General features: G+C 36.8%; 1 protein-coding gene across 1 annotated transcript; it reads right to left on the bottom strand.

The window, feature by feature from the left end:
- Positions 1-220: 220 nt before the first annotated feature.
- On the bottom strand, positions 221-59,628 carry SEC63 (SEC63 homolog, protein translocation regulator). Its single transcript, XM_081141389.1, has 21 exons — positions 59,300-59,628; positions 47,336-47,435; positions 43,109-43,223; positions 40,757-40,869; positions 36,648-36,709; positions 35,994-36,052; positions 31,627-31,677; positions 30,368-30,476; positions 28,137-28,231; positions 27,907-28,039; positions 26,510-26,602; positions 25,591-25,745; positions 24,077-24,224; positions 21,311-21,393; positions 18,505-18,564; positions 17,829-18,002; positions 14,204-14,362; positions 13,556-13,657; positions 10,118-10,216; positions 5,104-5,208; positions 221-1,303 (listed from the first exon to the last, which is right to left on the bottom strand). Exons 1-21 carry the CDS (start codon positions 59,421-59,423, stop codon positions 1,160-1,162), a joined length of 2,283 nt encoding a protein of 760 aa, XP_080997515.1. The 5' UTR covers positions 59,424-59,628; the 3' UTR covers positions 221-1,159.
- Positions 59,629-72,089: the final 12,461 nt, after the last annotated feature.

Genomic DNA, 72,089 nt, shown 5'->3' on the forward strand with positions numbered 1-72,089 from the left:
ATCACATATACATTCCTACTCTTTATAAGCACTCTCCTTTCAGGGCACACTGGGTGAGGGGAAATTCCTCCCACTCATGGGTTTTTCTATTGTTTACAGAAACAGCAGTCACTTCAGCAGTGATGTACGATAATATAAAATTTTAGTTGAAAAATAAAACAATTATCCTTATCATATCCTTTCTCTGGGAGTAAAAAGACACACACCATTACAAACGTAAAACGAGTCAAACTTCTATTTTATTGACAGGAGTCCAAAATGAATACAAAAAATGCCTCCTTTGCATGTTATATATTTTTTTCCTTAAAAGGCTTGTGATAGAGTCAGGTAGATTAAAAGCTAAGAATGTGTTTCAGCTTTTATAGTGAACCTTTAAAAAAAGGTTTAATAACATAAGTCACCACATCAGAGAACATATGGTCCCACAATCATTTTTAGATCTATAGCTTATAAAAAGAACTAGATCCTGCATTGATCTGCTCAAATAGAGGCTTAAAAATGTTTTAAGCCATTAAAAGCCATTTTTATAATCTGTCTGATTAACTCTTGGAAATTAAGAAAGCAAAATCCCAAAATGCAGCCCTCTACATTATGTGGAATGTGAGAGAATGCCAACTTATGACCATGATAGGTAAAAATAAGAGGTTTAAAACTATAAATGGAGCTGTGATCAATAATTTTGTATCGCTGCAAAATGTCAATAAATGAATGATAGAGCTTACCAAGATTAAAACTTGAGCGGATGTTACTTAAAACATAGTTGTGATGTTTATCATACTTTAATGTTTGCTAAAACTAAAACTGAACAAATAAGTTGCTCATTTATAGACTGTTTTTCATGTACTTTTTCTTTTACTGGGACCATAAATTGATCAGATAATACAGAGCCCACACTCTGGACAGTTATAACAAAGGGTTTATTATCATTTGCAGATGAAATAAATGTACCCTCCCATACCTGAAAGGCTTTAACAAGCCTTAAGCATTGTTCAGACGATACCAAGGCACCAGCACTGCCTACGTTATATTATGCACCCATTTCCAGGAAAGAACACCTCCCTTGACAATAGTTCGGCACTGTTTCTGGTTTATTATACACTTCCAAAACAGCAAACGTTTGCGAACACGTGCAAACAGCATGGTCCGTCTGCAGCCCTGCTCAGTCGTCATCTTCCTCCTCCTCCTCCTCTTCCTCAAAGCTGTCTTCAAAGCCCTCGCTGTCCTCCTGGTCTTCGTCTCCCTCTATTGCTGTATCCCACTGTGGGTGATTTTCTGGCACAGGCTTAGCCTCATGAACTTCCAACTATAAAGAAGAATTAAATGCAGACATTAGAAATTTGAGGGTGAATAGTGGAAGATATAACTGATGAAGAAAAGGTTTTCTGTCACCAAAGCAATTACGAAGAACTATATTTTAGGGTGGTAATTCTAAATTTGCAACATTCAATGAGAAGAGACATTCATCCCAGAAACAAAAAGGTAGATCTACTAACATGTAAGTGTAGTTAAATTTCTGTTTGATAGTTTGATTTTATAGAAGCTGTCTATTCTGTGGCGTGAAAAATTAGTAATTGTGACTCTTGAGCAAGAATGAGTGATGTCTTAATGTCTTCTGCTGAGGGGGGAAAAAGCTCAAATGTGACTTTCAAAGAGGTATTTTGCAGCCTCCAGACTCAGAAAGTAAAATTCTACAGCCAAGGGAAAGAATTATGGTACCCTTGTGGGAAAAAAGGCATGCCTTTCCTGGCTCTTTACTCTGAGACTCCAGTCCACAGCGAAACAATGCTACAGTATAAGCCTCCTAAGCCAACAGAACGCTTTCATAAAAACCTGCAGTGAAACAGGAAACACTAAGGGGAGTATGGTTCAAATGATACTTACACAAAGTATATGCTCTAAAGTGCTAAAGAATAAATTAGTTTCAAAAATTAATAAACAGCATTTTTATACAACAATAATGAACTACCAGAAAGGGAAACTAAGGAATCAATCCCATTTACAATTGTATTTAAAAAAAAAAATCTAGGAATAAATTTAACCAAGGATGTAAAAGACCGGAGTCAGAAAATTATAAGGCACTCTAGAAAGAAACTGAGAAAGATACAAATGAGTGGAAGCATATACTATGTTCAGAGATAGGAAGAATTAACATCATTAAAATGTCCAGACTACCAAAAGCAATCTATAGATTCAACGCAATTCCTATCAAGATACCAATGGCATATTTCACAGAACTGGAACAAATATTCCAAAAATTTATATAGAACCACAAAAGACTCTGAATAACCACAGAAATCTTGAGAAAGAACAAAGTTGGAGAGATCACGCTACCTAACATCAAACCATACTACTGGCATAAAAACAGACATATAGATCAATGGAAAAAAATCGAGAGCCCAGAAATAAACCCATGCCTTTATGGCAATATTTGACAAAGGAGCCAAGAACATACAATGGGATAAAGATAGTCTATTCAATAAATGGTGCTGGGAAAATTGGATACATGAAAAAAAATGAAACTAGACCACCTTCTTAAACCATACACAAGAATAAACTAAAAATGGATTCAAGACTTAAATGTTAGACCTGGTTGGGTGGCTCTGTTGGTTGGGGCGTCATCCTGTACACCAAAAGGTGGTGGGTTCGATTCCTGGTGAGGGCACATACCTAGGTTGTGGTTTCGATCCCGTCAGGGCGCGTATGGAGGCAACTGATCAATGTTTCTCTCTCTCTCTCTCTCTTCCCCGCTTCCTCTCTCTAACTGTATCCTCAGGGGAGGATTTAAGAAAAAAAGACTTAAATGTTAGACTTGAAACCATAAAAATCCTAGAAGAAAACAGGCAATAAAATCTGACATTTCTCATAGCAATATATTTTTCTGATATATCTCCTCAGGCAAGGGAAGCAAAAGATAAACAAATGGGACATCAAATTTAAGGTTTTGCACAGCAAAGGAAACCATCAACAAAATGAAAAGACAACCACTGAATGGGAGAACATATCCGCCAATGATACATCTGATAAGAGGTTAATATCCAAACTTTATAAAGAACTTAGAAAACTCAACACCAAAAAACCCCCAAATAATCCAATTTTTAAAATGAGCAAAGGACCTGAATAGACTTCTCCAAAGAGGATATACAGAATAGACATATAAAAATATGCTCAACATCACTAATCATCAGAGAAATGCAAATTAAAGCCACAATGAGATATCACCACACACCCGTCAGAATGGCTGCCATCAATAAATCAATAAACAACAAGTGTTGGCAAGGATGTAAAGAAAAGCGAACCCTAGTACACTGTTGGTGAGAGTGCAGATGGTGCAGCCACTGTGGAAAGTAGCATGGAATTACCTCAAAAAATTCAAAATGGAACCACCTTATGACCCAGGGATTCCACTTCTGGGAATATATCTGAAGAAACTCAAAACACTAATTTGAAAGAATATATGCACCCCTCTGTCCATTGCAGTGTTATTACAATAGTCAAGATCTGGAAGCAGCTCAAGTGTCCAACAATAGATGAGTGGATAAAAAAGCTATGGTAATATTTACACAATGGAATACTACTCAGCCATAAAAAAGGAGGAAATCTTACCCTTTGCAACAGCATGGGTGGACCTAGAGAGCATTATGTTAAGTGAAATAAGCCAGTGAGAGAAAGACAAGTGCCATATGATTTCACTCATATGTGGTACCTAATGAACAGAATAAACTAACAAAATAGAAACAAGACTCATAAATAGAGAACAGACTGACAGCTGTCAGTGGGGAGGGAGGTTTTGGGGCTGGGTGAAAACAGTGAAGGGGTTAACCCCCCCAAAAAAAAACCTCACAGACATAGACAACAGAGAGAAAGAGGGGTGGGGGGAGGTAGAAGAGGGAATAAGGGGGATAAATGGTGACAGAAAAAGACGTGACTTGGGGTGAACACAACAATACAATATACAGATGATGTATTATAGAATTGTATGTCTGAAACCTATATAATTTTATTAACCAATGTCACCCAAATAAATTCAATAAAAAGTAAGTAAATAAGTAAAAATAAAAGAGGGAAAACGGGGACGATTATTATCATAAGTAGATTAGATATTAGATTTTCTAACACTCAGGCTCTTGGCCATGCATTCATTTATGTGTTTTTGGAGCATGTACTGTGTGAGTTGTGGACAGTGTGCTAATGGGGACAGGTCTCTGAGGAAGACAGCTTAATAAGTAGGCAGTGGGAGTGATGGGAGGAGACTAGAAAGGGCCCTTTAGGTTACCAGAAGCCTGGCAAGCAGCCCAGAGTGAGAAGCAGCCAAGGACCTCTGGGATTGTTGGAACAGCTGTCAATAAGGAAACTCCTAGTGATGGGTTCCTTTAAAGGGTGCTTTTACTCTTCTGTTTATTCTAAACAATTGTTATTACTTAGAAGTGCCTACTATGAGCTCTTAGTCTCTGTGCTAAATAAATGTTTTACATCCATTATTTTGACAATCTTGAACTTTATCTGAGCAACACCAGCTGAGAAATTTCCCCCCTCTTCTGTCTTCTGGGAAAGGGCTAAGTGTAAAGGTTCACCTGCCCTCTCAAATGCCAAGGTAGGACCCATCTCCATCTTTCCTCATGACCTCCATAAAACTTGATGACACCCTTGTTTACTCAGACCCCCTTCCTTTTGATAAAATCAACCTTTTCCCTTCTACAATAACCTAAATAAAATCAGCTCAAAAAAAAAAAAAAGAAAGAAAAATTAATAAACATGCCAACAGAATCTGTGGGAAAACATATCCTTTTCTTAAGAAAACAGAACCCCTATAAAATTATAGCACATTACAGCACATTAAAAGGTATCACTTAAGTAATTTATAGTCAAGGTACTAAATCATTACAGTAATTAATATTTAAGGTTCTAAATCATTAACACTCCTTTAACTCAACAACTTCAGTTTATTATTGAAAGACTAGTCCATCAAATGTATCATATATAAAGTATGAGATGAACTCTTTTTCCCTCTATTACTCTACATTTTAAAACTAGAAATGCTCCCCTAGAATATGGAGCACTTCTTCAAACAGACAACCATATTTACTGAAGAGTCACTATTCTTACCTTCAAAGGCTTTATCTGATCCAAACCCATATAGGAGTCTGATCTCAAAAACACTGTATACTGGTAATTTCCAGGCTTGCCTGGCGCAGGAAACTTCAGTTCTACCTAGAAGATAAAATCAGCATTTAGAACCTGTGTCTTATGGAGTGGAAAAAACACCACCTCACTCCTAAAATTCCTTCACCAGAGTAATACCTAGTTGTTTACTCAAATGACACAGGACATCCTAATAAATGTTACAAAAGTTCTAACAACAACAAATAGTATATGACATTTATGTCTTACGTTATATATACTATACAAAGGAATTAAAACTAGGCAGAATTGACAGGATATCAAGAAAGCATATTTTAAGCAACAACTTGAAGAAATGAAGTAGGGTATAAAAGTAAAATAAATTAAATGCTCAAATTAATAAAATACACTTCACCAGAAAGGTAATAATTCTTGCCAAATTTTCTTATAAGATAAATGCTTGAGATAATAGAGAAAAAAATATATATATACACACATATGTACATATATAGTCTCTGCTCCTGGTTCATGGCACAGAGCTCCTCGAACCCCTGTAACTTCCTAAGTGATAAGCGCACTAGGAGCATCTTGTTCTAATATTTGCTCTTTGACCCTGGTTCGTAAATTCTTTGGAATTTCCTGGGTGATAGGAAAGTTTTGTTTTAATGAGGTGACTCCAGGTGGGCTCCTAGATAAGAACCAGTCACCAGAAAGACCCAGCCTGATTAGAGAAACTTGAAACTTTCAGTCCCACCCAAACTGAGTTAATGATCAATCACATCTACGTGATGAAGCCTCCATAAAAGTTCCAAAGCAAGAGGAACACATGGAGGTGCTGGGAGAGGGGTATGCTCAGATAGAGCATGGGAGCTCCGAGCCCCTTCCCACATCCCTTGCCCTGTGTATCTCTTGCATATGGATGTTCATTTATATTCTTTATCAAATTCTTTTACAATAAACTGGTATATGTGTTTCCCTGAGTTCTGTGAGCCATTCTAGCAAATTATTAAACCCAAGGAGGGGGTCATGGGACCCTAATTTTTAGCCATTTGGTCAGAAATACAATTAACAACCTGAGGTTTGTGATTGGCGCCTGAAGTGAGGGAGTGGGGGATGGCAGTTTTGTGGGACTGAGCTTAACCTGTGAGATTTGACACTATCCAGGTAGAGATTGTCAGCATTTAGTTAAACTGTAGGAGACTCAGAGGTATGACAGAGAATTGCTTGGTGTGGGGATGAAAACCAACACATCTGTGAGGTTGCTAGTAATGTGATTAAGTAAAGGATAAACACAGGAGAAGTTGTGTTTTTCCTTTACAAATGCCCAATGCCTTAAAAGGTAAAGAAGATACTTTATTTCCTACCAAATCATAAACTTTAAATACAGAGTTACAAAGTCTTAGAAGTTTCAATTCTACTTGGACAAAGGAAGAATAAATGTTTAAGATGACATTCAGAATTTCTGGTGATATGCCTCCAATCTCCAAAATTCAGATTTTGTAGGCAAGATTATATATTAAAATATGCCATTAAGCCCTGGTTGGGTAGTTCAGTTGGTTAGAGCATAGTGCTGATACATCAAGGTTGAGGGTTCTATCCCCAGTCAGGGCACACGCAAGAAATGAATGCATAAATAAGTGGAACAACAAATCAATGTTTCTCTCTCTTGCTAAAAATCAATTTAAAAATTATTTTTAAAAATTCTTAAAATATGCCATTAAAACAAGCTAGAAAAAAATCATGGGAGAATCTTCTCTTTAAAAATTGATCTCACAGTTTGGCCTTTCTAACTATAACACAAAACCTAAAAATCATAAAAGAAAAATTAATCACATTATTAAAAAACTCCAAATAGCCCGGCCGGGCGTGGCTCAGCGGTTGAGCATCAACTTGGGATCCAGGCGGTTGGGGTTCGATTCCCGGTCAGGGCACATGCCCGGGTTGCGGGCTAGATCAATGACTCTCTCATCATTGATGTTTCTATCTCTCTCTCCCTCTCCTTTCCTCTCTCTGAAATCAATAAAGATATATTTTTTTAAAAATAAAATAAAATAAATAAAAACTCCAAATAAATAAATGGATAAATATTTATATTTTTGCTTGTAAAAACCAAACAACCTTAATAGTAAAACATATGGGGGAGAAATATTTGCAATACATATAACAGAGGGCTGATTTCATAATATTAAAAAAAAACACAATTAAAAGACAAACAACCCAGTAAAAATGAACAATGGTTACAAACAGATACAAAAAGAAATACAATTTAAAAAAACACAGTGAATTTCAATCTTCAGTTTCACTCTTAAGAGAAATCCAAGTTAAAACTACACTGAATACAACTAGCATAGTAAAAACTGATGCAGGCAGGAATCACCAATGTATGCTAAAGTGAGTAAGAGACTGTGGAAGATCAGGAGAGTCACATAGTGCCCAAGTATCACCCCACAGATTAGAAGAAAAAAAACAAAAAACAGCTTTTACAAGAGGGAAAAGCTTTAACTAAATGATCAACCGTAATATCAGGAATGTGGGGTGAACTGATATACTGTGTCCCTAAAGTGATGCACTAAGGTTACAGCACCTGAGTAATATTTTTGCCAAAAATATTTAAGCTGAATATAATCATGAGTAACCAATGAGAAAAATTCAAATTAAGGAATATTCCATAAAATACCTTGCCCGGACTCTTCAAAAATGGCATGAAAAATTAAAAAAGGCAAAGGCCAAGGAAGAGTTCTAAAGAGTGGCAACCAAATGCATTGTGTGATTCCTGACTGGATCCTGAATTTAAAGACAAGACAAAACAAAAACTGTAACAGATATTAGTGAAATATTTGAGAAAATTTGAAAATACACTGCATATTAGACAAATACCACCATATCAATGTTAAATTTCCTGAATATAATAATGTTACTGTGCTTATGTAGGAGAAGGCCCTTGATATTAGGAGATACACGTTCCAGTACTGAGGGGTATAATATCATGAGGTCTGCAAGTACCTAAAGTGGGTCAGAAGGGAGAAATACACACACACGTGTATTTTCTGTGAGTAAACATACACAGAAAGATATAAAACGTGGAAAAATGTTATCAATTAGTCAATGTACATAAAGATTCTATGAGGTTCATAACACTCTGCTTACAACATTTTTATAGATTTAATGTTTTCAAAATAAAAAATCAGAAAGAAAAAAATAACAGAGAGGCCATTTTTTACCATTCTGATAAGCAATGACATTCAAAATGCCTGGCACACTGAGAGGCAATGGGCATACTTAAACATTCATTCTCCCTACAGGGAAATAAATACCTAGGAGTATCTATCAAAATTAGGAATGTACAGAGCCTCTGGTTCATTCATTGTACCTCTATAAACTCATCCCATAGAAATGTTTGCACAAGGACAAAAGGACATATAGGTTATTTATTGTGGGAAAAGACAAGAAACTGATAAATAACAAAGTGCTAAATTAATAAATAAAAATCCACACAAAAAGAGTATCATGCAGCTTTAAAAATGATTGAGGAAGCTTTTTTTATACTAACGTGGAACAAATTCCATGTTATATCACTAAGAGAAAAAAAGGTAAGGTGCACAATATGGTGTACGCTACTTTTGTGTAAAACTGGGAAAAATACACATATGTATTTGCTTATAATTTACATACAATGTCACATGAAGAATAAAAATTTGGTAACAATGATGGTCTCCAGGAAGGAAAACCAGTGAGAGACAGAGCTGCAAGATGTTTCACTGTGTACACTTTTGTATATCTTCTGAAATACTAACTAGGTGAATGTATTATTTATTCAAAAATAGGTGAAATTGCCCTAGCCAGTTTGGCTCAGCGGTTAGTGTCAGCCTTCAGACTGAAGGGTCTTGGCTTGATTCCCAGCCCTAGTTGGGGCACATGTGGGAGGCAATCAATCAATGTGTCTCTCACATCAATGTTTCTCTCTCTCTCCCTTCCACTCTTGCTGAAAAGCAATGGAAAAAATATCCTCAGGTGAGGATTCTTTTTTAAAAATAAGAAAGTAAAATTTATATTTTAAAAAATTGCTTAGTCAAAGAAGTACCCTTAAGTTAGTTCTACCTCTAAGTGTCAAATAATCAAACTACATCATACATTTATATTGGCTACAAAGGGGGGAAAACTCTCTGGATTAAAAATTAGTATCATAAAACTATCTCAAAATTCAAAAGCCTTGTTCTTGTCCAACTCCAAGCAGACAGAACCTTCTTCCTAGAAAAGTAACATAAAAAAAAATCAAGAAAAACAAAAAATAGAAAAGACTTCCCAAGGGGTAAAATATGTTCATCACAATGCTACAGTAAATAGTGATGTCATTTACAGTGGACAATGCCACATAATAAAAATTCCATGCTAAAAATCTAATCAACCATTCTTACATTTGTTTTTAAGGAGAAAAGGATATATCTTAGCACTAATTCAATGAGAATAAAAATCATACATTTTTGTACGATATAATTAAATTCTAGAGAAGGAAAGGCATATGTTCTTAGACACTAACAGTGAAAACGTCCAAAAATAAGTTGAGAACAAGTTTTTAAAAGACTGACCAAGTTGCCTACCTTTAGCAATTCAAACTTTATAAATTTCAAATGAGCTTTCCCCAAGACACATCAGAAAACAGTTATAGCCTGGCAGTTGAGCATCAACCTAGGATCCAGGAGATCACGGTTCGATTCCCAGTCAGGGCACATGCCCGGGTTGCAGGCTTGATCCCCAGTTGGGGCGTGCAGGAGGCGGCCAATCAATGACAATTCTCTCATCATTGATGTTTCTATCTCTCTCTCTCCCCCGCTCTCTGAAATCAATGAAGATATATTTTTAAAAAAAAAAAGTTATAAATGTCTTAAAATGCAATAAACCAAATATGATCAACTATTTTCTAAAAAAGATTTTATGAAGCAGCATGATGACAAGATGCTATACATTTGTGAAAATTGAAATACTGTTGTTGGATAATTACCTCTTCTGTATCTTTTAGTGTACACACATGATATGGCATAGATATTAATGTCTGCTCTTTCCTATCTGCGATATAAAGCCACCACCATTCTTGTTTTTCCTGCAAAGGAAAAAGAAAGTACAAAAAATCACAAAGAACTAGAGAAACAGAGTTTTGCCTTGTTTCACTTGAGAGATATTGTCCTTGTTTTATTCTTTGCTGTAATGTACAAAACAGATATATAATAAATATTGACTGAACAAATTTTTCTTATCCATTTGTAGATCTAGTCTCCAAAAGAATTTTGTATTTAAGTTTGAGGTTTCAAATGGCCCTTTAGGCCCTATTGATGGGATTCTGTATTAAAAACTCCTGATTAACTTTTAAAAAACTTAAAAAGCAAAAGATATTCTAAAAAAAAGAACAGTATAAACTATTACAATGTCATCTAGCAAATAATCTTAGTACTTTGAGCTAGTAATAAGCAAAAGTCAGAAGTAAGTAGGAGTGGAAGAGACTTGGGCAACCAAATGAGAAATCAATAAATTAAAAATACATTACTCATAAAAGACCATCTTGAAATCTACGAGCCTATTTTATACCTTTCACTGAACATGATTTTAATATTAATAAGTTGAGCATTTTTAGTTGTACTTCAAAAAGGTTAGGAACAGAAAAGGAGCTGAGTAAAAAAGAAAACCTGCCACCAGAACTGCACAGCAGAGACAGCAGAGAAAACTGACAGACAGAAAACAAACAAAAAAAATTAGGAGACGAGCAGCTGTCTGGACGCATCAAACTCCAGTCTGCTCGGTGACCATCACTATATTACAGCACATCAGTAATTGTTTAGTCATCTGCTTAGGAAAGATATCTTTCTAAAATGGCTTAAAAAATGTTTTGGAGCCAAGAAGATAATAAACTCAAGGATATTCTAAATACTCAACCAAAACAACACCAGACTATTCTAAATTCTCAATTATCCAAAAGAAGGTTTAAAAAAAGTACATTTTACTTAAGTTTTGTAGGGGAAATGTTTGTGTTTTTAAGCCAGAATCACTTTCTTTCTATTTTATTTTAACCGTAAGACATTAAAACTTGGTTTATTATCTCTCCAATAATGCTACACTAAATTCAACTAAAAGCTCTTTTGTTTAAATGACTTAAACAACAAAGCAATGCAACATTAATAAGCAGAATAAATAAATCACAAATGCACGATTAAGCCAACTTCAGCTTCACCCAAGGGTTAGGACCACAACAGGTATATGTGTACATATGTAAGTTTCTCTGTGTGTTTTACACACACAAAGTAGGTAAAAACATAATAGACTCAAAGTGGAGTATTAATACCTGGGCTCTGTGTGTCACAGAGTCTGTTGCAACTACTCAACAATGCCATCATAGTGTGACAAGAATGAGTGTGGCTGTGTTCCAATAAAACATTTACAATAAAACTTTATTCACAAGAACGGGCAGAGAAGCAGATTTGTCTGCAGGCTGCAGTTTGCCAATGATGTTTTAAAGCCACACAGACATGGATTATTTCCTTCTCTAACCATCGCTTTTCTTCTCTGTTAAATGATAAGTGCCTACCTCAGGCTGTATAATAAAGGTGAACTGAGATAATACAAGTAAAATATGTTAGAATGTCTAGCAAATAGACTGCAATAAATAAGTTATGATTATAAATGAAATGAGGTAAGGGCCTCTACTATTTAAGTAGTTCTGACATTTCATCGTCAGAAGTATCACCAACAGAACATGCATGTAACACAAGAAGCACAGGGATATGTTCAGAATGTGCATTTCTTCTTTATCTCTCACTTGGAGAATGCCTCTCCCTTTCCTTTCCCAGGCTACTTGATTAAAATGAGATGCATAAGTATTCATTACAGAATATTTATTAAGAAGCATGTGAATATCAATCTATGGCATGGCACCTGTGCCTAGACTCTAATGCACATGGTGAAAGTGGAAAAGATGCTCTACCGTGAGTTATTTGCACTTTAAACAAAATTGTTTTTCTGTTGTGTGTGATTCCCAAAAATTCTTAACATATTAAATATAATAAATGAGTTTCGATAACATGTAAGTCAATTATTTGCATAAATCTTTAAGTGGGTAGTGTGGTAGTTAGGGTAGCTGGTAGGTACATGGGAAGGTAGACAGGTAGATGGTAGGAAAGTCCTAAATAAATTTTATCTGATAAATGGTACTTTGAGATGCTTAACATGCAAATACAGATTAAGTCAGAAAAAGGTATTTTTACTGCTGCAATGTCGTAAGAAAGTAAATGACTATTTTGCCTATTAACTAAGCATGATCTAAAATGAAACTGTTACAAGGATAAAAATTATGCAGCTTATAGAATCCCATGGCACTTTTAAAAACCAATCACTGAGTGGAATTTATTCACTTGATTTCGGGAGCCTTGTGGTTGGCAGACTACCAGTACAATGGGCAAATTGCCCCTAACAGATGGGCTAATGCTCAGGACATGCCAGAAGATCGGCGTGAGCATTAAGATGAAATCCTGAGTTGATGTCTCTCCAAGTCACAACAAAAGTGTGTGCAGAGCCACTCATTTATTAGTAGGAAAGCCAAATTACTTAGGAATTAGCTTTCAGCAGCCCCCAGCAACTCTGGATTGACATTCTAGAGCAGAAAGCAGATTTAGACATGAAATCACCTGCCAAACATGAGTGGTAAACAGAAGGTTCTGTGGCAAAGCTGTAAGGCAGTCTGTGGAAGAGCTTCCCTGAACGGAGGCAACCGGTTCTTGACCTCTAGCCATAGACAGAATCATCCACAAAAGTAAAATGTCAAGCAAATCCCAAATTCATTTGAAAGACAAATACAGCCTATCAAAGAGATCAAAAGTGAGTAGACCACAAACACAAAGTAAACAAGGACAAGGGAACAAATAGCACTGCAGTGACCTGTCCTGAGCTAGGAACTCAGCCATGCTCAGCTCTTACTGAACTTAGGCTGGCCCCACAGCTGCCATAGACTGGGGCAATTACTGGGACCAGAGAGAGTTTAGTGGCTCCAGGTGGCCTCAGAGAAAGCCCATGGAAAAAATTTAAGAACTTTCTAACCTATTTAAAACTTGACAGAAGTGAAAGATTCACAATAGCCACATAGAGACAAAATACGTATTTGTATGATTAGCTGCCTGAACTGCTAGCAAGAAATCCTCATAAAGCACAACCCTTAGTAATCTAGGCAGACAAAAGATACAGCACAGAAAGCCACAAAAATTCTTAAAAAGTTAATCCTCTTTTTCCATACATAATTCATATTTAAATCTCTCCTTCAGAAATGTGGCCTATCAAGAACAGATCACATTTAGCACATGTGAGCCAGTACCCACCACAAAGAGATAAATGGCGATTGAGAAATATCTGAAGAGAAAGTGAATGGAGTAAGAAAAACACTAGGCCATGTATAACTCACCTCGGGAAAGTAAAGACTATAAACAGGATGTGTTATCTTTGATTTGGTTTCCAGCAAAGCTCTCTCCTTTCTCTGTATACTTTGTTGTAATTCTTGCCACTCCTAGTAAAATAAAAATGGAATATTTGAAATCAAGTATGTTTTCAACCATTGTGAGGAGTTTCCATCTTCTGCTAGCTATTATTCCTAATAATGCTAAGTTAAGTCCCACAAATCTGATCATTTCCCTGCTCAAAACTTACACTTCTTTCCATGAATCAAATCTTACCTGTGACATTGAACTTTTGAGAGACTCTTCCAAGTAAACTGCTACCTAGTTCACTACCCACTTTTCTTTCCTCACACTTCCAGAATCATCTCCAGCACTGAAAAGTGCTTAAGAGACCAAACTGACCTCACCTCAGACCTAGGTCTTAATCTACTTAGCAATTTAAGCTTTAAGAAAATTAGGATTTCCAATCCTTGTTAGAAACTATTTTTCTTTGTAACTCTGACCACTATTCCTCAAAAATAATCTTACAAAGCAATATAGGGTTATAAAATGTACTAGAAGCAAACTGACAAGCAAAGAAGTAAGCAAGCAAGCGAACAAGACCAAGCACAAAACCATCGCCAGAGGCCCCGGCCCCTCTCAGACCCCAGCCTTACTGCCTCGTCATCTTTGCTCTGCTTCTCATCGTGCTCCCTGTCGGAGTCCCTGTCGCTGCCGTCCTCTCTCTCACTCTGCGAGTCTCTATTGGTTTCTTCTTCTTCAGAGTCACTGCCTTTATCAGACACCTCTTCTTCCTCTTCCTTCACTGCAGCTTCCTAAAAGGGAAAAGCAACCACGAAAGCTCTGAGTATGTATCTCAATGGCTGTACCACTCTGAGTCCCTGAAGCTCACTTATTCAAACTAGCTCAAATCACAGTTTCGCTACTTACACAGAATTTTAGAGAATTACAAACATTCTTAAACATGTTGAAGTATGCAGTAGTCAGACTGAAGGCTTTAACATTCGGCTTATCTATTCACTTATTCGTTCTTCATAGTTTGTAAAATAAAACTATTTTATTCCTATTTGCAAAGTATACTACCACAACGGCTAAGATGGCTCATACTTCAAAAACATATATCATGCAATACATTTTATTTGAGGAGAGGAAATTGGAAGTTTATAGAAAAGTACTAAAAACTTTGGGGAGTTTAATATTATCTTCTATAATTGATAAAGTACAATGCAGTAAGGAAAGCCAATATTCCAAACAAAATACTTATTAATCTATTTCAAGAAGAAAAAGAACAGCAAATTAAATGCAAAGAAAGTAGAAATAAAACAGACCAGAAATTAAAAAGAAAGCAGATATATAAAAGAGAAATCCAAACAAACCTAAAAGTTGGTTCTTTGAAAAGATTAATAAAATTGGTAAGTGTTATTAGGCAAGACTAACTGACTAGAGGGAAAAAAGATACAGAATACAAATTACCAACATTAGGAATAAAAGAGATAACTATAGGTCAAAAAAAACATTAAAAATAAAGGATATTATCAATAGCTTTATGTCAATCTAGTTGATAACTCAAGAAGAAATGGACAAATTCCTTGAAAAAAACAATTATGAAAAATGATATAAGAAAAAAGGTAGAATATGTTGAGGATAAGAACTCTACAACTAAACCCTTTTTAAAACCTCTAAGCCCAGATGACTTCTCTAGATAATTCTTCCAAATAAGAAACAAATCCAATCTCACAGCATAAACCCAATACAAAACATGTCAAGTATATTACAAGAAAGGAGAATGACAAACCAATATTCTCTCATAAAAACAGATTTAGGAATCCTAAACAAGTATTATCAAATCCAGATAAATATAAAAAAGGATACTACATTATGACAAATGAGATTTGTTCCAGTAATGCAATGATTGTTTAAAATTTTTTAACACATCAATATAATTCACCACATTAACAGAAAAGAGAAAAATCATAGAATCGTCTCATTAGATGAAGAAAAAGCATTTAATAAAATTCAGTACCTGTTCATAGGAATTCTCAGCATGGGAATACAGGGGAACACTTCCTTAAACTGATAAAGAATATCTACAAAAACCCTAGAGCTAACATCATACTTAATAGTAAAATGACGTTTGCTCCTCCCTGAGATCAATAAGATAGGTAACTACCATCTTCACTTCTAATTAACATTACACTGAAAGTATAGCCAGTATATTAAGAGGGAAAGGAAAAAGAGCATAAAGATTTTAAAAAAAAAAAAGCTAAACTGTCTTTATTCCCAGATGGCATAATTGTGTATGTAGAAAATCTTTTTTAAAATATCTACAAATGATTAGAATTATTGTGAATTCACCAAGACTCCTTGATACAAGATCAATATTTAGAAAGCAACTGTATTTCTATACATCAGCAACTGACATTACAGAATGATTTTCTTTTAATGTTATTTGAAGCACGAGCACCAAAAAGCATCTGATACATAGGAGTAAATCTAATGCAAGATGTGCCATAGCTCTGCCACTGGAAATTACCACAAACTCATGAGAAAAAGTTAGGGAAGAACCAAATTAATAAAGATAAACCATGATTATGAATAAAAAGATTCAGTATTGTTAACATGTGAAGTCTCCCCATATTGAACCATAGATTCAATGCAATACCAGTCTAAATCCGAGCAGCTTTTTTTGGCAAAAATTGTCAAGCTTATTCTAAAAATTTAGCTGGAAATGCAAAGGACCTACATAGTCAAGAACATTTTGAAGAAATGAAGTAAGAGTCTGAGGATTTATACTACCATATTTCAAGACTTAGCATAAAGCCACCATAATTAAGACAGTGTGGTGTTGTCACAAGAATAGACAACCAATGCAATGAGTAGAGTTCATAAACAGATCTGCACATACAGTTATAATCACTTGTTTTTCAACAAATGACCATTGCAATTCAGACAGGAAACGATCATCTTTTCAACAAATGGTGCTAGAATAACTGGTCCATAATCCCTCTCTCGCAATACTCACCAAAATTAATTCAAGATGTATCATAGTGCTAAATATAACAAAAGACTACTACTTAAAAGAAAACAGAAAAATGTCTCTATGTCCTTAGGATAGGCAGAGATGTCTTAAAAAGGACAAAAGAAGTAACCATAACAGAATGATGAAATAGACGTCATTAAAATTAAGAAACACTTGCCCGGCTGGGCATGGCTCAGCAGTTGAGCATCGACCTACGATCCAGGAAATCGCGGTTCAATTCCAGGTCGGGGAACATGCCAGGGTCTGCGGGCTCAATCCCTGGTCAGGGGCGTGCAGGAGGCAGCCGATCAATGATGACTCGCTCATCATTGGTGTGTCTATCTCTCTCTCTCTCCCTCTCCCTTCCTCTCTCTGAAATCAATAAAGATATATTTTAAAAAATAATAAAAATTAAAATTTTTTAAAACATTAAGAAATACCAAAAGCCACCATGAAGACTCATAAGGACTCATATCCACCAAAAAGGACTCATATCCAGAACCTAGAAAGGAATAATACCACTCAAGTCCATAAAACAACCCACAGGAAAAGAGGACAGCCAAATGACCAGTAAGCTATGAACAGGTGCTTATTACCATTAATCAGGCAAATACAAATAAAAACCACACACAGAGATACAGCAACAGATCTACCACAGTGGCTAAAACTTAAAAAGGCTGGTAAAACCAATACTGGTGAGGATGTGGAACAAGTGGACTCATAACTGCTGGCAGGAGCAAAAAGTGGTACAACTTTGGAAAACGGGCTCTTTCAACGGGTTAAACATACACTCATTTTATGACCCAGTAAGCCCCCTGCTAGGTACATACCCAAGAAAAATGTCCACAAAATGAAATGTGCAAGAATAAGCATACCACCTTTATTCACAACTGGCAAAAACTAGAAACACACACACACACACACAAGAATGAACTGCTGCTACACACAATACAAATGAGTATCATAAACATGATGCTTAATCTAGCAGCCAAACATAATTCTACTTACCTGAAGCTTAAGAACAGGCAACACTAATCTATGGTAATAACAGAACTGGGGGAGGGTAAGGAGGTAGATGGTCACTGACTGAAAATGGGCACGAGGGAGCTTTCAAGAGTGCTGGTAAGGTTTTATATCTTGGTATGGGTATCATGAGTACATTCATGTGTAAAACTTCAGGAGTTGTACACATAAGATTTGAACATTTTAGTGTGTGTTATACCTCAATAAAGATAATCATATAATAACAGTAATAAACTTACACTCCCAATGACTCCATTTGCTTGCTTTTGTTTCTGTTGCTTTGATTGTGATAAGGGCACAGGTGTAGGCTTTTTTTTAATAGTTTTCTTTTTTTTTGATTTAGTGGTTTTCTTAGGTCCTTTACTCTTCTGTTGCCATCCTCCTTTTGTCCTGTTCTTGTTAGTGTCCCCTTGCTGTAAATCACAACATACATACACACTCAGAAATTATAGCAATAGTTTCATTTGGGAGTCATAGTAATTTTGTTGTTGTTGTTATTAATCCTCACCTGAGGACATTTTTTTCCACTGCTTTTCAGACAGAGTGGAAGGGAGGGAGGGAGGGGAAGATGGAGGGGGAGTGAGAGAAAGAGAGAGAGAGAGAAGCATCGATGTGAGAGAAACACATCGACTGGGTGCCTCTAGCACGTGCCCTGACCAGGGGTGGGGAACAAACCACAACCCAGGTATGTGCCCTTGACAGGGAACTGAACCCTCGAACCCTCCGGTGCGAGGGCTGATGCTAACTACTGAGCCACACCGGCCAGGGTAGTCATTGCAATTTTTAGATGGGAATGGCTAAACTAAATGTTTTCATAAACTGAATGATTCTCCCACAGGAATGTAAATAAGTCAGAAAATGAAGCAAAACATTTCTATCACCAGGAAAGGTAGGTGAGAAAACTCAGAGTTTTACCATATCTTCTGTGGGCTGTTCCTCTGCAGCACAGATAGACTGCTCCTTTTCAAATACTTCCTAGAGGGAGCAAGAAGAAAAATATAAAGTCTGTCAAGCTGTATTCATTCATCTTTCAGATAAGCAAAACAATCTTTCAAAATATATTACCAGTAAGTTTTAAAATTGGTGACAATGGGTAAGAAGACAGGAGACTTAGCAATCACTAAATGATAAATGTGTGCCAATTTAGCAATTACTAAATGACACTTCAGACATTGCCTTCTGAAATATCTCACATCTGCCTTGAATATTTTTTAAAAGTACACTCCACTGAAATTTATAAATGCAATGACTTAAGATATGTAAACTCATTATAAACTCAAAAATATTTTAGTTTAAATTTTCGCTTTTATTCTAATAGTAATCAGACATGATTATTTTAATATGAAAATCTGAATGTATTACACTATTTTCTAACATGAAAACTTCATAGTTTATTCACTGTCAGTGATACTGCTTATTGGACCTATAACTAAGAAGTGGAACACCAAGAAAATCCACATACCCTAAAGACATCCATCCACCATACAATCCATTTAGAATCAGTATATTTAGCATTTAAATTCCAGTATGAATCTACATGAGAAGATGACAACAAGTGATGTGGATTGTTTAATAAACTCCTTGGAATTAGTAAAGCTAACAAGTAAAAACAATGACAACTGTTAGGCTCTAAACTGTTAGCCTAATTCAAGGGTCAGCAAACTATGTTCAACTGCCTGCTTTTTAAACAGTTTTATTGGAACACAATCATGCCCATTTGTGAGTTCAGTAGTTGCTACAGAGACTACATGGCCTATAACACCAAAAATATTTACTAACTGGACAGAAAGATTTGCCTAATTCTATCATCTCTGCTTCATTTCTTCACTTATTACTGGGTTCTAACTGAAGTACAGTTCACAAAAGAACTGAACAAGAAATACTTGATTCTTTCCCTTCCTCCAGAGCAGTTTTGGTTTTTTTTCTTCTGTCAATTACTCCAGGTATCAACAGCCCATTTCATTGTTCATTTTTCAGGCTGGAAATTCCAAAGCATGTAGGTAGTATAAGTTTGGATTCTAAACCCAATCCTGACCACTGGCTTATAGTTTCCTCTTCTCCCAGGAAGCACCTCTCATCCACAGTCTATGACACAAATGCTTGCCTGCCACTTGCTACCATAAAATTAACATTTTTTTATTTGATATATCCTACAGCAAAAGATGCTTTTCCTACCAGAGGCTTTAGACATAGGGTTTAAATGCAGCATATGTTTCCTGCAGATGCTCACAGACCCAGAGCAGAACAGCTAAAATCCACCTCTAGTTGAATAAACTGAGTTGAAATTACTATAGACTATTAAAAATAAGTTACAACTAGAGTTGTAACTTGGAAAGTAATATAAACATAATAGAAACTGTGAAAAACAAGATGCAGGAAACATATACAATATGATCAGATTTAAAAAAGAATGAGAAAAATACCAGTATAGATGTCTATGCATATACATATACACTGTCAAGGTCCAAATAGTAAACACAACCAATGGAGAAACATAAGACAGGATATACACAAGACTGAATTCTGGTCAATGGGCACTGACAAGGGGTTTCCTGAGGGAGGTAAGTAAGAGAAGGGATCCATGATAAAAACATCATTTAACTCTGGATAGTCATGTATTAGGATATCTAAAGAGGTGAGCTTCAAAACTGATAATCTCAGAATGGTAAGATTTTAGAAAATGTTAATTTCTTCCTATACTTTTTTGCATTGCCTGAATTTTTTCTCATATAGTACAAATTTTTCACATTAGAAAAAAGTTATTTTCATTAGAATTTTTTAATTTTTTAAATAAAAAAATAAAAGGGAGTAAATTCTCTAAAGAATTCACTAAAAAGGAGTAGTGATGAAATTCTCAACAATAATCAATAATAAACTCTGTATAGCACTTTAAAATTTAAGAACTATACCCACATTACCCTGCTATTATAACGTTTTTTTGTTTGTATGTTTTTGTTTTGTTTTTTAATATATCTTTATTGATTTCAGAGAGAGGAAAGGAGAGGGAGAGAGAGAGATAGAAACATCAATGATGAGAGAGTCACTGATCAAGCCTGCAACCCGGGCATGTGCCCTGACCGGGAATCGAACCCCGATCGCCTGGATCCCAGGTCGACGCTCAACCGCTGAGCCACACCCGGTCGGGCTATTATAACGTTTTTTAAGAAATAAAATCTTCACATACAGAATTAATTTATGCCCAGCCGGGCGTGGCTCAGCAGTTGATCACTGACTTAGGATCCAGGGGACTGAGGTTCGATTCCCGGTCAGGGCACATGCCCGGTTGCGGGCTCGATCTCCAGTTGGGGGCGTGCGGGAGGCAGACAATCAATGACTCGCTCATCATAGATGTTTCTATCTCTCTCTCCTCTCCGTTCCTCTCTCTGAAATCAATAAAGATATATTTAAAAAAAAAAAAAAATTTACTTAAAACCCGTTCAATGCCTTTTTTTAAAAAAAGAATTTATTTTCCAAGGTTTTCTTGTGTGAAAACTCATATGAAAAACTGTAAGTTAATTTAAAATTTCAAAAAAGCTAACAGAACTTGCAAAATTAAATTTTGCTACTCAGTAGTTTTGATTTGAGACTATGTAACTTAAAACGAGAAATTAAATAAAAAACCTTAACACACAACTTTTTTTTCTTTTCATTAAATTTATTGGGGTAACACTGGTTAAGTAACACATAACTTAAAGCATAAAAATACAAATAGATTACTTACTGCCATTGTTTGCCGTGTCAATTTAACCAACACTGTAACTAGGGATCCTACTGTGATGTTGTTGCTGTCTTCATCATCCAATACTGTAAGGTGAAAGGAAAAAATTAAGTAAAAAATAAAAATTAAGCTCTACGTCAACACAAACAAAACTTAACTTACCCAAATGAATTTGGTGCCTCAGTATTTCAAATGTACTATATTTTAAACTTATTCAATAAAACATAATTTATTGACTGTCTAGTCAGTATAAGGCTCTCCAGTAGATGCCTTCAGCAATGTACTCATTTAAATCCTTAAACTAGCTCTATGAAGGATTATTATTACTTCTACTTTAAAGAAAAAACTGAGATTCAGAAGTAAAGTAAAATGCCTAAGTCACATAATGGCTAAACTGGCACTGCCAAGTTTCAAACCCAGGTTCTTTAAAACAAAATATAATGTGAGGACTATCATACCACAGATTTCTCTCACAGTGATATTAAAAATAGGGTTGTGTCACTGTAGTAAATTGTGCAAACCTTCTATTTACAAGATTTTACCTGTATGGTCAGTGCCTGCCTGTCAGAATAAATTAAAACTAGTATTATAAGCCACATTAAAAGGATTTATTTTTAAGGGAAGAACTTCAAGATATTTTTACTTAAAAATATATTTTTGCAATTAATTTTTTAAAACTATGTTTGCCACATATAGCCTCAAAAGTCTAATAAAATTAATTTGATATTAAAATAAATTAACATTAAAATTAATACAACTTACCAAACATTATCTTGCATTCAAATGAAGATATAATTCATTTTTTCCTATAAATTCTATCTATAAATATTTTCTTCACTATGCATTTCTGTCTACAGGTTTTTCTAAGTTTGCCATGTGTATTTCACACAGATTTAGATGAGCACACTGTTCTGATCTGCATTGACACACCACCAGTTGGGAAAGAATGGCCTCCAACAACCAATAACTGCTATCTCCATTACTGGCTGGAAGGTGCAACAGCATCAAAAAAAGGGTACAATATCTTTTCTTCAACCTGGAAGTCTCCATTACCTCAAATAAAATCTGGGCTACATATTCATCAACACTGCAAAGTTGTATGTGCATGAGCACTGCACATGAATTAACAGCTCTAACAATGTCTACCTGCCATCTGATACTTTAAAGTGAAGGAGAGCCTACTCTATCTATCCTCTAGCAATGTGAGAAAAGGGATCCACCATCTCCAGCACTGGATCAGGAAGATGCCCCTTTCCTGCTTCAGTAATTCTACTCTCCCTCCATTAACTATACATCTCATGTTACACATTTGGATAGCACTGTAAAAACATAATAAATTATCTATACAAAATACTATAGAATGAAACATCATAATGTACTGTAGTGAGGCTGAATAATCTTACCTTATACAACTAATAAAAAATCTCTCCAACATTCATTTTTTTTTAAGCAGCATGTACTTTTTACAACCCTTGATTATATCAGAGTATCTCTTCAGCCCTAAACTAGGATTTTGAATAGTTTCTGATTAAATTATCATGGTCCTGAATGAAGCTTTATGTTTTTTGTTTGTTTGTTTTTAAATATATCTTTATTGATTTCAGAGAGAGGGAGGCAGAGAGAGATAGAAACATCAATGATGAGAGTCACTGACCAGCTGCCTCCTGCATGCCCCCAACTGGGGATGGAGCCCGCAACCGGGCATGTGCCCTGACCGGGAATCGCACCACGATCTCCTGGATCCTAGGTTGATGCTCAACCACTGAGCCACGGCCGGCCAAGCAGCTTTATATTTTTAATATGTGAAAACTCATGAACCCACAAAGAAATCCTAACTCCCCATCAAAGTGGCCCCAGTTTTCACTTCATGTATCCTACACACTAGCCAAACTGAACCCAGATTGTAATTTGCCTTCCTCTCTGAAACACCCAATCTTTAGGAGCCATCCATCTCAATTCCAATGAGAATGCAAACTCAGTAAGGCAGAGGCTAGAGGCTCTTACTCACCACTGCTTCCCCAGCATCTTGAAGAAGTATCACTCAGTATTTGTTGAATGAATAAATGCACAATGTCTATCATTCACTTAACACTTAGCCTCTGATTCCTTGTTTTAATCCTATATTTACAGCCTATTTCCCCAACTAGACTTTATAAGCCCTTTAAAGATAGAAACCATTCCTAATACATCTTTGTATTCTTGGTCCCACAACAACTTAGTAAATGTCAAAGTTCAGAACAATGGCACAATGAAGGAATGAAGCAGATAAACCCTAATTCATTATAAGGTATTATTCAGCTATTAAAATGGGAACAAACAGGGCAATTAATGTAGGTTAAAAAAAAAGTCTCTATTTTTCTCACTCCAAGCAAACAAAGATAGAGGTAAGTCAAGAAAAACACAAGAAATGTGACAGAGAATGTGGTAATTTTCAAGGTTTAATTAACATAAATAAGCTGGGTTTTAAAAATTAATTTTAGAACTAAGCAGCTATGTTTTTCACACTAACAGATATATTTTAAGTATCTTTCATTACATCTGGAACTCTCTTTCATTCCTATTATGAGGATAATAAAAGTAGGACTCCATTAGTGTTCTTAAAACTATTAAGTATACATCATTTTCCATCACAGTAAATCTGACAGGTAAACTATAGTTCTATAAAGTCTAATTAAAGTTTTTGAAGTGTTTTGAGAATCTTGAGTCAAACAAACAAGAGCCATCCTATCAAAAAGGAAGCAGTGTTCCACAGGGGAACCTCCCACTTACCCTGTGATTTTATGTCCATAGTCACATGTGGAAAACTCCCAAGGACAGCCATAACCTCTTCATATTTTTCATCTTCAAGGAAGTGCAACAGATAGTGACGATCTGTTTCTTTTAAACTCACCAAATCCTGAATAGTCTTAATTTTGTACTGAATTTAAAAAGAAAGAAAATAAATCCTAAAGTCATAAAACGTTTCATAAAGGAAAATTAAGAGCATGTTTACTAAAACAAAATCCAAGAACTTTTAGAAAAATGTTAAAATTATATATATTTCCTAAGCGTGGGGGTGGAGGGGTTAATGGGGGGGGGGGGGAAATGGGGACATCTGCAATACTTTCAACAATAAAGATAAATTAAAATAAATATATAAGTTTCAAAACAGGTTACATATATTTCAAAGCAGCAAATAACAACAAATAACTTTATGGCATTTCATGGCCTTTTTCTCCAAGGAAATTTAAATTTAGGATTTTGTTACAAAGTTAATATAGGGTTATTTTTTTTTAATTAGAAAAAAAAAAAGATATAGGAAGAAAAAATCTTCATACAGAATCTTGACCCAAGCAAGAACTATTGTCATTTGATGTGCTCAGTTCGCTGATCTTTATTTTCAATTTTAATGATAAAAACCTTTAAGAGTATGAATTTATCTCCAAGTATAGCTGCACCCTATGGAATATTCTGATTTTTGTTATTATCTAAGTATAACTATCTGCTATTACAGTATCCATCTTGGCTAAATGGATACTTAGGAGAGTGTTCTTTAATTTTCAAGTGTTTGGTGCTAGTTATTAATTTTTACTTTCACAGACATGGATTAGATCATGAGGCATGTGAAATGCCTGCTTTTGGATTCTGAAATTTTCAATTATTACTTAAAATGTAATCGAATTTTTAAGTGTAACACAATTACTTGAAAAGAGAACTCTGATGCAGATTTCTCAAATACATGTATTAGTTTTACCTTAATATACTATCAGTCTAATGTCTATCTTCTGCCTACTTTGACTAATGCATACACAGTAATGTTTAAAATCTCCTACAAAAATTACAATTTCATTCAGTGTTTTCTTATATTTCCTCAAGTTTTTCATTTATCTTAATACTCATTATCATGTCTTTACTATAAACTGTTTTCTAAATAAGAATTATCTTTACTTGATCTACCTATTTTTGAATGTTTATTCTGTTCATACTAAACTAATAAGCCATTGCCCAACACTTAACCTACAAATAAAATTATTGGAAAGTATACAGTGCATTTATTTTTAGTAACAATATAAAGAATAAAGTGTTAACTGCTAAAAATGCACTGACCCCTGTAGTAAAATCACTTACAGTAGTAAGATATTAAACAGAAAATGTTAGCAGAACCACTTGAGGGATAGTTTTAGAATGTTTAAGATATTCTAAATCTAAGAAATTCATATTAACCACTTGCAGAAAACTTTCATGTTATCTTTAAGTGACACGATGAACTGCTTAAAACTGATTTTAAAGTAGCAAAGAATTACCTTTTTATGATTAGAAACCCTTCTAAGATTATCCTCTTCAATGTGAGGGAGCTGCAGAAGGGGAGACTTAAATTGCTGAAGGCCTTGCACAGCCATCTGAGAAAGCTTCATGCAGTTTTCTAGGGATGCCAAAGTTGGAGCACGAAACTCCCTTTCTTAGAAAGAATAGGAGGAAAAGACAAGACAGAGCTGGACTTTTTATATGTTCAGGAGTATACAATTCATGACAAAAACAAGATTCATGTGAATATCCTTAACCCCTCAAATTTTAAAATCACAGTGTTGATTTTCCTTTAAAAGTCATTGAATAAAATACCAAAAATATATATTCAAACTTGGTCAAATGCATATTATCCAGCAACAACCACTGATTTAACAGAAAAACTCTTTGCTTTACCTCCAAAAAGAGTAAATTATCAGATATTGTCAGTATCAAGAACATACTGACACCATGCCGAGAACTGACATCATCCATAATAACAAACAACTAGTATCTCCCTTTTTAAGGAACTCTCTCTTTTTCCACTATTGACCAAACTCCCTCACTCTTTTTTCCCTTCGTGCAAAAAACACTACATTTCAGATGAATCATCATTATATCACTTAAAGAATTATTTTAAACTCACTATTAAAATACAGAATAACCTAACTCTAAAAATAATCAGGAGAAAAGGATATTTTAAGTTTTTGCAAACAATAAATAACAATAAACAATAAACATGAAAAAATTAAATTCAAAACTTAAGTTGTGATAAACATTTTACATAGTGAAAAATAGAGGGAAAGAAAAACCATAAATAAAACTGGGAAAGCTGATAAAACAGAATTACATTAAGTACCCACACAATCATAAAACTATGAAGTGTAATCTGCATATGCTTGCAAGGAAAAATACAACATAATTACATCTCCTCCTCACCTTCACGGCTCCGGGCCATTATTATTAGTTGGCAGATTACATTAACCATTTCTTGAAGTAGGGCAGGGCATTTTTTCAGCATAAACTGCTGATCTGCAAAACAGAAAACCTGACAAATCATTCTACCTTTATAGTTAAAACATCTTTATCATCTATAGTCCAAGACTAATATCAAATTTAAGGTATCCTACAAATATCTCACATGACCTCAGAATTTTACAGGTTGAACCCAATAGTGTCTACTCAGTAGCAATATGTCACAAATCATCAGAGAACCCTAACTCAGATTAGATGTTTCAAAGGCCAATTTTTAATATTATGGTGTTGGGCTTTATTAATTAACTCCCTACCTTTTTTTTTGGGGGGGGGGGGAGTTTAATCTTTAACTTAATCTTACTATATTTAAGAACTTTAAGAATTTTCTCCTTGTGCATGTAATTTTCTGAGTATAATTATGGATAAATCCAAAGGCTAAGATTGAGAATAAATGTCAAGTAAATGCACAGAAAGAAATGAAGAGGAGGAGGAGGAGGGGAGAGGGGGAGACTTTCACTTATACAGCCTATAATAGTTAATCATTAAGATCATCCACTGGGCTACTACTCAATCTAAAAATTTTGTTCCTATTTCTTAGATAATTGGTAAAAATGGAGATAGTTTCATATATGTACAAAACATGAGAAACATAATTATTAGTTAACTTGCAGCTCTAATAACAATGCTTAAATAGTGCTCCTTCATTCTATCACCAATCACTGAGCATCAACTGGCCTTGTTTTCAGAGGCACTGATTGCATTATTGGCTTAAACGTTTATTCCCTAAGAATAACATTCTTTTAAAACTTCAACAGAAATAATGCAAGTGAAGAAGAGATGACACTCAATTTCATGGCATCCCTGGAAACACCGCTGTCTCAGTTTACTGCTTTTAAGTAAAATAGATGGCTTCAAATACTTATGAAGCTTTAACTAAAGATTAAATGCTTTATTGGTAACCACGAGAGTGGTGGTAGTGGAGTAATGGAGTTGACTGAGATACTTGCTGTGAAATCCATCCCCCACCCCCACCCCCTGCAAAAAAAAAAGCTTACGAAATCCTTTTTTTAAGTCATCAGGAGTCATTGCATAATCTACAACTGACTAAACATTTCTCATATAGAGTATTCTCTCACTGTGAAATACTAAATTTTAACATTTGCTATAACATCTGACTTACTTAGACCTTCCAAGTATTTGTGAAGTAATTATGTAGCATATAGATTTCTTTTTAAAAGGTCCTTGAGCAATTATTTAATTGCGAAAAAAATAACAGTGACAAAAACACTGCACCATGAAGTCTAATTAAATCCTCTGCTTTCATATCATTAAAACCCTGCCAAGAGTAGAATCACAAATACCTTCTTCAAGGGTCTCAGGAATTTTCATTCTAGCAAGGTGAGACAATAAAAGAACTCTGGCCTTCAGGCTATATGGACAGGTAAGTGGAGGTTCATTCTTCTTTAAATTAATGCTGCCAATTTCTCTGATCAGCTAGAATAGATGAAATATTATTCAAAAATACACATTTAAAAAAGCATTAACTTTAATAACTAAACTCTTATCAAGGAATTTTAGAGATAGGCCTAACCTGAGGTATTAGAACATTATCTGTTGGTCTGCTTGTGGCATCTTTATTATATTGAGGATCAAATTCAGAGGCTCCAGCCAAAACCATGATAAGACCTAAGAAAACAAAAGAAATAAGAAGGTAAATAAATATATTTACTCACCTATTAATTTCCCCTGTGCTATGATACTTCATTAATCCTAGGGTGAGGCAATTTTCCAACTACACACAATGTTTAAAAGCCATGTGAACTTCACTACTAACAATTATTAATTTCTCCCATAAAAAAAGTCTCACTTTTTAAAATATGCACACTACCTATCACAAGTGAACAGAAATATACATCAAATTAAGGGTCCCAAAGCAACTAGATGCATTAAAATCAATTCAAATAACATCTGTTTCTAGACCTAAGCATGTATTCCACAGAAACTTTCTATAGAGCATTAAATATTCCATGTGATATTAATAAACGTTATGTAAAAAAAAGGGAGGGAGCTTCATGGTTAAATATGGCTAAGAAATAATGAGTTAAAAAGAGTTTTAGGTTTCTTCACTTTATGACTTCTCAGAGCCTTCAGAAAACTAAAATATTCTGTCACTTACAAAAACTTTTATTATAGAACCCTGGAGTGTTTGGGGAAATAGTGTTCCTTGAAATACACGTGATTCGCAGTCACATACAGAGTGAGGCAAAAGTTTACTGTCGTTAGTAGAGTTTTTTCTTGTATTATTTATTAATTATTGTATTTTCCATACAACCATAAACTTACTTTTGCCCCACCCATGTATTAGCATTACTCGTTAGCCTATACAAGCTCTTTAATGACTGGCACTAGAATTATCACTCTCACTATACAGCAGAAAATGCAACGTATTTATAAAATGCAGGACAGCATAGAGGTTAAGAGCATAAACCCTGGAGTTTCCACTTCCTAGCTAAGTGACCTCAATAGTAGTCTTCACCTCTCTATGGACCCTTAGTTTCTTCACAAGAGCCCAACACACAATTAGCACAGTAATACGTGAGCTACCACTCTTACTACCTTCAAATGTTTTCATGAAAATTGTTCCTAAGATAGCCATATAAATGGTGACAACACTAAAGTAACAAAGGATATATAACCAAACCCACCAGCTAAACAATGCTTTTTTAATAGAATTGTATAAGACTAAGTACCACCCTCAGAAACGAAACAGAAATCAAGATCACTAATGCAAAAATCACATGAAAACAGATTATAAACATGAAAATATTTTTATAAGGAAATAGTTCTATATTAATATTTCAATCCAGCATAAGGAAGAGTGGTATGTGTGCATAAAGGAGAGTAACATTCACTTGCTCCTCAGAAATAAAAGATCTGCTCATTCCTCAAATATAATCACACAGTTACATGATCCTGAGGATTCTCTGGTTATCAAGAAAGACAGTAAAATTGGCAGAAAAATACAGAAAAATCCATTTAGATTTTGGAACAAAAAAATGCATTTTCTAGTGAGGCACAATTTAAAACTCCTATCTTCTTTTCTCTTTTTAAGGAGGGGAAGAGGGATGTCTATGATTTCTGCATAGTAGTGACTCTGAAAGGTAATACTCTATATTGCAAGGATAAAATTTACAATGATACCTTTATGGGATCAAAGAAAGTATCTAGGATGGTACTTCTTTTTTTTATAAGAAATTTTAAAGTAAGACTCAGAATGAAATATCCTGGCAGTTTTCTTTCAACACACCCAAGACCTCTACTCATTTTATTACAATTAATACAGTATAATGTACTGGTTTATGGCTCAGGAACCAGACTGCCTGGGTTTGATCTTGGCTCTGTCACCTACTGTGTATCCTTGGGTTCAGTTTCCTCATCTATAAAATGTGCTTAGAAACAGCACTTACTTATAGGGGCACAGCAAAGATTCAATGAGTTAATACAGGTATAGTGCCTAGTAATGCCTGGTACATAACAAATACTCAAGAAATGTTAGCTGGTATTATTATAAAATTAGCCCACATGAAGCTTTAACATAAAATTTCTGAGAGAAAAAATATACATATATAGCTGAGTAGATGGGAATAACAGGAATAGGTCAAGAAATGAGAAAAAGAGTGTTAGCATTTTCCTCCACCTTTAGGTACATGAACTGAATACCTATAAAACTGTAAAATGGAATTTCTCCAGTTGAATATACATCAACTCCACAAAAATGACTCAGAAAATAATCTAATGTCACAGTTACTTATGTTTACTTACGTTTCATATCCATATTTCGGGTTTTATAAACAAAATATGTATAAATCTGTGTTGTACGTATTAGAATCTGGTCTCCACTGTAGCGTATTGAGCGATACCACCAAGACCCCTAAAATACAAATAAAATTAAATAAGAAACAAAGCATAAAAACTACAATAAATGTTAGTTTGAAACAGAATATTTTTATGGTCAAATTTTCTAAATTTTCATAAACAAATAAAAATACCTCAGCTTTAGAACAAATGCCTTTATTACATATTGCAAATGATTTATTTAGCAAATATTTATACTGCCTCATGCCTAAACACCAGCCTATCTCACTACATATATATTATTATAACATTTAACTTTCAGCTAGAAGTTGTTTGAAGATAAAAAGGAATGAAACAACCCATTACTATAAGCAACAAGCTGGTTCCTAACACACAGCATGTCTTCAATATTTAATAAATGAATGTAGAAGCAATTTTACAGTTGATATACTATTTTAATTCACATTATTCCATACCATTGGATCCTTACACGAAAATCCTATGAAGAAGGCACAACAGGTTAATTACTAGCCTCACTACAGGACCCAGGAACTATAAGATGAGAAAGAAAACCGCCAATAATAAAAGTAATAAATAGGAAAATCACACACTTTATGGTATCTCCATATTGAGGTACTATGCAGCTGTTTTTCAAAATGAGATTGCTCTATATGTTGTGCCCCTAATATTTGAAGCAAAAAAAGACACAATACATATAGTAAGATTTTTTTTAAAAAATATATGTATGTATACATAATTCATAGAATAATACAGGGTGAGGCAAAAGTAGGCTTACAGTTGTTTGTAATGGAAATACAATAATTAATAAATAATAATACAAGAATAAACTCTGTTTTGTATGCTCACAACTGTAAATCTACTTCTGCCCCACCCTGTATTTAAAACACCAAACTTAAGCAAGGATTATCTCTAACAGAGATATGGAGTTGAGGGAGGTAGTGAAGGAGGAATCATTTTAAACTCTAAATACATCTGCATTTTTATCAGCTGTGCGTAACTTTTGAATTGGGAGGAAATATACTTTAACAAACTCAAGTGATATCACCTTTAGAAGACCTTTAAAGTACAGTTGAAATATACAATTCTTAAAATTCAAGGATCAACAGATTATATTCTAATACAAATTACAATCTTACAGGGAGACTCCAAAGCATGCCACCAATTCCCTTTCCAAAAATATGTTAATAAAAAGAGCTAGAACTTACCACAACAACTGGAAGGATGACCATGAATGCCAATCCATATACAAGTAAAACCTAGAATTGAAGAGAAAAAAATTATGGTCTTCATCAGGCAATTTATAACAACATCCAACACTTAATTTGAGGCTTACATGGAGGAAGCACTATTTAAAAAAAGCACTCCTCATGTACTATTTTGTTTAATTCTTATTTTCAAACCCTCTGAGGAAGGTAGTAGTATAAATTTCTGTTTGCAGATAACCTGCAGCATATATAGGTTATGTGGCTTGTCCTAAGTCACACACCTAGTAGGTGGGAGCCAGGATTGCATTCCTGCTCTAGAACCTACATTCTTTTCCACTATAATAAATTACCTTTTCATTTGCTTTATAGATAACACCAGCAAACCAGAAATTATATTTCCTCTCCAGTCAAGTACTTATATATCCACACCTTGGCAAGTGGTTAGTGCCTTGGAAATAAATAATAGAACCCTGCTTGGTTCCTTTGTCTAAATATCGAGGAGCAACTTCATAATGTTCTGTTTGAAGTCTACTGGTCTCAGATTTCTCACCTACTGCTTCATTCCTACTCTGGTAGCTATCTTTCTCTTCTCTAGTATTCCCAGAGTAAGCCTAGGCATGTTAAACATACTTTTATGTACAGCAACTACACACCATTGAAGATAACCAAAGTTAATCTGCCATAAAATAACATTAAAAAGCCACTTCAAAACAAATTACAGACTATAGAGATTTGGTTTTTATTACTTCAAAGACAGCTCCTAGATAATTACTTTCAAGAACACAGGAAATCATCTATTCCTGAACAATAGAAATTCCTGATGTTTTAGAGTTCAACATCTATAACTGATTTGAAGTCTGACATCCTATTATCTCCTGAAGTACCATATGGAATATACACCATTAATTTAGCATACATTAAAATTAATTTAGGCTGGGTAAATATGAAATGAAGAATAATTTAAAATTTGAGCACAACTTAGGATAAATATAGATACCCTAAAAAACAGTAGTTCAGGTCAAGATGGCGGCATAGGTAAACACGGTACTTGAACCTTCCCACAACCACATTAAATTACAACTAAACTACAGAACAACTATTATTCAGAACTACCTGAAATCTAGCTGAATGGAAGATCTACAATTAGGGATTTAAAGAAGAAGCCACATCGAGACTGGAAATAAATAAAAGAACCCTGCTTGGTAGGAGGGACGGAAACACAGAATGGGCTGGTCCCACACCCATATGTGCTAGATATAAATTGGGAGGGATATTTCAGCTGGCGAGGTCCCCCCTGAGGAGCAAGGAATCCCAGCCCCACACCAGGCCCCCCAGCCCAGGGTTCCAGTGCCAGGAAGGGCCACTGAAGTCCCAGGCAGTTCCTCTTAAAAGGCCTGCACACGGAACTTATTCAGACCCGCTGCCTCTGCGCTCCAACTCAAAAGGCACTAGGGACATACAGGGAGGAAATGAATTGTCTGGCATCAGAGCAACAGCTGGAGGGGCAGTTCTCTGCCAGACAAAAGTACTGGCAGAGACCATTGTTCCTTTTCTGAGACTCCCTCCAACCTCACAGAGCCTGCAGGTAGGTGCTATTATCTGAATTTCCATCAACCTGGCTCACACTGTTTGCCCCACTCTGGTGATTCCGAGACCCACCCAACCCAAGCTATTTCCAGTGGTTTTTCCATACAAACTGCCTGTCTTGGCACCTGCTATGGACTTTTCAAAAATCCCTCAAAAGTTCACAAATTGCAAACAAGCAGCATCTAGCCTTGGCGTGTGCCACACCTCTCACTAAGTGGACCCAGCCCCAGCACTAGTGTCAGTCAGCCCTGACTCACAGCTTGGCCTCTCCTGGCACCTACAAACCCAGCACAAGTAGTAGCTATCTACAGATCACTCTGTAGCTCACGTCAGGTGGCCTTAGGCATGGCAAAAGCTGTGGATGACCTTGCACCTCCTGGAAGATCCCAGAGCCAGTACACCTAGTAACAGCTTCAGACCACCTCTACAAGCAACACACTCAAGAGGCAAATTCCATGAGCACCAAAGCCCCACTGAAACAAGTCCTACTCCACAGAGTTGGCTCATGCACTGTAGCTCCTCTGCTGTAGTAAGAGCCGGTCCTTGCAGCTGATCAGCATAGAAGTCAATCCCACCCAGAGACGCCAACAGCAATTAAGGCTCAACTACAACAGGACAGCGCACACAGCCCACACAGGGGCACACCTAGAGCACCCAGCTGGGGTGATGAGAGGCTGCACCACTAGGCCCCACAAGGACACCTACTACACAAGGACACTCTACCAAGTCGGGGAGACATAGAAGCTCTACCTAATACATAGAAACAAACTTAGGGAAGCAGCCAAAACGCAAGGACAAAGAAACAGGTGCCAGATAAAAGAACAAGAGAAATTTCCAGAAAAAGAACTAAATGAGCCCTGGCTGGTATGGCTCAGTTGGTTGGAGTGGCAGGTTTGATTCTCAGTCAGGGCACATACAGGGTTAAATCCCCAGTCAGGGTATGTGTGAGAGGCAACCGATAGATGTTTCTCACATCTCTCTTTCTCTCTCACTTTCCCTCCTCTAAAAAAAAAAAAAAAAAATCAAAATTTTTTTAAAACTTAAAAAAAACAAAACTAAATGAAATGGAAGCAAGCAAGCAAATTACCAGATAGAGTTCAAAACAATAGTTTTAAGGATGCTCAAAAAACTTAGTGAGAACTTCCAACAGCATGAAAAAAGACATAGAAACCAAAAATGGAACCAGTCAGAAATGAAGGATATACTAACTGAAATAAAGAATAATTTACAGGAATCAATAGTAGAGTAGATGAAGCCAAGAATCAAATCAGCAATTTGGAACATAAGAAAGCAAAAGTACTCAATCAGAACAACAAAAAGAAAAAGGAATCCAAAAATATGAAAATAGTGTAAGGAGCATCTGGGACAACTTTAAGGGTACCAACATTAGCATAATGGGGGAACTAGGAGGAGAAGAGAGAGAGCAAGAAACTGAAAACTTATTTCAAAAAATAACAGCCGGGTCAGCGTGGCTCAGCCACTGAGCATCAACCTATGACCCAGGAGAATGCAGTTCGATTTGCAGTCAGGGCACATGCCTGGATAGCAAGCTCGATCCCCAGTAGGGGGCATGCAGGAGGCAGCTGATCAATGACTCTCTCATCACTGATGTTTCTCTCTCTCTCTCTCCCTCACCCTTCCTCTCTCTGAAATCAATAAAGATATATTTAATAACAATAATAATAATAATAATAATAATAGAAAACTTCCCTAACATGGTGAAGGAAATAGACATATAAGTTCAGGAAGCACAGAGTCCCAAATAACATGAACCCAAAGAGGCCCATACCAAGATACATCATAATTAAAATGCAAATGGTTAAAGACAAAAAATTTTAAAAGCAGGAGAAAAACAGTTATTTACCTACAAGGGAGCTCCCATAAGACTGTCAACTGATTTCTCAACAGAAACTTTGTAGGCCAAAAAGGAGTGGCAGGAAATATTCAGAGTGATGAAAAGCAAGGACCTACAACCAAAATTACTCTACCCAGCAAAGCTAACATTTAGAATCGAAAGACAGATAAAGAGCTTCCCTTACATGAAAAAGCTAAAGAAGTTCATCACCACCAAACCAGTATTACATGAAATGTTAAAGGGTCTTCATTATGAAGACAAAAAAAGATAAAAACTATGAACAATAAAGTGGCAATAAATGCATATCAACAATTGAATCTAAAAACCAAAATAAACAAACATGTAGAGCAGAAACTGACTCAAATACTGAGAACATTTTGACAATTGCCAGATGGGAGGAGGGTTGGGGAGATGGGTAAAAAAGGTGAAGGGATTAAAAAGTACAAATTGGTTGTTACAGAATAGTTATGGGGATGTAAAGTACAACACAGGGAATATAGTCAATAATATTCTAGTAACTATGTATGGTGTGAGATGGGTATGAGATTTATTGGGATGATCACTTAGTAAGTTATATGTCTAATCACTGGGTGTACACCTGAAACTAATAATATTGTATGTAAACTATAATTGAAAAATAAATGATTAAATGTTCAAAAAAAATCCTGTCATTTCTCAAACCAGGAGTATGACCTGATCTGAAACTGCCTCCCAAAGAAAATCACCACAACTTTAAGATTTTAAAACTACATTTAGAACACATTGCCCAAGCCAGCAACCTAATAATGGGAACCAATTCTTTTCTCTATCATGTAAAAAGTTTCAAAATACACAGTTAAATTAAAAAGCATACCAATATTTTCATTGTAATAGCTTTCTTAATGTCAAAGGCATTATAATGTGTTTTATATTTAAATGCACTCACCAAAATTGAATTTTTCTGGTCAACTATCCAAGCTGGCAGGGCTATTCCAAAGCTTGTGGCTAAAATAGAAAGAACATTTCTGTACTTCCAGTTTTATTTATATCCCAAAATTCTGCCTCTTACCTCCACAAAAAATAAATAAATAACTGAAAAAGATCATCTTATTATGTGTGTTCCCATTACACAAGTTAATGGATATAGTTTGTATCTGAAACTAAATTTTTCCAGAAGGAAAAAAATTTCAATCCTAGTACATGAATTCCTTCTTCTTAAAAAACAAACAAAAAAAAAAACCACTAAATTCTTTTATATTCTCTAAGTTTATGTAAACACTATGAATACATCAGAAAATGTTTAGTCAGCAAAGAAAACATTTTTTTCATCCAATTTTCATGAACTACTAACTGGAAATGATGAATGACAGTAACCACTCTTCTCATCAAATCAATCTAAGTTTTATCTTCCAAACTAGTTTCAAGAAAAATAAAATTAAAAATTAATTAAAGAGAACTTAATTTACATATCTGTTTAACTCCCGTGACTATAATTTCCCTACTCATAAACTAAGAAAATCAAAATACTCTTTTCTATCTAATTAACATTTTAATAATATATACCACATCCCCAGTATTTTTTAATCATTATTTACCACACCTTGAGGTCCATCTGGATTTCCAAACTCTTCCCAATTTTTCCGGGACTCTTCATCAGTTAAACTAGCATCAAAAGAACAAAGTTTAATAGTTTAAAAGCCCCATCTGCAAAATAAGTACTCATATATACAAACGCCATTAACCAACCAACTCATTTCTTAAAGATATTAATTTCAGAGAATCAAGAAAAGCCTCTCTGAAATCAGAAAAAAAATGGGGGGGGGGGCAGACAGGGAAACAAGGAATTCTGGATTAACAGAACATGCCAACTACTGAGCCTTGATACAAATTCCTGGTTGATCCATAGGTCCTCAAGTTTAGCCACTTCAAGCCAGAAGGTGAAACTTGAAATGCATTTTCTGAGAAGGCAGGGAGAATTATAGGTGCCTTTTTTTCCCTTATATGCTCATACATTTTCCAAAATTTCTTCAATGATCATATTCAGTAAGGATATAACCTATTTTCTAAATATAAAATTAATTCATAATTAATAATAATAATCTGTCCATATTCGGGAGGGAAGGAGGGAGGGAGGGAGGGAGGGAGGGAGGGAGGGAGGGAGGGAGGGAGGGAGGGAGGGAGGGAGGGAGGGAGGGAGACCTATAAATCTCCATTACTGTGGAAAGGTCATTTGCATTATGCTGAGATCACAATTTTCTCCAAAGCCAACTGCCTGTAGGAGTAGGAAAACAATCTGCTAAAGCAACAGCCTCCTAACCCAGGCAATATGAAAGTGACAGAGAGAATATATTTTTTAATACCTGAGTATAAATACTACCCCTGATCTGGGCAATGGATAAAGGCACAGAGTGAGAGTGGTTTTATTCCAGATCCCAGTTAAGAAAACATTAAAAGAAAATTTTATTTCCTTCAAACACTTTCAATGTAGTTAAGGAGACAAGGCAGAAACACACACAAAAAAATGAGCAATAATAAAATAAGAAAGGCATTCTTGTAGTTATGTCCAAATCTAATTTTGGCTATATTTCTATTTCCCAGAACATATTCACTTAAGATACAATGAAGGTTCTATTCAACCAAGTTCCAGGTTGAGAAAGAGAATGAAAAAGTACCTTTATAAAATAGCAAAAATTTTCAAAGATTTGAAAATATTTTTAAACTTATCAATTTGGTCATTTATAAAAATAAGTACCCTGACATCTTTAGTCCTTATTTAACTATATCTCTACTTACACTATTTGAGCTAAGGCCACAGTAAAATACAGGAGCCAATGGAAAGCATTATTGCAGAGAGATTTCAAGTTAATAAGGAATGGTGCTAAGATTCTTTTCTGTTGAGGGATATTTCTTTAAAAAGTTTGCCCCAGATACCTGTACAATTTACACCCCACCCAAAGCTTCAGCTATTGTTTCTCTCAATATTCTGTCTTCTAATTAGACTCTTTTCCCCAAAATAATTATCTGTCCCCTCTGCCTTTCTGCTACTGACAGCACAATAAACTGCCCTGTTCTCTACACAATGCCCACAGATTTTGCAAAATAAAGCACAGTTCACATCATAGAACCACTTGATTTTTAACCTTCAACCATACCTTACTGCAATTCCATTAACTCATTCATTAAACCAACTTGTACAACTGCTGTGTGACAGGCACCATGCTGGATACTCAAATAAAAGGATTCATCAATTTTTTAATTTGCTACTTACTAGTGCTTTAGTATAACAACATTCCTAAGACTTAAAGTACTTAAAAGTTAGATGATTTGTTAATTCATATATAGCAAGCTTAAACAAGCCCAATAATGCTAACATAATTTTTTAAAAATTCAATGAGTATAAAGTTTCCTAAATATGATTATATCTCTTAGCTTTGAAGGTAGAAGGTTGTATCATAGATCCAAGTATAAATCTAACGGAATCTGTGTTCCTTTTGCTGTGGAATATATATATACACATTTAAAAAGATACGTAAAGCCCGGGCCAGTGCAGCTCAGTTGGTTGGGCATTGTCCTGTGCACCAAAAGGTGGCCAGTTCAATTCCTGATCAGGGTACATGCCAGGATTGCAGGCTAGATCCCCAGTAGGGGGCGTGCAGGAGGCAGCCGATCGATGTTTCGCTCTCATATCACTGTTTCTCTTTCTTCCTTCCTCTCTCTCTAAAACTTAATAAAAATATTTTAAGTGTGTGTGTGTGTGTGTGTGCGTGCGCGCGCGTGCGCATATAGAGTGATCTCAGCACAATGCAAGTATATATACACAAATATATATATATATTTATATATATATTAAAAAATATTTAAGAGTGTATATATATATATATTTTTTTTTTTTCTGTATACAATTTCAAGGACCCCAGATTATAAATATGATCTAGAGAATACTTGCACTAAATTATATATTAGTGACCCTGAGTTGGCCATGTAGAGCTAAGTTACATATTCATGTGTACAAACATATGAAACCACGTTTTTAAAAATTGAAATAGCTTTAAAGTAACATCTCTGCTGCCTACTTGTTATAAAGCAGCTTGACATTAGGTTTCATACCTGAAAGCCAAACCCCAACTATATCCAGAAGAATGAATCAGAAAATTCAATAGTTGATCTAACTCCTCAAAAATAACCAGACCTCCTTTCCTTTAAGTTAAAATCTGGTATGAAGAAATAGGAATGACCCAGCTAGTTTATTATAATGGGCAAAAAAAAGGAGGAGAGGGGAGTATCCTGAATTCTAAAAAGCTTTGTAAATCAAAGCCTAAACTTTTGCATTCCAAAAGTTGCTTGAGTTATACTTAGGCTGCTAGCATTATACATAAGATGGGAGTTTCAATTCAGTCAGAACTTCTACCTAGTAAAATGTACAGCTTTATCTAATCTTGATATAAGTTACAAGATGTCAATCTCAAAGCCTGGGGCTCATAATCATCTACTTCTCCATTTGTGTGATGTAGACCATCAACTAAGACATCTTATATACAAAACATTCTCTATCTCAATCATGTAACTGAGTTAAAATGAAAGGCCACATTTTATTCTTCTGTACTTTTTAGAATAGTGACCATACATCATAAAGAGTCAGATTTCCAGTAACCTCAGAACAAACTCATAAACTTGAAAATGTTACAATACCTGAAGACTAGGGCAGAAGAAAAAAACTGCACTAAAAGTAAAACTACTAATTAAGTATTACTGTCTATCTGACTTCCTCTGGAAGTCTTCAGTTCTTCTTAAATTACCTGAAAACAGCAATGAAGGCTCTGCAATACTTGCATAATGAGAGTAAATTCTTGAAGGAGACACAATCAAAAAAGGGGAAAAGGAGACACTAATAGAAAGACAGTAATTTGAAGGGCATCTGCTGTGCAGAAAAACAAAAAGCAGTACACACTTCAGACGCTCTTGAATTACAGAATCACATTCATACAGACAACACGCAATCCACGGGAAAGGGGGAAGAGGAGACACAATCTATTTTTATTAAGCACATAAATGATTAAGATAATATTTCCCCAACTTAGTCATTCAGTTTGCTATTATATCCGAGTACCCTATTATTTGCTTATAGTTTTTGAATTAGCTCACAAAATCATTTATCACTGAGACCTCAAAAGACAGACATCCTGTATTTTACTCTTTAATTCAACTTAAGAGCTGTGTATCAATATACCTATCACAAGTCCTAAAGAATCCAGCTAACCTTTATCTCTTGTAACAGTAATGCTCAAGAAATAACTACTTCTAATTTTATATACTCTATCCTGTTTCCCAAAAATTAAGCTGGTCTTTAAAGAAGTTAAATGAGACAAGCTACATTGACAAAAAAGAGAAAGAGATCTAGCCTAATAAAAAGTCTGGAAATGAAAACAGGAATAAGTATGTCCCCTTCTAATCAGGATACTTGGGAAAAGCTCAATTAACATATCACTATTTAACCAGCTTCATACGGGAAATGCACTACTCTAAGTTACTTAAAATTAAGGTTTAGTTTCATTACCATTTTAGCATTGCCAGGGAGCTCTATAAAAGACAGACTCAGCATATTAGGTCAGCATTTAATAAAAGGGTATGACAACTATTTTACTTACTACTTTATTCAAAGAGAAAACTATCTTCACCACTCTTAAAAATAATGAGTTCTGTGATACTTACGCTGCATAAGCTTTTGCTATCCTCATGAACATAACTTCATCACCTCCTTTATCTGGGTGATATTTAAGTGACAGCAAACGATACTGTTTCTTAATTTCTGTTACTGTTGCCCCCTAAAAGGAAAAGGTTTTAGTAAAAATAAGCATAATGCTGCAAGAACAAAATCTATCCCATTTTGAACTTAAAATATTTTCAGACAGAGAAAATGAAGTTTTTATCCTATATATTGTCCCATAAATTTTACTCCCCATACTTTTTAAATAAAAATGTATTTATTTTGTCCAATATATTTATTTTATTGAGCACCTATGTGCCATGCAGTACACTAGGCACCAATGGCATGAGAATGAAGTCATGAACAACACACGTTTGAACTACACAGGCCCACTTATACGTGGATTTTTTTTGGTATTTATAGATTTTGCATCATGGAGTCAATCAACTGCAGATCAAAAACAGTATTTTCAAATTCTCAACTGCAGTTTCCCAACCAAGGATTGAAAATACTCTTTTCCCTCCAATCCGGTGATGCAAAGGGCTGACTTTGGAGTCAAAAGTCATACTTGAATTTTTGACTGGGCAGGACTGGCACCCCAACCTCCATGCTGTCAAGGGTCAACTGTAATGCCATATTATCAAATAAAAGGATAATGACGATTTAAATATCAAAGAATGATCAGGTAATTAAGTCTGGCTGAAAAAACCCTCCAGTTAAAGGTTAACTTCTGCCTGGCCAGAGTGGCTCAGTGGCTGAGCATCAACCTATGATCCAGGAGATTCCGGTTTGATTCCTGGTCAGGGAACATGCCCAGGTAGGGAGGCGGAACCCCAGTGGGGGACATGAAGGAGCCACTAGATCAACGACTCTCTCATCATTGATACTTGTATCTCTCTCTCTCCCTCTCCCTTCCTACCTCTGAAATCAATAGATATATTTTTTTAAAAAAATTAAAAAGGTTGACTTCCTTTCTAAGAAATAATCTGAAGAATATCTGGTTTCATCTGCTTGTCAATATTTTAATATTAAGTAAATACTTAATAAGCTTACCTTAGTTGTTTCCTAATTAGACTCACTTTCTATTAATAAGCTTTTCATTTGACTTTTCATAGCATCAAACTGCCCCCAAACCCTTTAATCTTTAAAATCTCTCGATGACCATGATCATCACAATAAAAGAAAAACAAATGATAGGTATAGTTTTCTTCCACAAGGCAGAAAACGAGAAGATAAACACGCTCCTTACTTTTTATTACATGCATCTCTGGGTCAAGCAATCTACTGAGCAGAGACTAGAAGTAAAAGAAGTGGCCTGGGGAAATCATGGAAAGAGCACTAGGTTTAGCTTGGCTACTAAGGAGTCAGGGGATCCCAGACAAGATACAGAATTTCCAGGCCTCATTTTCACCATTAGAAAAAAAAGCTAGCCCTGGCTGGTTTCGGTCAGTGGTTAGAGCATCAGCCTGCACACTGAAGGATCCCAGGTTAGATTCCCAAGCAAGGGCACATACCTGGGTTGCAGGTTCAAACCCCGGTTCGGTCAGGGCAACCAACAGATGTGTCTCTCTCACACTGATGTTTCTCTCTCTCCCCCCCCCTCCACCCCCTGCCCCTTTCTCCCCTCTACTCTCTTCTAAAGATCAACAGAGAAAATACCTTCCAGTGAGGATTAACGGAAGGAAGGAAGGAAGGAAGGAAGGAAGGAAGGAAGGAAGGAAGGAAGGAAGGAAGGAAGGAAGGAAGGAAGGGAGGGAGGGAGGGAGGGAGGAAGGAAGGAAGAAGAAAAACAGGCTAGCTGACCTCTAGCATTCATTTCAGTTCTAACTTTCCACTAATATACCTAAAAGACTAATTTTCTGTTGGAAATCCATCAATCAAGTTCAATCAAGAGATCATCCAAGAGGTACACCCAAGGGTTAATGTGATTTTTATGACAATGACACCAGTTCTTTATAAGACATAAAGAGTTAACACTTTACCACAGTGTCAACTAACACAGGAACATAATATTTTAATCATACAATTAACATATATAAACCTCCTGGCTTTAACTTTGCATTAAACCCATCTTGCACATCTTTTAAAAAGATACTAACTTCTCATCTGATCTTCAAATAGTCTTACATTTTAGCAATTACAAATCAATTCTTAATAGGATGGCAACCAACATCTGTAGCTTAAAAAACATATGTACATTAGAATAATAAATAATGGATTAGAAATCTCATTTTAATAAAATTTTAACTGACCAAAGTCTTATTTTTAGGCACAGCCCAATTTCTTTTAGGACATGGACTTACAGTCTTTTCAAGGGATCATTAAACTAACGTTCATTATATAAAAATTCTACTTACGGGATCCAAATTTAATACTTCATAAGGATTGTATTCTTGATATTCTCGGTCTGTTTTGGAAACTTTGTATGCAAGGAATAAGAATAATGCCCATCCTGCAAGCAGAACTACTTTCCTGTTTAGGAAAAAGATAAGTGAAGTATAAATAAATACGCCTATATGGTTTTCCTTTAAGAGTCATTATGGCAAGATCAAGGCATAAAATCATCTGATGTAATCTCATACCACTATGCCATTAACTCAAATTCTAAACTCAGTATCTTTTTCACTTTTGAATTCTTTAGAATCTTGTATAGTGCCTGGCAATTAATATTCTCTCAGTTACTACTTGCAGAATTTTAAGTGCCAAAGTTAATTCAACTTATTAACTTACTGGACTATTACATTCGATCAAAATACCAAGTATTCAGTAAACCATTTAATGTCAAAAAGAATTGTTCTTGACCTTGCTATAATACTTTTAGAAGACAAACTACAAATGGGTCAATTGTGCAAAGATAAATAAATAACCATGTTTGTAACAGTAAAACTTTGGAAACAACCTAAGTGTCCTTTTACAGGAAACTAATTAAATAAACCAAGATAGAGCCACAAAATGGAGCATTTTTTAGCCAATGAAGATATAAAAAGATGTACATAATAGGTTAAAAAAAGATATAAAAGAACATATTAATTTGGGGGGGGGGGAAATAATTTCTTCTCTCCAATGTGTTCTGTTTAGTGAAAATATTTAAAAGGTTGATATTACCACTATTGGAGAGACTGAAGAAAAGAGGAACTATCACACATTCTACAGGAATATCTGGCGATAAGGTTTCAAAAGGTTTAAAGAAGTACATACCCTTTTAACTACCCATCTACTTTACTTGAAGAAACTTAAAAGGAAATAAACTAGAATTAAATATATGAAGTATAAAAGGGCGGTTACAGAGATAAATAACAGCCAAAACCATACACGCACATAAATGCCTATCAATAGAGTACTAGACAAATAAATAACAGTGTATCTGTACAGTGAAATACTATTTAGTCACTAAAAATATTTGTGGTTGAGGATTATCTACTTTGTATTATTAAATTTTTTAAAAACACAGCTTTCAAAGCTGTTTGCACGTGTAATATAGTCCTATTTTTGTGAATAAGTTTATTGTAAATAAGAACATAGAAAGGTAATCACCTTAATAGTGGCTATCTTAAAGTGATGAAATTAAATGGTTTTTTATACCTTTTGTATCACAATTTGTTACACTGAATAAGAATTGTTAAAGGCAAAATGAATCATAGGAGGCCTAATCAAACAAAATTGGAGTGACCTGTTTTCAAGGACAGAAAGAAAATGTTTCAAGTGTTTAAGCTCTCTTGTTAGGAACCTAGCTTTGGAATGAGACTCTGAAACCCAGTTCCAACCCCTCTCCTTACCTTTAGCATTCTTATTTTTAAAACAAAATAAATCCCCATCTCCCAAAGTTCCCTAAGCTTGTCCCACCATCATGCTTTTGCTCTCTAGGATCTTTCTACCTAGACTTCCCATTTCCCATCTCTGCCTGTCCAAACTCTATTCATCTTTCAAGGCTCAACTCAGATTATTCACCCTCCAAGAAGCAATCCTCGTCAATGGGGAGACTGTGATTACGGTCACAAAGAAGCATAAACCATGACTTTCCTCTGACTTGCTGCAAGCTCCCTGAGCACCTGGGACAGGATCTTAATTCAGTTTTAACTAACTTCAGAGTATCTTAAACACAGTTAGCACTGAGATGCAAATTTCTTTCCATTTGGTCAAAGTAATGCTCTAAATCTTTTTAAGGGCATAATAAATACTGCAAACTGCTTTCCACACTATCTACATGCCAAAAGGGGAAGAGGGACCCCTATCTGGAGCGCTCCCACTTTTACCTGGCTATCTAAGGAGTGGTACTTATGAACACAGGCTCTTAGCCTTTTATAACTGCAAGCTGCTTATGAGCCTTTTATAACTCAGTTTCCAACTTTTAGGGTAGGTTTGAGAATAAATTGAGATTAGGTATGTAAAGCACCTAGAAAGTGCCTCAGAGATAGTAAATAATCAATTCATACTAGCAATTTGCTGTTATTAACTCCACCCAAATCTCATCTCAGACCTCATTATTCAGGGAAGCTTCCCTGTGCAGAACCAGAATTAAGAGCCCTTCCTCTACTCTTTCATAGCATCCCCCTCACAGCCCTTACTAAACTCTATTATCATTATTTGTTTACTTGACAGTATCCCCCAAGACTGTAAGTAGTTGAAACACATCTATTTGTTAATCACAGTTTATCAGCACCTAGTATAAACCTGACACATACATAGTAGGTGCACAATAACTACTTATTGAATTAATAATAAAAATAATTTAAAATAGCAATTTTTAACTCAAATCCAAAGTTTGCTAATACCCCCAATAATCTAAAGAACACATGAAAATAGACTTTACTCCCACACAAATTAATAACCCCACATTTTCTTTTGCCAACTCTCCCAACAGGCTAACAAAGGTCAGAAAAAAAAGACAAAGGTGAAATTGAAAACCACTATTAGCAAGATTTAAAAGCAAACAAGGGTAGAAGGAAAAAGAAACAAAACACCTAGGATTTGTTACACCCCTTGTTAGATGTTCTACTTGTAGCACCTGGCTCTCTGAGCCAAAGAATAGAGGGAGGAGAGCAGAGGCTCAAGAAAGAAGCCCCAGGCTGATGAAAAAACTACCACAACCAATAAAACCATGGTCTAATTTCTTGGGAGCCAAAGCAAAGGTGGAAACATAATAGACTGCACCATGCTCTGTGACCAATTTTTTTAAAAAGCCATGTTTGGTTCCTTTGAAAAGATAAGCATTTTCATTACATAGAGCTTCAGTAATTAATTAACTTGTGAAGTCTTATTTTTTTCTTAAGCATATTTTAAAAGTTATTTTTGAAGCAACTTCCAGAAATTAGAGTATTACACAATGACTGCTTCATTTTGAAAGAATACTTCAAGGTTAAGTGGCAAAAAAGGTTTTGATGTTTCTGACTTTATTTAAATTGTTACCGGTATCAATGTAACTCTTTCTTACTTAAACATCCTTTAATCTGTATTTCCAGTTAAGTAAATCAGTTTACTATTCACAGAAGAAAACTTTACAGTTGGGTTTTGTTTTTTTCTTGAAAACTGAGGTTCAAATACCTACAAAGTATTGACCAAAGCCCAGAAAAGGAGAGATAGGTAGGTCAAAAATATTTGCCTTTTAGTTTCACATCACTGAGAGCTCAACACCAAAGCCAAGATTTCCCTCCCTTACAAAGGAACTAAACAAGACAAAGTCAAGCCCTAAAAAGAAAAACTATTTAAACCCCCTGAAGTTACAGAGGTATATTGAAAACTACCATCATCATTTAAAACAAGATTAAAACATAACTGGTTCAACTTTTACTAATTTCCTCTGTTAGGCCTTCCCCTCCTATCTACTGGATAGACAAATGTAGGTAATTCACAAGATACAGTCCTCCAATAATAGCAACTCTTTCGCCTCCTATCAGTTTCATCTATTACCTCTAAACTGATGACTTAGGGTGAAGATCCAAAGCCTAGGCTCTAAACCAAGCATACCCCAAAGCCTCATAAAATCAAATAGGCCTGCTCTAATTAAACATGCTAATGGCCTGTTTAAAACAGATGGGCCTGACAAAATAAAAGGGAACTAGGTCCCCAATCCACCAGTTCTAGCTGTATGACCTTGGTCAAGTTACCTCATTTTCTTAGTCCGTTTCCTCATCTGAGAAAAAGCAAAAAAATCTACCTTGAATATAAAACTAATGAGATAACATATAAAGCTCTAGCACAGCACCTGGCACTCAGTATGTGCTCAATAAACTTTATCACCATGAAATACAAACTTGATCATGTCACCTCCCTGCTTTTTTGATAATCTTTTAAAGATTCCCCTATAGTATTTAAGACAAAATTCAAATCCTGACACCAGATGCACAAGGTTTTCCTGCAAGATTTGACCTCTCTTTCTCCCTCTCCTCCCGAGTCAGAAGTACACTCTCCTTTGAATGTACAAACCACTCTTCAGACAGCTCTCAAATTTACTATTCACATCTTACACTTACTAAGGCCACAATTTCTTTACAGATACATGTTTTATTCATTATTATACCCCTGTTTTAGATGATATCTAGCAAAAAGTAAACACTAAATGTTTTTTATTGAAACCAAATACTTACTTTATTGTAGGAATAATATTTGGCTGGGGTTTTAATAACCGTAAACGATACCACATACATCTTCCATACACTTTTCTGATATTCTTTAATCGAATTTGCTCTGTCAAAAAAATTTAAGGTGATAAGTTAAATCATTTTTCACAGTGAAGGAAAAACCAGGGTTAATACCATACTAATCTTCATTACCATGCTAATATTTTATTGGAACATGAAAAAGTACTGCCTACTTAAATAACATTTAAGAGAAATTCACAGGATAGGTTAAATTTTCTGCCACTTAGAACAAATGAAGTATTTGGAAAATTTTATTCAACTACCAGGGGATCATTTTTCATGTGAGATTTAAATAACTTCTAATTGAAAAATGTAAAAACTGACTTGAACCCAAAATATTTAGTCATATAATCAGTAATTTCTGAGACATTCTCTCCTCCTTTCCCTTCTACTATAGAAGGAATAAAAAGTATAAAATAGTGGAAGCATGTGGTTTATCAAGGAAGCTAAGCAGAAATGATATTCTTCAAACATGAAAACAATTACATTAAATTAGAAAAGTCACTCACACCCATAAGTAGTTAAAGTAGGTTCATATAAGAGATATGACAAAATATATTGTATTAGTCCCCAGGAAAAATCTGCAACTCAATTGAAATTAAACCAAAGCCAAAATATCATGTAGAGTTTCACTATAATAAAACTACAATCACTTGGTCTGAATAATACTCCCAAGTTAAAAAAATGTTTAAGTTTTAAAATAAAATACCCGTTCACAAAGATGGCATGCAGAAAGCAAAGAAAAAAAACCCCTGTCCCTCCCAAAGCCAAAGCCAAAACAAAGGCTTGGAAGGCCAAGAAGGCAGTGATATAAGGCATCCACAGCCACACACACAAAAAAGATCCACCTGTTATTCACCTTCTAGAGGCCCAAAACACTCTAAGGCAGCCCAAATACCCTCACAATAGCAACAAGCTTGACCACTATGCCATCAGGTTCTCCCTTAGCACTGAAGTCAGCCATGAAGACAGAAGACAAAAGCACACTTGTGTTCATTGAAAATGTCAAGGCCAACGAGCACCAGATCAAACAGACTGTGAAGAAGCCCTATGACAGTGCTGGTGGGTGACTCAGCTGGTTGGAGCATCATACTGTACGCCAAAGGTTGTGGGTTTGACTGCCAGTCAGGGCATGTACAGGAGGCAACCAATCAATGTTTCTCTCTCTTTAAAATCAATAAAAACATATCCTCTAGTGAGGATTAAAAATAAAGCAGCTCTAAGACAATGACATGGCCAAGGTCACACACTGCTCAGTCGTGATGGAGACGGCATACATTCAACTGGGTCCTGACTATGTATGATGCTTTAGATGTTGCCAATAAAACTGAGATCATCTAAACTGAGTCCAGCTGGCTAATACTAAATATAAATTTTTTTCATGATATTAAAAAAATAATAAATCACAGTCCTTAAATGAGATGTCAGGTAAATAAAAGAACTTTATAAATAACAGAATGCTCCAAAGCCACCATGTAAGAAGTCCAACTACCCTGTTAGCACCATGCTTTGAGGAAAGCATCCACATGGGACAGCTATATGGCAAGGGGTTGCAGAACCAAGTATGGTGAAGGAGGATCCATGTAGAGGAAAGGGGGTTGGCAGAAGGGTGATATCCAGGGGGACTGATCAAATAAGTAAATACAGGGGTGGACAAAAGTGGGTTTACAGTTGTGACTACATGAAATACAGAGTTTATTATTGTATTATTATTTATTAATTATTGTATTATTTATTATTAACGTATTTTGCCCATCCCTGCATATTAAGGATAACTGGAATCAATTTTTCACTGTCAGAGTCTTATATATATAAAAAAATAGAAAACAAGAATGAACCCTGTGGTATTGGATTGGAATTGAAGGCATCAGTATGAACTAATATATTTTAATATACATGTAGTTCAATACACATACATACATATTCCCTAGCTCCATCTAATAAGTGAGCCTAGAACAGTGTCATTTCATTAGTAGTGAGCACACCTAGCACCCAGATCTTGGTTTCTAAATACCATTCTCCACTAACAGAAAGCAGGGATCAAAGTATCTTCCCACAAAAACATTACATAAGAGAAAAGAATGATTTTACAGCGGGGAAGTAGGCTGAATAATTCATCCCACCCCCCTCCAGGATGTCTTTATCCTAAAACCCAGAACCAGTAAATATATCAACTTACATGGCAAATGGGACTCTACATGTGTGACTAAATTAAAGATCCTGACATGGGGAGATCATCCTAGATTATCTGGGTGGGGCCAACATAATCACAGGGATGGTTATAAGGAGGCAAGAGGATCAAAGACAGAAGGTGATGCAACAATGGGAGTAAAGGTTGGAGAGATGTCCTTTGAAGATGGAGAGAGGGGCCACAAGCCAAGGAATATGGACTATCTCTAGAAGATGGAGAAGGCAAGGAAACAGATTCTACTTTAGAACCTCCAGAAAAAACCAGCCCTGCCAATATGGCAGCTAGCCCAGTGAAACGAATTTTGGACTTGTGGTATCCAGAACTGTAAGAGAATAAATTAGTGTTGTATTAAGCCACTAAAGTTGTGGTAATTTGGTTTTTTTTAATATATCTTTATTGATTTCAGAGAGAGAGATAGAAACATCAATGATGAGAGAGTCATTGATCGAGCCCACAACCCGGGCATATACCCTGACCGGGAATTGAACCCCGATCGCCTGGATCCTAGGTCGATGCTCAACCGCTGAGCCACGCCTTGCCGGGCTAAAGTTGTGGTAATTTGTTACAGCAGCAACAGGAACTAATACAGAAAACCTGGCAGTCACCACCTTAATCCAGTTATCAATGAACAACAGCAATGGGACAAACTGCAATCATACAATCTGACAGAAGGTAATAAGAACAACACTGAATCAGTTTTGCAAAATTCCTGCCTGAGTGTAATCATAAAAAAAACACCGGAAAACCCAAGTTCAGTCTACAAAATAATTGGCCGGTAATCTCTAAAGTTAAGGGGAAAAAAAACCTGCCCAGCCAGGCATGGCTCAGCAGCTGAGTATCGACCTAGGATCCAGGAGATCGGGGTTCGATTCCCGGTCAGGGCACATGCCCGGGTTGCGGGCTGCAGCCAATCAAGGACTCATCATTGATGTTTCTATCTCTCTCTCTCCCTCTCCCTTTCCCTTCCTCTCTCTGAAATCAATAAAGATATATTTAACAAAAAACAAAAAACAAGGAACTGTTCCAGACTTAAAGACTACAGAAACATGTCAACTAAATGTAATATGTGGTTCTGAACTGCATCTTCTACTATAAAGGAAATCATTAAGACAAATGACAAAACTTTAATGGGATCTGAGAATGAAATGGTAATTGTAATTTTCTGATTTTCATGGTTAAATGACGGAAAATTCTGAAAATGCCACCAGCGATTTTTTAATCTATATTTCATTAAATTAAGCCTCCACCATCTCCCATTTTCAGGTACAAAACCAAAGGAAACAGTTGATAAGGTTATGAGAACAATGCTGGTCTATTAGCTTGACAGCTTGATCTATTCAAGGAAATTATATTCTCCCAGCATCCCTGGCCAAGAAAAGTACACATGGTTTTCATCCCCCATAGTCTTGTACAATGTGTACATTATGCCTCACTCTTCCAATCCAAAAATTAAATCTTAACCTTTTAGGAGAAGATTTAAGTCAGTCAGTAAGTACTACAGGGTATGGGTATAGTCTATACCATAACACAATGACATTTAGATTTCCCACACAACTAAATATTCATAATACACATTCCAAATCTCTGTATGAATGACTTCAAGTCAAAGTATCACAAGTCCCTCCAGACAATTTTTATACTACACTTAGAAGAATAAAAAGTTCATTTGTAAACTTCTGGATTATAGAATTACTAGTTTCATGGCCAGTAAAAACTATGTTAGTAATATCATTAACATATGATAGAGTTTCTTAAGAAATTATTCACATTTATAGAAAAGGGAAATTACAAGGCCAAAAACAATTCTGTCCTTTAACATAACAACATATTATGATTACTCTCACCAGCTGAACATAAAAGTTTGTATGTCTGTGGGAGTAGTTCAGGTTTGGGGAGGAGGTTATTATGGTTGTGCTTCATAAGCTATACAGCTCCTTTGCTAAAACAGTCACATCCATCTGTCCATGCCAGGATAATCTGCCAGTGTGAAGCATAACTGAGTGAACTCATAGCACCATATTCCTAGAATCCAAAGAGCTGAAAGAATGTTAGCCAGGTCTGAAGTCTCCAAACCTGTCTGCCTGCTTACCACAAATTTTTTTTTTAAATCATGTATGTTCTTGTAGATTTCTAATTTGGCATCTAAAATTTTCCATAAGTCTGAAGAGTTGCAAAAGATGCCATTTCTGAAATAAAGTTGACATTTTAAAATAAAATAGTTCCATTGCCTTTAAATGTACCAATGAAATCTACAAGCCAAAGTAATTTCATACCACCATCATCCATTTATAAAAATTCAAGAACAAGCCCTTCATTCTACTTCCTCCACATAATTTTATCCTAATATATTTTTACCCTGGTAAGACATTTCTTATAATACTGACACATACTTCTTAAAATTAATTTTTTAATCTCTGTGGCTACTACGTTTTTTCAACTTTATATTTCAAAATTTTTCAAGCCTTCAGCATAATTGAAAGAATATTAAAATGAACAATACCCTTCACCCAAATTCACAAGTTGTTAACATTTTGCAACTGCGGCTTTATCTCTAGCTCCCTCTTTCACTCCCCCTCCTTTTTATCTGAATTATTTTAGAGCAAGTTGCAGATATAAAGACATTTCACCTCTAAGTACTTTGGCACATATCACCAAAGATTTATTATATATCGTAAGTTTATCATACTTAGGTTTAACATCTTATAAGGTTTTATGTGTTAAAATTTCTGACATTGTACTTTTTGATGTTATCAAGGCAACATAAATATTACAAATTAATTATTAAAATAAGAGTAACATGTTATGTTTTCACTTACAGGCAACTTGTAAATATCCCATATGTTCAAAAAGAGTTAAAACTCTAACTACTATAACTTATTTTTAAAAATAAAAAGTACACTTTTGCCCATATGTGAAAATATAAAGACAAAGTACAAAACAGCTTTATCTTGTACTGTAACTATATCTTGCCAAAACCTGAAGATGCAAATTACCCTGAATCATTCAATTTATAGAAAATATATGCTGTGTAACCTAACTGGCAAAAGCAGTTCTCACTGTTAAACCAATTAGGCAAATGAAACTTGGTCACAAAAGTCTGACTTCGTTTTTCAGTTCAGATAAATATATCTGTAAATTTTGATATTTTGAGGGTTATAAAAATCACTGAGAAATAAACTTCAGGACATGCCTTTTAAGATATATTATTAAAATTAAAGACAAATGATAAACAGATAACATAATTTAATTTTTTTTAACATTTTTATAGCTTCTAAAAAAAAAAGTAGGACTATACATTCTGTTATGCTCTGAATATAATTTGTGTACTTGTCGAATTATAATCCTTCCACTCCAGATTACAAAGTCTATCAAAACAGGACTATATTGCATTCATCTCTGTATCATCTGCTGCTCCTAATACAGGCAAACAGTGAAATGCTCAACTAGTAACTACTAGATTTAATTAAACAGGCAAAAATCTAAAGCCAAAAAGATCTGCAATCTATGAGAAAATTCCTCCATCCATACTGACACAAACACAATTCCAAAATGTTAAGGAAAACCTTTTTAAGAGAATGAACACCACCACTTTTCAAAGAGGCAATGTGATGGTGAGATGGCAACAACATTTCTTACCAATAGTCTGTTAATAGGAAACATTTTTAAAAAGGAAGTCCAAGTACAAAATGGATATATTTGTTAGGACCTTCTTTATGTCTGAATAAAAACTATGACTAAGGGAACATACATCTGAGAAATTAAAAATAAGCCTATCTTTGTTTTTCAGGTTCTCCAAGATCAAGCAAGTATGCAATATGATCCTCAAATAAAAACAATTTTACACAATGCATTTACCAATCCAATGTTTGTCACATCTATAAAGCCTAAATGTTGTACTATAATTCATACTGCCAGGTCCCCAGCTGGTTTCCTCCATTGTGTAGGACCTAGGCTACATGTCTGATACCCCTTTCTCTCAGGACAGAACACAGTGGGAATTATTTGATTTTAAAACAACTCAATTTTCTCAGATTTCTAATATCCCTTGAAGATCTAAAGTCTTAGGAAGACTATATGCTCTAAATTAAATATGCACATTCATAAAATATATTCCTTTGAACACAAAGCTGATACTAGCCATTTTTTTCTGTTTAAAAAAGCACAAAGCCCAGTCGAGCGTGGCTCAGCGGTTGAGCGTGGGCCTACGATCCAGGCGATCATGGTTCAATTCCCGGTCAGGGCACATGCCCAGGTTGCGGGCTCTATCCCCAGTCATGGGTGTGCAGGAGGCAGCCGATCAATGACTCTCTCATCATTGATGTTTCTATCTCTCTCTCTCCCTCTCCCTTCCTCTCTCTGAAATCAATAAAGATATATTTAAAAAACACACACACACAACACAAATAAATCTAGTCAAGAGATTGAGATAACTCTACTGTAATTAGAAATCATCTAGATAAATTAAATCGGTAAGACCAACATTTCATTTTAAATAAAAATGTTCACCCCCATCCTTTTCCCTGCACTCAATCCTCAAAGCTGATCAATTCCTCACATCTAGAATGCTCTTATCCTACTTACCTTTTAAGACCTATTGTAAATCACCTCTCCTCTACATGAAACACCTAAATCCCAAAACAGAATTATTCACCCCTTCCTCTGTGCTCCCAGAGCACTTTCCACCTGCCATTTTAATACTTATTATAATGCATTATATTAATTACAGGAGGCAGTACAGAACAGTGGTTAACAAGAGAAGCTCTGGCATAAGACAGACTTGGTTCCAACACCCAATCTTCTACCTAGTAGCTATATGACAATAGGCAAGTTAGTTACCTCTCTAGGGCTCCAATTTTTCATTAATAAAACTGAGATAATACATGAATCTAGCTCAAAGTGCTATTTTGAGTGCATTTAGTACTACCCACCTTGAGGCTAGTAAATATTCAATGAATAGCAGCAGAGCTGAGATGTTGAGGACCACAATTATCTCACTCAGACTGGAAGGTGATGTGGGGCCGTCCCCAAGAGAAGGAATTAGGTCTAAAGTCACTCCCACAGGGGAAAAAGAATGAGGTTGCATACACCAAAATATTTAATTAGCCTTGGGTGATGGAATTATACACAATTTTTGTTGTTTCCTTGTGCTTTTCTGCACTAGATATATACAACTTATTAAGAAAAAAAAATTATATGCATTTAAAAATCTGATCCATCATCTAGAACAGGGGTGGTCTGGCCCTGCCAAGGCAATCACAGGTGGACTCAAAATTCAATAAATCTAGGAGCTTTTTTCATAGCTAATTTTTAAATTGATAATTTTGTATGGCCTCTGAATGATGTTATAAATATCCAAATGGCCCTTGGCACAAAAAAGTTTCCCCATCCCTGATCTAGAAGCTGCATCTAGCACAAAGTTAATGCTCTATAAATATTTACTAAATGAAGCAATTTCTACAGTGCATTGTTTTGCAAGCTTGTTTATATGCATTTATTTCTTTGCTTCTCATAATCACTTCTTGGGTAGGTAGGGCAGGTTATTATTACTGCCCCTACAAAATGCCCCTACAAAAGAGGTCACAAACAACTAAGTAGGGACTAGACTGGAAGTTAAAATCAAAACTTCTAACTTTTCAAATTCAGAGTTTTCTTACTCTACTACTAAGCACTAAAAGTGGACTCCTACTCACATTTCCAGGTCAGAGATGAGTCACTTGACACCATTTGGGAGGGAATAAGCAAAGGAGAATAAAGAAATGTAACTTTTTTAAAAAGTTTCATTAATACTTGCAAACAAAATCTGAGTACTTGAGTTCCCAGTGAAACAGTTCCAGAAAGACTATGTAACCAGAAAAAACAGTAGGAGCTAATAGTCCCACTATGTGCCAGACACTGTTCTAATACTTTACATATAACTGTTTAATCCTGGCTTTAAATTCTATGAAACAGTAACTACTGTCTCTCTCTTGCAGATGAGTAAACTAAAACACACAAAAGTTAATAGTAACTTGCCTAAAATCACACAGTGAGTATTGAAAATGATCAAAGATTAAGATTAATATGTTTTCAGCAATTCCACTTCTGCATATTTACCTTAAGAAATCCAAAAAACTAATTTAAAAATATATATGCACCCCTATGTTCACTGCAGCATTATTTACAATAGCCAAGATATAGAAGCAACCTAAGTGCCCATAGGCAGACGAATGGATTAAAAAGATGTAGTAAATGTATACAACAGAATATTGCTCAGCCATAAAAAAGAATAAAATCTAGCCTTTGCAACAACATGGGTGGACCTAGAGGGTATTATGCTAAGTGAAAGATAAGTGCTGTATGATTTCACTTATATGTGGAATCTGGAAAACAACATAAATGAGGAAACAAAACAGAAACAAACTCATAGATACAAAGAACAAACTGGTAGCCACCAGATGGGAGCAGGGTTGGGTGGGATGGAGGAAGAAAAAGGTGACAGGATTAAGGAGTACAAATTGCCAGTTCTAAAAACAGTCACAGGGATGTAAAGTACTACATGGAGAATATAGTCAATAATATTGTAATAACTATGTATGGTGCCAGATGGGTACTAGACTAATTGGGTTGATTACTTCATATGGTATATAAATGTCTAACTGTTATCAGTGAAAGTGTGGTGTCCACTGGTGGAAGTGGGGGGTCCCTTTCCCCACTGAGTGCTGAGGGTCGGATCCTTAGGATATCTCAATAAAAAGTATTTCCTGAGACTCACATGGGAGGATGAGTGACTTTTATTCGTGTGGAGTTACATTCTATGGTTTGCAAATCCCATTTCCCTTAATCCAGTCCTGGAAGAGGTGCAGCTAGAGATTCAGCAGAGCTAGAAGCAAAGCCAGTCCAGAGTTTCCATTCCATGGTGGAGTATAGTATCAGGCTAGTTACAGTCCATCAGTCCATTGTGTGTGGGGTCCACATGGCTATGGGCCATGTGGGCAAATGCAGAAGCAAGAGAGTTCCTCAAGTAAGGAATCAAGTGTGAGCAAGTAAGAGAAAACTCCCCTGTCTAGGAGTACCTTAAATCTTCCCGAGCTTGCAGTGGCCACACCTACTCTGGCCAATGACTTGTTCCCACGTGTGACTGACAAGCAAGTACCTTCCCTATTTCACCCAGACTTTATTGGGCATGCCTATAATATTTGGCCTTACCTTTGCTCCTTCCCAATTATTAATAACTGGGTTCATTACAAGGGTATCACCTTCAACTACTAAAAGGGGTATAAATTATAAGCCCACTTAACCCAAAAGATTAGACAAACATCAAGGCAGAAGGATTCCGCTGATAATGTTTTGGATAACAGAGTAACTTCAATTAACATGTGAAATATGCCAATGACCAAGCTATTTCTATTTCTCAAACCCTAGATTTTACAATGTGTGAAATAGTGCTGCAAACAACTGAAAAAACTTTTTTTCTTCTTCAGAGCTTTGGGTGAACCTATAATTCAAAATTTCTGTGATATTCAAGACACTGCAACGGAACTTTGGGAAAAAAGTCACTATGACAAAAACATCCTTTTAATACCACACTACTTCTAAAGAAACAAGTCTATTATGGTAGATACACACCAATTTTTGTGATTAGAATAACATTTAAGTATCCACCTTAATTTTTATAATGCAATTTGAGGCAAGACCAAACAAACATACCAACCTATGCACACTTACTAAGGCAAGTCTGAAGCAAAGAGTCAGATGTGAAGGGGCAGATAAACACCTAACTTTCTATCTAGCAATATGGAAACAACAGAGGGATTTGGAAGCTTAGCTGACCTGGCTCCACCACACGCAGGAAAGTTACTTAATCTCTAAATTCCAGTTTCTTCATGTAAGAATAAAGGTGATAATTATAGTACCTAATTCCTTGTATTTTTAAGAGGATTACATAAAGTAACATTTGAAATCAATATTGATATAGTCAATATTAATTCCCTACCACTTTTCCAAAGACCAACTCTATGAAGGGGCTCAAGTATGACCTGCCTATGATAAAAGTTATCAGGCAAATTTTTTAATACAAAACCCACCGTGAAAATAAAACTTTCAAATTTCAAAAATTCAGTGTAGATTAAAATGACTAATTTCTGAAATCAGGGCAGCTTTCTGCAACACATTCGAACCAAACCTACCTACTTTCCCAATACCCTTTTGTCTCCCACACAACCAAGTGCACATACAAATGGGCAATAAGTGAAAATAAACTCTATACTGAAAAATGCACTTTTTTTACTTGAAATAAAATTACCAGAATGGCCTAGGTTTTGCAGCTAAAGGGAAACTGTTACAGTATTAAGACTTCATCACTTACACACAACTAGGGTCCAAAGAACCCAGACAATTTAAATAAAGTTAGGACAAGAAGGCACAAAAGATCAAAATCCAATTTTTACAAGCTATCCACTGAATGAGAAAACTGGTAACTTTGGTGAGAATTCTGCCCCTAATGGATATTTTAATTATTGTTAAATGCACACAAAAATAGAATCCTTTATCATTTATCCTACATTCCATTTTAACTTAATTCCATTATGTAACTCAAGAATTTTGCAAAGCAATGAATTAAAGCATAAGTTCTGAGCGGATTCAAATGCTTCAGTGTTAACACTTACCCCAAAGTACAGTATGTAACCTGGACAACCTAGACCTCCACCGTACCCAACTTGAGGGAAGATATTTAATCAAGTCAGCATAGCTCTTGTGATGTAGAAAGCTTTCCCTAAATGTTAATACTCAAAACCTACTAGTTACTGTTACCGCTTCCATAAATAACCTATTAGGGCCTTAGAGTTCCATCAGCATTAAGAATATCATCTGCCATATGTCCTAGTAGAGTGCAACAAATGGAATCCAAGCATTACCCACACATAAAATACCTTGAAAAGAATCTATATTATTCTGTGTTCTAATCAGATATTATTTAATGTGAAAAGATTTGGAGCTAAAAGCAAATGAACCAGCTACCTCCTAATTACCTACAAGATGAACTACTTACAAGACTTAATTCTTCATACTTGCACTTTTTCCGCCATAAACAGGAAACGCCAAAGAAAAGGAAATAGAAAAAAAGCCTATTTTTACTAAGGAGAATGAATAACCACGAGTGTGAGTTAACAAATGGAAAAGCAGCGGGGGAAAGGGGCGGGGGAGGGGCGGCTGGTGAGCTCTGCTGGAATCCCGAACATGCCGCCCAGCTCAGATGGTACCTAAAACATCTGTAACGACAGCTGCAACAGGGAACCGGGGGTGTGGGCGGAAGAGGACCGTGGGGACTCGGAGTTGTGCCTGCACCTTCGGCTCCCTTCTTTGCCAACTCTTCTCTCACTCCCAATTCCCACCCTCTCATCCATCCTGCTCCCTCCATAAAGAAAAATACACAATAAAACCAGAGGCAGAGAAGACAAAGGGACAGGAGGAGGCTGCAGAGCGTCCAGAACAATGGGGGAAGAGGCTGCGAAGCCAAGCTCCCGAGGAGGACCATGAAGGTTGGTGGGGAAGAGCCCGGGGAGGCACCGAGGCAAACACCGCCGAGCCCGGGCCCCGTGAGCGGCGGCGCCTGGACGCGAGACCGGGCCGCGCGGGCGGTATCACCGGGACGCGGCGAGCCGTGCGGGGCCGGAGCGGCGCGGCCCGGAAGGGGCCGGCGGGCCTGAGGAGGTCCGCGGGCAGCTGCGAGAGGAACTCACCGGCATTCTGGTCTCGGGGCCAGAGGTAGTATGTGGCCGGGATCACGATGAGCCCCACGAAGGAGGTGAGGAAGTAGAAGAAGGTGTTCCCACTGTCATCGTACTGAAACTGCTGCCCCGCCATGGCACACCCTCCTCTGCCTCCCTCTTCTCCCCGCCGCCCCCACGACCCCGCTCAGCGCCCCGACTCCCAGCGCTCCGGCCCGGTGTGGCGTAGCTCGGACCCCGTCGCCGCCTCTCCTCCCCGCCCCCACGCTACTTCCACGGACAATCCGCTGCCGCCGCCGCTAGCGTCGCCTGCTATCGCGAGAAGACATAGTTCCCGCCCCACTCGGTTTTTCCCTTCCCCCGCCCCTCACACTCGCCGCTCGCTGAGCGAGACGTGGCGCGCGCAGCCGAGGAACTCTGCGAGGTCCCGCCCCCAGCCCCGCCCCCGAAACCACAGCCCCGCCCCTCAAGCGCCCGTCCACGCTCCCCTAGAAATCCTCCCGCAGTCCTCAGTCCCTTTGCCTCACTGCTTTGCGTCCTTTCCCAGCGACCTCGCCAGGCCCGGGGGGTCTGTTTGTGGAGTCCCAACGAAGGCTTTCGCGCCGAGCAGCGGATGAGGGGGTTCCCCTGGCTGGGACTGGGGTCACAGAGCTTTCTTGCCTTCCCCTCTCTCCTATCCCTACCTCACCCTGTCCTGCCTTCTCGCTTTTTATTTTCCCTGGTCGATAATAATTTTCTTTAGGTTCCGGATCTGCTCCTCCAGCCCCCCACATTATGGCAACAAGGGTCATTCAGAAGAGGGCGGCCCAGGGGAGGATGGGGGGGGGATTGCTTGCAAAGTAATGTTTGCTGTTAAAAGACTGAGGTCTACACTGCGCCCATTTTTCAGATGGGCATTCCCCAAGACTACAGAGAAGGTGACCTCCCATCCCAGTGCTAATATTTATAGATCAACAGCGTTTTCTCCGACCCAGGCCGTAGGCTAAGACCTTTATTGCTTTATGTCTATTTAATCGTCCGTAAACCCCTGGGGATAAATCAAAGCATGACCCGCTCTCCAGATGAGGACGTTAAGGCCCAGAGAGATTGCCTAAAATCACGCCATCTGGGGCTCAAACCCGGATCACTCTGGTGCCCCAAAGCCGGCGCCCTGGACCACCCCCGCAAGATTTCCCCGCGAGCGGCGGGCGCTCCCGGGAGCGGGGCGGGAAGATGCGCTTCTAGAAGGAGCCGCTGGGGGAGCAGTGGCTCCGGGAGCCTCTCGCTCCGCCGCCCGCGAGAGCCCGCAGACAGGTGGCGGCGCGGGGAGGCGAGCGCGGTGCCTGACCCGGCGCGACCCCGCGATTCCGCAGCAGCGCCGGCCGGGACCTGCCCCGCGTCCCCACCTACCCTCGGTGGACGGGAAGGAAAGGCCCACAAAGCGGCTGTGAGGACTGAAAGGCGGCAGAGTGGAAATGCTTTTCAAAGCAAAAACTGTGTGATAAGCAAATACCACATATTACACTGTATTTTTGAAAAGCCATTTTAAAACTTTACTAAGTTTCTTTCAATATACCTTCCGTTGTTGGAAGAGAAATCTGGTCATATGTCATCTTTTATATTATATCCTCAAAACTAGTATTATCATGATCAGGAATGTTTTCCTTTATAATAGACTATGTTCACACGTATTCTCTCTTCCCTTTGAAATGTGCTACCTACCCATCTTGAAAGGAAATTTCAGAAAAATCATTTTCTCTGGGTTTCCCTCTTCACTTTTTTCTGTATAAAGTTTTTAAAGACTATATTCGAGGGGGGAAAATAAAACAAATGAGAGGAAGAGGACTGGACTATGAAGTCAGCACAGTATTGCGATCACCCAGCACTGAGATGCCCAGAACAATTTGCCTTGTGTCAGAAACAAATTTAGCCGTAAAATTGGCTCAGCTGATGTAGGTAGGATCCTGAAGTTCCTTTTGTTTGTGTTGCATTTGTTATTAAGTCTTCCCAGGTTTTAATAATGCTGAACTGATTATTTTTTATTGCTCCGATTATATGTTTTACTCAGCATTTGTGTAAAGATAATACATCAGTTTTATAATCTTGTGGCAGTGTAAATTATTGATGATAAATATGTCACTTCTGACTTTTTTTCTGCAGTAGTAATCTTTTCACTGCAGCTTTGGGGTCATGCATAACAGTAGCTTGAACAGAACTGAACCATGAGACACTTTGAACAAATCACATTTATTTGCTAACATCCAGACCAATCTAAAATATGATTTTTTTTACCAAAGCAGATTAAAGATTTGAAAATGTATTCTCTATTTCCAAAGGTATAAACACATTTTACCCTAGAACTTAACATTATTGAACATAGATAAATTCAGATCACCCAAATATTCTCCAAAGCAAATCTGAATTATATCTTCAATTAATCACAATTTCTGATTCATTGTGATATTTTTAAGCTAACACAATTTTTCTTTCAAGAAATCATTTTAATAAAATATTTAAAAGTGAGTATGGTAGAACCAGAGATACAACCACATTTTCTTCTCACTGTATTAGTACATGTTAAAAGGCATTTTTGCGTTGTCTCTGTATGTGTCTGTGAATATTTAATTGCTAGGTAGATATTTCCTCTCAAGTGCAGAAAGTCTGACTATTTTTAGGTTCATCTGAATAATTTGCTTTATCCTTAGAGTGAACCTTTCCTTTGTTGCAAGTCATCCTTGTACTACTGGCGTTGACTTACATTTATACATACCAAAATACATTTGTGTAGCCATAATCAACATTATTTAATTTTCTGCTTAATGGAATTAGCCTCAAAGAGACTGGAAAGAACCAAATTATTAGGTTCATAGATACATACTATGTTTCCAGTCTTTTTCCTCCCCCACCTTACAATAACCTTCACTGGCAAAGCCTAGCAAATCATCTTTATTGTTAAATCCCTTATTACTTTGTTTCAGAGTCAGGATTTTCTTCCATTAAGAGCTAACCTCTTCTGATATAAATTAACCAATTTTTTATTTATCTTTAATAAAAATGAAAAGTAACCTCCATCATAATGACAGCAGTAACATCAAAAAGTAAAATTTCTACAACACTTACTATTAACAAAAAGCTTCCATAACATTATTCCAGTTGAAATTTCAATCAGCCCACATTTGGGAATTTTGACTAGGTAAAAGCTACTAAACTACTGCAATTCTTCCATTCCCTTTCCCCCTGAGGCCCTTAGGACCCAATGAAACCCCAGTCTCACACTTGGAGAGAATGTGAAGGGAGGTGTGGGTTAGAAAGACATTTGGACTTGTTTATGCTCAACTCTGAAACATGAAAACAATTTTAAAAGAGGAGTTAAGGTCTATGTTTTTCCTTTAGTATTAGGAGCAGGTTTGATTTTGGCTCCTCACTTTTCATGAATATGTTGGACTTGTCAATTCCTATTTTTCTTCTTCTATTCCTACTTTTGTGATTACAAAGCTGAAAATGTATTGTACTAAAGCAAGTTGTCAATGATGTTTCAACAAACTCAGGTCATTTCTTTATGAATTACTTTTATGCATCACCAACACATATAAATTATTTGGTGAAAAATAATGATTGACATTGCAAAGTAAGCCATAAAATAGCACTTAGTGACATTTCCCACCCAGACTGAACTATAACCTGGAAGAGTTGCCATAAGTAAACAGAAGAGTTCACTCTGGGCAATTTCAAAGGTATAGATATTTGAGTAAGAAGAAAAAAATTCTCAGTAGAGATTAGAACTTCAGGAAAAAACATAAATTATCTTGTTGAAAGACAAAGATTTCTGGGTCCTGCAGCTTATAAAATTGAGGGCCCCTAATTAAGAAAAAGAATATAAAATTAGGTGCAAAAGTTAATATTTACTATAGGGGTTGGGTGATAATGATGTGTCAATGTGGGTTCATCAGTTGTAACAAATGTACCATTCTGATGGGGGGTGTCGGTAAAAGGGGAGTCTATGCATGAGTGGGGGCAGGGAGGATATGGGAGAAATCTCTGCACCTTCCACTTTATTTCTCTCTGACCCTATATCTGCTCTAAAAAATAAAGTCTACTAAAAAAGTTAATATTTATAATAATTGTAATTGCTATAAGTTTGTGTTCTACAAACAGAAGAATTCTGATAAATTCTGATAAATTCTGTTTTGCATGATTTCCATCAGAATTTTTAAAAAATATGATACATTTATAATTGTATGCACTGCATATTGAGTATATTCCTACTAAAAGAGATTTTCCTTTTTGACAAGGCTCAACGACAACCAAATCTTCTGCTTACAATTTTAACATCTAATGAGTAGAATTTTCTACAGAGTAGTTTCTGACTCCATACATTTCAAACAATATTTCTCCTCCACTGCCTACATACTTCAGGTGCCAGGCCTAATGAGATACATTCAAATGATGAATCAAGATGAATCTTTCATGTTTCAATGCTGGGTGAGTTTGCCACAGTGGGTGGAGGTGGAAGGAGTATTCCTGGAAGTGGTAACTACTATACAGGAAGTAACTGGAAACCACATAAACGTATCACCAACTCCAGAATGAATGTACCTCCCACCCTCCAAATATACAGATTATTATAAAGAAGAAATTCAGTCATTCAACATTCAACATTCATTGAGCTCACACACACTATTAGCCCGTGGGGAGTACAAGGATGTTTAAAACAGGGCCTCTGACCTCCAGAAACTCACCTACAATCTCATGAGGAGAACAAAGTATTTCAACAAGTGATAAAACCCCAAGAAGAAATTGATCAATGTTATCAAAGATATACAGATAAAATTATTTACAAGTTCATAGGAAAGGGCCATTTCTTTTGGCAGAGAGAATTGGAAGAGAGATGGTAATTGAGCTAGGTCTGGAAACTTAAATAGAAATGAAAGAAAAAAATCCAGGTGGAATCATCTCAGAGCATATTTGGAAAATAGCATGAAGTCCAGTCTGGCTGTGGATGGAAATAACAAGTGGGAAAATACCTTTAAATCCAGCTACTAGGTTACAGGCCACACGTTAGCAATATTTCCTTTAAAATGAGCTTTATTAAAGGAGTACATGAGTGGGAGACATTGCAATCTCCTTTGGATGCCTAATGAGGGGTGGGGAGAGAGAAAAAGAGAGAAATGGTTTTAAATATGCTCCTGCAGGAAACAAGAGGGTGAACTAAGTTACCATTCCTGCTGTTTTCTTCTTTCCTCTTTAGCCAGAATATAGTTTCCATTCTTGGATATCAACCAAACTTTCTTAAGATCTAATACAAAAGTTATGTCCCCAAAAAGATATACCTTACCCCGTTCTGCTTGCTCCTATATTTCACATCCTGTCCCACTCTCTCTTCCAACCTTTTTTTCCCACCTCTGTCCTGCCTCACATCTATTCTCCACACAGCAACCAGCAACCCTGTCCTTCTTCTTTTAACTTTCCATTCTGATACAATTATAGATTGACAAGAAGTAACAAAAATAGTAGAGAGAACCCATGTACCCTTCTCTCAGTCTCCTCCAATGATAACATCTATTTATTTCAATTACAGTTTACATTCAATATTACTTTGTTTTAGTTTCAGGTATACAGCATAGTGGTTAGACAATCATATACTTTATAAAGTAATCTCCCCAATATTTCAAGTATTAGCCTCTCCCCCGGCACCATACATAGTTATTACAATATTATTGACTATATTCCCTATGGTATACTTTACATCTCCACCAATGGTAACATTTTACATAACTATAATACAACATCCAAATCAGAAAATTGACATTGGTACAATCCATAGGCCTTATTCAGATTCCACACTTGCGTGTGTGTGTGTGTGTGTGTGTGTGTGTGTGTGTGTGTTCCTTCTAAAGCCTAGGAGATCATGTAACTTTGCTCAAAATTTTCCAAAGTCTTCATACCTCACTCACAGCAAAAGCCAAGGGATTGAGTCTACAAGGTCTTAAGTCACCTTCCTAGCCCCTGCTTCTCCAAGTCCATTGCTACCACTGCCTCCTCGTTGTCTCGCTCCAGCCACACTGGCCTCCTCGTTATTCTTGGGGCCTTTGCACACAGTGCGTCCCTCTGCCTGGAATATTCTTCCCCCAGCTACCCCGGGGGACTCTTCCTCTCTTCATTCAGGCCTCTTCAGAGAGGCCCTCCCTGGTCTCTGTACAATGTAGCCTCGGCCTTCATTTTTCTATCTCCTTATCTGCTTTCATTTTTCTTTAGAGCATTTGTCACCAGATGATATATTCTATATTAATTTGTTTAGTTTTTGAAGTTCTTTCCCCACTAGAATCAAACTCCATAAAATTAGAGTCTTGTTTTGTTTATTGTTTACCCCAGGTGCCTAGAAGAGTGTCTGACATATGAAAGGTGCACATTAAGTTATTCATTGAATAAGTGACTATTCAATTTATACTGTCATGTTGAGCCTTTTGATGTATCATTTTATAATTTTTTTAAAACTTGCCCCATTTTATATGATCTATCCCCTTGCCATAGGTGCCAGGGAAATTTACATTAATTGTTATAATCTCAGAAACTGGATTTTCTGCTTAAACTTGAGCAGACACCTGGTCAGAATCATCCATTTAAAACAAGCTTTACTGACTCTTTTTTCCCCTTTTCTTCTTTTCTTTGTTTCCCTTCATTTTTCCTGGTTCACACTATAAAACATCAGAAGGTGTAGATAGTGGGAAATAGAGTATGCCGTGGGATTTTGCATTTGCGTAAGGAGAAAGTTTAGGCACCAACAGGTGTGTCCAGATGGTGGAGCCTGGGCCTCAGCCATGCCTGGTTGCAGGGGAGGCGGCAAAAGTGAGTATTTAGTATTTTTTATCATCTGTAGTGAGACGAAGTTTCTACCTCATAAGGTGGGAGGTTCCCAAACTTTGGAAGGGGTGCAGATGCCACTAAGAATGCTAACGGTCCACAGTAACTGAGCAGTTAAATGGTGAGACCCTCTAGCCATCACTTCCTGGGCTGTGGTTGCCCTCTGGCTGAGACCCTTAATTGAAAAAGGAGAATATTAGAAGTCTAGCCTCTCTATGTTGCTGAGGTTGTAGCAACCCTACCCACAGCCGAGACTGGGGCTGAGTACCTTCAGCAGCAAGGGAAAGCATCCACGGCAGCCTGCACCAGGGCAAGCAGTGGGGTTGGGGGCCTGCTTGGTTGCTGGGCTGCAGAGGGAGGGGTGACTATGGTCCCAATGGGGTCCCCAGCTCTCCTGACTCACTCAGACTGGCCGAGACTCAGATTGGCCCAGAGCTGACTGATAGCCAGCCAGGATGTTTCAGCATCAGAGGCATTTCCAGCACGTTGATATGGGCATTCCTGCCAATACTGACTAATCAGGTCAAGGGAGGGAAACTTTGACTTATAGGCTGAGTAGATTCAACCCTCATTTTAATTTCTGATTCACTGCTGGCAAGAGACCACAAGTATCAAATGAATGAATAAACCTGCCGTACAAGTTATTGCTTTGCTTTAATAGAGAGGGAGACAATGTCCTTGAACATTCTTTGTGTTAGCAGGTGGGGAACTTATTTAAAGAACCCCTCTGGTGTAGTAGTTCTCAAATTTTTATTGCAGGAGAATCACCTGGAAGGTTTGTTAAAACTCAGATTTCTGGGCCCCGTCCCAGAGTTTCTGCTTCCTGCAGTCAGGGCAACCTGAAAACCTGCGTTACTTTCAAGTTCCCACGTGATGCTAATGCTGCTAGTCTGGGAACCACATTGCTCTCGAGAATCGTTTTTGTAAATCAAATAACCCTTTTGTGCAATAAATAACCACTTCCTAAATTATCTGTCTGTCCTATGTTGAGTGTACTGAGGCAAAGTATATTGTACTGATTGGGTGTGTATAAATGTAATTTGTGCATGAGCAGAAGGTCAAAAGTCAAGAATTAGGGGAGAGAGGTGCTGATTCCTTGCACCAGCCACTCTGGTGCTCCTTTTCGGAGTTATTTTTCCATTCATTTATTTGTGACCCTGTGCCTAGAGCTGTGCTAGGCCATAGATTATGTCAACCTGAGTATTTTATAAGAAAACATTTCCCTGCCCGGCGGGGCGTGGCTCAGCGGTTCAGCGTCGACCTAGGATCCAGGTGATCAGGATTCGATTCCCGATCAGGGCACATGCCCGGGTTGCGGGCTCAATCAATGACTCTCTCATCATTGATGTTTCCATCTCTCTCCCTCTCCTTTCCTCTCTCTGAAATCAATAAAGATTTTTTTTTTAAGGGGGGGGAGGGAAAAAAAAAAAACATTTCCCTTCAGAAAGCTGTAGAAGGATGCTAAGATCATTTTTCTACGCTTTTAAGACCATTTAGTTCCTGACGAGAGTGGATGAGGTGTCCTTCCAGAAACAGGAAGATGACAAAAGCAGGCAACTGCTGTAGGCCCTAGAGCTCCTGACCCACTGGTCTTTGAAAACAGGATTTTCCAAACCTCTTCTGTGAGGAGGAACAGAGCACCAGAGTGCTGGTTAAAATCACAGCTCGCACGCCTTTGGGAGCTGACCAGTGAGTTGGGGATGGGGCCTGGTTGTTGTATTTTTGAGACTTACTCCAGGTGAGTCTTAAAAATCAAAGAAGTATGGCAAACTCTGTTTTAAACTATCTCTGAATCCATCATAGACCCCAGAATTACAGTAACTGAAAGGGGAAGTTATTCATAATAGTTCAGTGCTCCTCAAACTTTGCTGCACGTAGGAATTACTTGAGGAACTTAAAAAATTTCCAATGCCGAGGCCATTCTCTACACCAATTAGATCCCCATCTTCCCCCATGAGTTCAATGGGAAGCCAAATTTTAGAACAAGTACAATCATGTATACAAGTTAAGCCCCTCTTCCTCTTAAAGCACCTTTCAGAGTCTCTTTCCATTTTAGTTGCCTCCCATCACCATGCAAACCTACATCCTGCTTACGTGTTGGGGCAGGTGAAGTCTCTTTAGGTGATCATGAGAGCTCTTGATCTGCTAAGGCCAGCAGCCTATTAGCTTTTGAAAGCTCTTTACTGGATCAGGAGCTCCCCCAAAGCTTCATGGCTTCGGGGATTCTGCTCAGAGCTTTATAGATTAGTGCCTCTCAAACTTTAAGGTACATTTGAATCCCTGGGGATCTTAGTAAAATGGAGGTCCTGATTCACTAGGCCCGGGGTCGGATCTGCGCCTTCACATTTCTAACAGTCTCCAAGTGATGTTTATGCTGCTGGACCACAAGGACACTTTGTGTAGCCAGCTATAGATCTTCCCCCCAATCTTGCGTCAGTAGATAAAAGCAGCAAGGGTATGTAGCTATGGCAAACAGTCTAAGTACAAAGGAATGGTGACTGACTCTCCTGCAGGCAGGATGCTATAATGCCCATTAAGCTCCATAAAAGGCGGTATTTGAGGAAACAGAAGTAGAAGAACTGCAAACTGATGAGACAGGCTTGAGATAAACTAAAGAATGTGTACAACATAGTACTGAGAGATGGCTAGAGGGTAGGTGGAGGAAGGCAGGGGAGCACAGAAAGTTAGAGGTTGGGCTTCCAGATCAGCTTAACTTCAAAACCTGGCTCCACCACTTACTACTACTACTTACTACCTAAGTGGCCTTAGGCAAACGGCTTCATTTCACCTGAGTAACACTTAGCACTATCTGGCGTATTGACTTACTTGTTTACTGCCTATCTCCCTCATTAGAATAGAATGCCCATGAAGACAGAGACTTTGTCCTGTTTCTCTGTATCCCCAGCATCTAGACCATAGTAGGTACTCAATAAATATTTGTTAAGTAAATGAAGTTAACTGTTACAATTGTTGCTGTTTCCCTCACTTTGCCTGTTCCGATACAGCTTTATGCCTAGGACAACTCTGCTTCAGGAATGATTCCTCCCCCTTTAAACAACAGCTTTATTGAGACACAATTCACATACTATAAAATCCATTCTGTTAAAGTCTACAATTCAGTGGTTTTTAGTATATTCACAGAGTTGTGCAACCATCACCATGATATAATCTTGGAACATTTCATCAGCCTGAAAAAAACCCTGTACCCAGTAACAGTCCCTCCCCACTGTCCCTCACCTTCCTCCAGCCTGTGGCAGCCACTCACCTGCTTCCTGTCTGTATAGATTTGCTCTTGATAGATATTTCATAAACACAAAATCATATAACATGGTCTTTTGTGACTAGCTTCCTTCAATTCAAGGTTCATACATGCTGTAGCACGTATCAGTGTCTCATTCATTTTTGTGCCTGAATAATATTCCAGTATGTGGACATTCCACCTTTTGTTCATCCAATCATCAGTTGACAGGCATAAGGGTTGTTTCAACCGTTTGACTAAATAATGCTCCTCCCAGGACTCATGGATAGGTTTTTGTGTTGATGTGTGTTTTCACTTCTGTCTGGTATATACTTAGGAATAGAATTGCTAGGTCATATAATAACCCTATATTTGAGGAATTGCCAAACTGTTTTTGCAAAGTGGCTGCACCGTTTATGATCCTACCAGCAATGTATGGGGGCCACATTTGTATTGTCTTTTTTTAATTTTAGCCATCCTAGTGGGCATGAAGTGGCCTCTAATTGTGGTTTTGATTTGCATATCCCTAATGACTAATGACATTGATCATCTTGTCCTACACTTATTGGCCATTTGTATGTCCTCTTTAGAGCTATGTCTATTCAATTCCTTTGCCCTTTTTACAATTGTGTTATTTGTCTCTTTATTGTTGAGTTATAAAAGTTCTTAAGTCCCATATCAGATATATGACTTACAAGTATTTTCTCTCACTCTAAGGGTTGTCTTTTCACTTTTCTGATGGTGTCCTTTGAAGCACAAATGTATATAACTTTAATGAAATTCAGTTTATTTGGCATTCACTTTTGAAATTTCTTCTTTTTAAGACCAGACACCATTGGCCTTTGTCCCATTGCCCCAAGAGCTGGCAAGGACCCATTCTTCCTGAGCGTCACAGCACCAGCTCAGAAACTTCCAATCAGCCTCTCTCATCTTCTGTGCATGGCGTGTTCTAGTTCCTTACTTGGTTTTCCATCTCTGCCCCCATCCTCTCTGCCTAGCCATGTCTTTGTTGCCTTTCAAGACTTAACTCAGACATGTTCTCCTCCTCTTGTGGGGGTCCCCAGGTCTCCCACCAGAGAGGGATCCAGGGTCCCATTTCTCACCACAGGTGGAATGCAGCTCTGTCTTTCTTCACAGAGCCATCAAAGACATGAATTTTGTATGACTGTCTTTCTTATTGGAGAGTGGAGTCTAACCAGGTCTACATTTGAATTTCAGCCCTATGATTAGTTGTACAAAAGGGCAATGTAATATTTCTGATCCTTGATAAAATTGGAAATAATTTATAAGCATAGGACTATTGTAAGAGAGATAGTAATAAAGTTAAACTATTTAGCTTGGTAGTTGTTCAACAAATCCCAGCTGTTGTTTCTAGCATTATGTTTGTTTGTTTGTTTTTGAATGTGAGAGCTAAGAGCATGAGGCACATATTAAGTTCTCAATGAACGAATGTTAGTTTTCTTATTTCCTAATTCCAGTTCCAATAATGGATGCCTTGCGGCAAAGAGAGCCACTGCAGGCCTGTCACACCTCCTGCGTGGGCACCCCAACCACACTCCTTGTAAAGTGTGTAGGGAGCTGTGCTTTCTGAGACATAGCCATCTTTGAGCATCTGATGAAAGCTATGAGCCATCCCCCCAGAAAATACACTTTACCCAACTGTTTGTGTAAGATTTGGGTGGGACTCCTAAACACCTGAAGCCCGTCATGGGCCCAGGGACTAAAGGTTGAGGACTTGTGTAGATGTTCACAGCTAGTGCTGCCCAGTTCGTCCTTTGAAAAATGAGGATGAAACTCTTACCAGACCATCTAGCAATTCCATTCCCTGGCATTTACCCAGCTAAGTTGAAAACTTACGCTCACACAAAAACCTGCACATGGATGTTTAGAGCAGATTTATTCATAAATTGGCAAAGCTTGGAAGCAACCAAGATGCCCTTTAGTAGGTGAGTGGATAAACTGTGTTACATCCAGACAATGATACTGTTCAGTGCTAAAAAGAAATAAGCTATCAATCATGAAAAGACAAGGAGGAAACTTAGATGCATATTACTAAGTGAAAGAAGCCAATCTAAATAGGATACATATCGTTTGAGTCCAAGCATATGACATTCTGGAAAGGGCAAAACTATGGAGACAGTAAAAAGATCAGTGATTGCCAGGGTTTAGGGAGGGATAACCAGAGAGAGCACAGAGGATTTTAGGGCAGGGAAACTATTCTCTATGATACTATATGTTCAATACACACCATTATACATTTGTCAAAACCCATAAAATGTACAACACCAAGAGTGGACCCTAATGTAAACTATGACTTCGGGTGATTATGATGTGTTGGTGTAGGTTCATCAGTCATAACAAATGTTTCGCCCTGGTGCCAGATGTTGATGGGGGCGGCCGGGGATGTGTGGAGGGAGGGGCCATGTGGGAACTCTCTGTACTCTCCACTCAATTTTGCTGCGAACCTAAAACTGCTCTAAAAAATAAAGTCTATTTTTTAAAAAAGAGTGAGCAACTGGCCCTGCAGTGATGCTTAGCGGCTGTGCAATCATCCTCCCACGAAACAACTACACAAGGTAGGTTTCTGAGAGGCATGTTCTCTGGAACTTTGGCGTGACTCTCTGGTATCATTATGGGCATTAAAAATATTCTCTCTGGGGTTGTAAGAACTACTTAAGTCAAGCAATAGCCAAGTTGTTGCAACCTTCCCTGGAATTTTTATTT

This window comes from Miniopterus schreibersii (assembly GCF_964146895.1).
Source record: "Miniopterus schreibersii genome assembly, chromosome: 6".
In the NCBI taxonomy this organism is placed as follows: domain Eukaryota; kingdom Metazoa; phylum Chordata; class Mammalia; order Chiroptera; family Miniopteridae; genus Miniopterus; species Miniopterus schreibersii.

What these genes read in the sequence shown, in the direction of transcription:
- SEC63 (XM_081141389.1), bottom strand. Translation starts at nt 59,423, where the DNA reads ATGGCGGGGCAGCAGTTTCAGTACGATGACAGTGGGAACACCTTCTTC. An exon ending in AAGTATTAAATTTGGATCCC is followed by an intron (nt 40,870 to 43,108) that starts GTAAGTAGAATT and finishes TTTTCCTTTTAG; the next exon opens with GGGGCAACAGTAACAGAAAT. An exon ending in AATGGCCCGGAGCCGTGAAG is followed by an intron (nt 25,746 to 26,509) that starts GTGAGGAGGAGA and finishes ATTCTTTCTAAG; the next exon opens with AAAGGGAGTTTCGTGCTCCA.